This window comes from Talpa europaea, assembly GCF_964194135.1.
Source record: "Talpa europaea genome assembly, chromosome: 9".
Classification (NCBI taxonomy): domain Eukaryota; kingdom Metazoa; phylum Chordata; class Mammalia; order Eulipotyphla; family Talpidae; genus Talpa; species Talpa europaea.
The window spans coordinates 24,776,068-24,839,035 of NC_140076.1; the positions used below are offsets into that span (position 1 = coordinate 24,776,068).

Genomic DNA, 62,968 nt, shown 5'->3' on the forward strand with positions numbered 1-62,968 from the left:
TAGACCCTTCAGCCTAGCATTCAAGGTCTCCTGGTCCCCCTTGCCAAACTTGCTCTTCCCCTTGCTCTATAACATCCTCCCCCAGCCCCAAACCCCAAGGACTCACATGGTAGGCTAGAGCAGGGGGTAAAGACATAGAGTAGGCAAATGTCTTCACCGAGACTGTCTTGTCTATACAAATGGGGGTGTGAACAGTATTGCACCCCCATTGTTATTGTGTTGTTGGGTGGTGAAATAGGCAATGCAGGTAAAGCATCCTATGGCAGCTCAGCATTTAGCACTGGCCTTATTTTTTTCCCTTTTTATTTTTTAATTTTATGTCTATATATTACATCATTCTTCATTTTTGTACAATGTATGCTTTCTCACCTCGGTTATAATCCCTGTGAAATTCCCACCACCCATTCACCTGTGAGCCATCACTGTAGTCCCTTGTGCTCTTCCCACCCCTGTTTTGATCCTGTTCCCCTCTCCCTCCCACCACCCCAGAATGTCTCTGGTTTTATAGTTCCCTGTTGATTTTGATATTTGCTTTATTATAATTACTGCAGGCATTATTGGCTGTACTTCCCTGCACCTCTCCAAGTGCTCCCCAACCTTGTCACCAAGGCCCCCTGTGCCGCAGCCTATGAGACCACTCCCTCTTCTGATCTCTAGCAACCCCGACATCTGTAAACAACAAGAACCAGGAGGAGGTCTGGTGGATGAAAGCCGAACCCTTGCACCCCAATTCAGCCAGAGCACCTTTGCTTAAATGCTCTTTACAAGTCGGAGTGCTGGCTTGTGATTCTGTTTGTAAGAAGACCTCCACTGCTAATCAAGTCTGAAAAACATGGACTTAACCCATCCCCTTCCCACTTCAAGGAAGGAATCTGAGCCTTTGGTTGACCTGAGGGCACACTGGAATCGATGACAGGCTTGAAGCTGGCCTCTGGGACCCAGGTTCCAACCCTTCCAGACCTCAACGCTTTCAGGCCTGTGGGTTTCTGCCCCGGGGAACCATGAGTCCTGGAGAATAAGGAGTGGCCACCCAGGGTTCCTCCCAGGTCCCCAGCACTGACCCCAGGACCCAGGGCACAACTGGTAGGTGTGAGCCAGGAGAGAGGACAGGTCACATCTCTGGGGTCACCCTCTGTCTGTGCACCCTTGGGTGAGCCTCCGTCCCTCTCCAAGCTCGGCTTTCTCACGTGCAAAGGGCTGCTCTGGGTCCCAGAGGGGCAAGGCCTGGGCCAGAGCGGGTGTTCAGCAAATGGGAGCCCCTCCCTCCCTCCTTTCCCCAAATCAATACTTGCTCATTGATGGATGGTGGCGACAGTGATGAATTACAGATCTCGGAGCCCAGCCCCCTTCTTGTACAGATGGGGAAGCTGAAACCCAGCGCAGGGAAGGGACTTGCCCAGGTGGGACAGAGAGGGCGTCTGGGCAGAGCGGGATGTCTTGGCATGGCTACCAGGGAAAGAAATGAGGGCTGTGGGGCGGGAGGAAGCCGCTGCGGGTGGGGTAAAGGGAACAGGTGGGAGAGAGGGAGGGAGGAGGGTGGCACAGCACCCCCACCCTCTCCAGCAGGGGGAATGACGGAGGGAGTCTGAGACAGCTGCTTGCTCAGAAAAGTGTCTTAGTCACTAAAGGCTGCGGGGAGGAAAGTCGTCCTCCCAGACATGCCCTGGGAATCCGGATGGGGGCAGGAAGGCTCCCCTGTCACCCCGAGTGGCCACCTGTCCTCTCTGAACTGGACTTTCTCCTCTGCGTCCTCCAGTCCCCCAAATATATGAGTGCATGTGTGGTACACACACACCCCAATTATACTTTGTTTATAGACTCATAAACTAACACCCCCCCTGAGGAAGAGTTCCATGTGTCTCCATTTTAGAATGTAGTGGGCCTGTCCCTCCATGACACGCACACCTGCAGGAGAACTGATTTCTGCGCCCTATGAAAGTCCTCCCCGAGTCTAACTTCCACCCCTCTGGCTGCAGTCACAGTCTCCTGCTGCTGCTGCTGCTGCTGCCTTTGAGCAGCTAAGCTAGAGTTGGAGTTGGGAAAGATGACAGACCTGCTCCTGCCATAAGGGCTCCTCATGGGGAGAGGAAGGGACTTTTGTAGCCCCCTCCCCCCCCCCCCCCCCCCCGACAACCCAAAGGGAAGAGAGGTACAAGGTCCAGAGGTGATTCTGAACTTGAGGATCAGATTTCCCAGAACAGACTCAATTTCAGATATTCTGGATGTTGATAGGGCAATTTGGATTAAAAGGCCATTTCTGCCACAGAGGAGCCTCAAAAAAGACCCCAAGAAACATCCCCAGATCCTTTGCAATCGCTCTCCTTTTCACTATTCACACTCCCAAACCTTAGTCTGACCCCCTAGGATCCCTGATAGATGAGGCTAGCCAGCCAGGCAGTCCCATGAGTCTGGGAGGGCAGTGCCACCTGCCTAGGGGGTGTTAACTTCAGTTCTTAGGGAGGGGATGATGGGGTATTGCTGAGTGCTGGAGAATTTGACTGCAGAGGATGGTTAACCCAACCCTGACATTGCATCCATAGCTGGGTCCAGGGGTCCAGAAACCTCCAGCTACCGCTGAGGAAGGGGCATAACCTGCCCCGGGGAACCAGGGCTTTGGCTCTGGGCACATCTGCAGCCACGATCAGTGGGGAAAATTCGGGTTAGAAAGCAGAAGGTACCCCTTTTTAGGCAGAGGGGAAAAGGGTCACTCTAGGGTAGGGATGTGGGCCGGCTCAGCTGGGGACCCCGAGTCCCTGCTGCCCCCTCCCTGCCTGCCCGCAGCTCTGCCTTCCTCCCCCTCAGGCTCTCAGCAGATCAATGCTGCCTTTGCTGACAGCTGAGAATCGAGCTCGCCTTCCCGCCCCCACGCTCGCCCCTCCCGCTAAGCTCGGTCCCCCGAGATCCTCCCCGAGGAACCGGGAAGAGTTTGCTGCGGAAGCGCTTCACCCCAGGGCAGGGCCTGCGGAGGGAGCGGCGGGTGTGGCGTGGCCGGAGCTTTCCACGGGGCAGGAGAGGAAATCGGGATCACCAAATTACCCCTCCGTGCGAGGCCTGGGTGTTAAAGGAAAAGAAAGGGCGCGCCCACCCCCACGGATAAAGAGAGATCAGGCACCAAGAACTCTCCAGCCTGGAGAGGGAGTGCCCTGGGAGAGTCTCCCCTTTCGGGGTGGAATTCTGTGGGCCTTTGGGGAAGGGGTTGCGTAGCCCGAAGCTCTGACTCAAGAGTTCACCTCCCAACGCCATGTGCCCCGAGCCCGGCGCCCCGACATGGGAGCCAGGGCGCGCGCTCCGGCCTGGGCTGGGGAGAGCCGGCCTGGCGACCGTAGTGACTTAGGGTTGGGGCTGGGTGGGGGGCGCTCCCCCGACACAAAGGGAAGCTCAGAGGCAGGGGTGGGTGGGAGGAAAGACGGACACACCTGAGGCCCGCCGCGATGCGCTGTCCCGGGGGGCAGCGCCGGGGCGGAGGGCCCTGGTGGTGGAAGCGCAGGCCGGCGCTGGCCCCCAGGCGCACACTTCACCCTCCCTCGCGCAAGCACGGCCCCGCCGGGCACGCCTCATCGCCTGCGGCCACCCTCCAGCCGGGCGGGTTTCTGCACACCCACTTCACACCCATCCACGCCGACCCACGACCCCTCACGCCTGCTGAGTCAATCCCGCCACCTCGCAGCCCACGGCCGCCCACGGCCGCCCGCTCTGCACGCGCAGGTAGCACTTGTGCATCCTCGCGCACCTCCACGGCCCCGGCGCGTGCCCCATCCACGACGGCGGCCGCAACTCCACACGGCACTTCTCGCAACCACAAGTGAGGCGTGCCCGCCCCGTCTCGGACCCACGCAGCCCGAGCAGCCGTGCGCACCGCGCGCGCAGCGCCCGCGCCCGCCCAGCCTCCCGCCCCCCCGCCCCGGCGCTGTCCCCCCCGGGGCCGCCGCCACGCGGTCCGGCCCGGGCCCGGCGGCCGGCGCGCCCGGCCTCGCCGCGGGCCCCGCGGTCCTCTCCCTGCGCCCGGCCGCGCCCGCCCGCTCCCTCCCGATTTGGGAAGGCGGCCGCGGGGCGGGCGGGGGCGGGCGGGGGAGGGGCGGGGCGGGGGAGGCTGACATGTGAGCGGCGCGCCGGCGGCAGGTGGAAAGGCGAGCGGCATGGAGCGCGTAATAAGAGAGTTGGAGTCGGAAAGAGCCGCCCCAGTCGCCGGGGAAGCGGGCGGTCAGTGCGGGCTCCGGCGGCCCCCAGGCTCCGCGCGCCCGCCCCCGGCCCCAGCGCGGCCCCGGCCCGGCCCCCAGCCCCGCGCCCGCGCCCGCGCCCGCCCCGGGCCGCCCGGGGTCCGAGCCATGCGCCGCTGAGCGCACCGCGCGCGCCCCCGCCCCGGACCGGCCCCGGGCCCCGGCCCCGGCCCCGGCCCCCCCGCCCGGCGCCGCCCATGGCCGAGGCCCCCCCGCGCCGCCTCGGCCTGGCCCCCCCGCCCGGGGACGCCCCCCGCGCCGAGCTGGTGGCGCTCACGGCGGTGCAGAGCGAGCAGGGCGAGGCGGGCGGGGGCGGCTCCCCGCGCCGCCTCGGGCTCCTGGGCAGCCCCCTGCCGCCGGGCGCGCCCCTCCCTGGGCCGGGCTCGGGCTGCGGCTCCGCCTGCGGCCAGCGCTCCTCCGCCGCGCACAAGCGCTACCGCCGCCTGCAGAACTGGGTCTACAACGTGCTGGAGCGACCCCGCGGCTGGGCCTTCGTCTACCACGTCTTCATGTGAGTTTGCGACCCCGCGCCCCTGGCGGTGCCCAGTGGCTCCCGCCCGGGGCAGTCCTAGCCCGAGCCCGGGCTCCCCGGGACGGCCGCCCCGCCCTGGCTCCGCCTCCTGCCCCCTGGGCCACGACCCTCAGCCCTTTCTCCCTAGGTCTGAACCCGGTTTCTTACCCCCCAGCCCCCAACCGGACCCTAAGCGCTCCCCACCTCCAAGTGGGGACCCCTGTTTGACCTGCTTCCGACCCCCCCACCTCAACTCCTTGTTGCCACCCTCTTCTCCAACCCCTGCCCCTGTCCCAGGCAGGCCCCCCCACAAGCACAGCCTTTCCCCCATCCGCGGCAACCTGGAGCCACTGCCCTGGGGCTTCCCTTTCCTCTGGCCCCCACCTGTCTCCTCGTGTCCCAGACGCTTTGCCCCCAAACAACTTTGTCACCTTCCCAGCTCTGTAGCTACGGCGGCTTACTCCCACCCCACTCCCCCTGGAGACACTCCTCTCCAGGACAGGGACACCCCAGCCCAGCGCAGGACCGGCTGGCCGGGGACTGCAGGTGTGTGTGAGGGGGTCCCGCGAGCCACCTGAGTCCTGGCACTTGCGAGTGCTGTCCGACTTCTCTGTGTCTCCACTCAGCCTCCCGCTCCCCCTTAGCTTCCTGCAGCGGCCGCCCTGCCCGTCCTGCTGGCCAGGCAGGTCAGCTCACGGGCAGCTGCTCAGGCCTGGCTCTGGGCACCCGGAGAGAAAAAGAAAGGGGCAGGCTTGGACACTCTGGCCTTTCGGGCCCCCTCCTTCCCTCTCCCTAGACTCCTACAACTTTTGAAAACACTGACCCCTCTTGGATGTATACAAGAGTGAATTTTGGCAGCTTGGAGCTCTGTCTTGGGGGACGGCCTGGCCCAGCCAGGAACATGAGAGGCCCGCAGATATCAGTTGAGAGGCTGGGCCTGGCACTGGGACGCTTGGAGGTGCCCGAGAGAGACCTCCTGTCCCTGGAAAATGAACGGCTGTTAATCCCTTCTTGCTGTGGCCAGAGAGGGCTTTCTGATCTTGGGGTCTCCTGGGTCTGGGTCCCCTCGCCTGTCCACCCAGCCGTATGAGTCCTTCTGCTGACTGAGTCCGTTTGCCAGACTGTTTCCACCTGTGTGTGAGTTGGCCTGTCTGTTCATTTCTCCACCGAATTGTCCAACAGTCTTCCTTGTCTGTTTCAGCGGGTCACTGGCCTGTCGGCTATCTGTGTGCCTGTCTGCTGTCTGTCCTGTCCTTTTGTCTGTCTCACTCTTGCCTGTCTTTGATGTATTTTCCTGTCTGCTCTGGTGCCTGCTTGCCTGACTGCCCTAACTGGGCCCATAGAATTTCAGATGTGAAGGGGAGGAAAATGTTGGCAAAAGAAGCCCCTTGGCCACAGGGACGGTAGAGGAAGAGAATTCTCTCAGCCTTTAAGCTTCTGGGGGGCAGCCTTGATTTTGTTTGGGGACCCTAATGTGCTAGGCCAGAGTTGAAATTATTCAGGACATGAGGTCAGACATAGGGTCAGGCTCAGTGCTCAGGGGCAGGCCTGTCCTCGGTGCCCACTGGGAGGGCCTGTGGGGACTTTTTCTCTGCAGAGAGGATGGTGAAGTGATGAAGGTTCTGGGCTGGGGTACAAGGGATGGTGGGCTTGGGAGTGAGGGGCAGGGGGCTGCTAGTTAAGAGTGGCAGTGGTGGGTACACGAGGCCCACACTGCAGCCTTGGGTGCCCGCAGAGGGCAAGACACTCTACAGAAAGCAGCTGCGGCGTGACTCAGGCATGGCTGGCTCTGAGGAGGCCAACAGGGCTTAGTCCCTGGGGAGTCCTTAGTCCTCAGGCTTGGCTTCTAGGCCCCCACAAGGGCCACTGGAGGTGAAGAACCTACTTCGTGATCCCTGGCCAATCACTGTCTTCACCTCCTCTGAAAGGGCCTCTCCTTCCTCTTCAGGAGCTAAATCCGCTGGCACCTTTGCCCCACATCCTGCCCTTTCTGGATGCCAGGAATGCCCTGGCCAGGGGCATGCTTGTTCTGACCACTTGTACCCAGGAGCCCAGGGCTGAGACATCTCTTGTAAGCTCTGTGGGAGGAAGTGTGGCATGAAAGTGTCCAGACATTTAGGGATCTCAGGGATTTGGCCATCCACTTTAGAGATCCAGGGGAGCCGAGGGCCCGGGTCCCATCTCTACTGTGCTGTGTGATCTTGGGTTGACCCCTGGGCCTCTCTGAGCTTTTGATCTCTCTGCTGTCAAAGTGGGTGGAGACCCCCACCTTGTGGGCCTCCTCTCCGATTAGGTAATGGCTGGGAAAGAGCTTGGTGAGCTTCAAGGGCATGTCTGAGCTTGAGGGATGTTATTATTGGGGCTGGGGAAGGGGCGGCATGGGACCCCTCCCTTTTTCTTGAGGTGCTCCAGCTGTGGGGTTTCTTGGTACTCACTGCAGGGTCATGGGCGTTATTTCAAGGCAGTGCTTCCTGCAGTTGGCCTTCTAGCCCTACTGACGCACTTTTAGTCAAATCCTTTCTCTCACCCCAGTGGCCCTCAGAAGCAGCCCGAATGAGGGGAGTCCAATATGCACAGATAGCTAAGACCACCCCCTTCCCCAAGATGCAAGCCCTGGTAGGGGACTCCCAGCAAGAGCCTGGAAGAAAAGGGCTCAGGAAGGAGGGAATTGAGGTGAGCTGGGTTCAGTCACCCCCTGGGACACCTCCCTCACACCTGCCAGCCAGGTGACTGGGCCCCACACAGAACCTGCACCTTTTCTGACACCAGGGTGAGGGAGATCACCCAGAAGACAAACCCGCATCCCTTGCCTCTCTCCTGTCAGCGGCTGTGGCCAGGCCGGGGAGCATGGGGCCAGGGCCCGGGAGCGTGGGGCCAGGGCCGGGGAGCGTGGGGGGACTGTTGACTCCTGCCTTCTCTCTGAGATCCGGAGCAAAGGGTTGCTGCTCTCTCTTTGAGCTTCCCCTATGCCTTTTAGGCCCTTGGTCCTGATGTCAAGCCCCTTGCCCCTGACTGCACCCCAGTCTCTGATGTAAGCCCTGACCCCGTCACAGGCCCTGCACTCTGAATTTTGAGAAACTCCACATCACTGTACATTTTCTTTGTGAGCTTCTGGGAGGTGTGCTTACCTCCTTGCTGCACCCATCAAGGCCACCATGGGCTCTTTTGAAATCCAAGGACGGGAAGGACGCAGCTCCCCGTCTTCTCCACACTACTGTGAGACTCTTGCTGCTCCCAGCCCCCAGCTCCCCAGCAAACTTTCACTATGTGAAGGTTTACGCTCTGTAAACATCCTCTGTCAGCCTCGACCCTGGGGTCAGAAGCTGTGGGAATGGGAAGGGGAGGAGGTGGCTGCAGCTCCTGGCCGCAGACTCCTAACCCTGGACAAGCCCTAACCCTGGGGCTCCCACCTCCACCGTCTGAGAAAGAATCATGTCTCCTGGGCTGGAGGTAACGCCGGCAAAGTGTGCCCGGAGCCCTCCGGTATCCCCACTAGGTGGCTTCTCACATTTGACAGCCCCATTTTGTTTATGAGAAAACCGAGGCTCCGGAGACCCAAGTCATAGTTACTAAGTTAGTGGCAGATACAGGGCAGACCCCAGGATTCCTGGCTCCATGACCTGGGGTGGCTCTTGCAGTGAGCTGACATTTCTGATCACTCGTGGAGTAGCTGCTGTGTGCGGGCGCTGTGCTGAGGACCAAACCACGCTCTCTCTCCTCATCATTACGGCCTGGTGAGGTCGAGGCTGTCTACTCCTCATTTGACAGATGAGGAAACTGAGGCTCAGGAGAGGTTACCCAGTTATTGTGGAAGAGCCTCTGCCCTGAGAGGTCTGACTCGGAGCTGTCTTTCTCCTATACCTTGGCTTCAGCCAGCACCCCAAGCAGCGGCACTCCTGTGCCATGGGTCTCTGCTCCTCTGCTCCCAGCACCCAGCACTCAGGGGGTGGAATTGATGGAAGTGCATGGAATTGAATGAAAACCACCCCGCCTCACCTAGGATAGTCTTTGTTGAACATAGCTTTGCACAGACACATGCATCCATGTCTCATGCACACCCATCTGTCTCTTGTGCACACTCACGCAGCTTGGACACGCTTGCTGTCATGGCGCACTTGCAGCCTGTGTGCCAGGCTGGGCCCTCTGCTGTGCTGCTGCCTGGCTTCTCACTGCCTTCACAGATGCACACCTGGCCAGGGGCCCCGGCCCAGCCCCCAGGACAGAAGGGGTTGGCCCCTTACCTTGTACATTGTGCCTTCTTCACCTGTCCACAGCCACAGGACTGATGAATCTGCGTGCATGTATGTGTGCACGGGGTAGGGTGGTGGTGGTGGGGTGTGGAGGGAGCTTGGGCTTGGCCCCTGTGGGAGCAGGCTGGCCAACTTTCTGGAACTTCGCTGCGTTGGGTTCTCTTGCACGGCCCTCTGAGACCCTTCGTGCATCCTCAGTGTGCTGCTGGGTACACCCAGGCACAGAGGGCAGAGCCACTCATTCAAGGTCACACCTGGTCAGTCAATGGTAGAAATGTCAGGAACCCAGGACCTCCCCATCAGGCTGTAGACAGCTGCGCCCCTCACCCCAGCCCACAGCGACACTGATGTGCCAAGAACTTTGCCTTGTGACGAAGGGCAGGTCTCAGAGCATGACCCAAATTCTGTGTGCTGCTGGTTTTCAGTCCCAGTCCTGCTGTTTGGTCTTTGTACGGAGGGGGCGAGTGGCGAGAGCATCCTGTGGGCCTTTATTCCTCAGCTGCCCTCTCTGCGCCTTTCCCTGCCCCGTCCACCCTTGGCTCACTCTGTCCAGAGTTCTCCTCTGGAGTCACCCCAGCAGGCTAGGCCTCCCATGGTCTGCCCCCCACCCCCACAGCTCCATAGTACATTCCCTCCTTCCATTGAGGAAGCCCTGCTGAGTGTCTGACTTCAATCCCTATTGCTGCAGAAGCCCAGAGCCTCAGAATGTAGGAGCCGGGAGTGCTTCAAGAGGTGATTATTCTTGGGCTGATGGCAGCACTCTGAGTGGGTGATTAATTTAAGGTTCTCTGAGCTAGTCAAGGGAGCTGAACCGCCCAGGGAGCTGGGAGAGGGAAGGCTCTGCAGCCTGGGCGGAGGCCCTGCCCCCTCCCTGAAAGGAGGCTGAGCCCGGAGCTTCCCCACTCCAGCAGTCAGCTGCCTCCGCCGGTCTCCCCTGCCCCGACCCGACCCCCACACCCTTGTGGGTCTCTGTCCTGGGCTGACCCTCGGTGAGAATTCTGAGTGTCTGGCCCTCCCTAATGCCCCGGTGTGGACTGCAGGGCTGGGGCTGGAGGAAGAGGGGAGCCTTCATTTCTCCGGAGGGTGTCCCCAGAGGATTAGAGGGTGGGGGTCCTACGATTTAGGTTCATTTGTCCTTCTACCCTTAGCAGCTGTGTTTCCTTGGGCAGGTTACTTAACCTCTCTGAGTTTCAGTTTTCTTGTCTGAAAAGGGGGAATATTATTATTATTATTATTATTATTATTATTATTATTATTAAATCCCCTGGGATTGCCAGGGCTCGATGAGATAAAGCCCCTGACACCACGCTGGGACCAGTGCTATCCGTCAGAATTACCGTCCTTATTATTGCACTGCTGCTCCCTTCATCATTCTCCGTCTTGGGGAGAAGTTCCAGTGTCAGGGTGTGCCTGGGAGAGTAGGAACTCTGGGTGTTTCTGGAGCCTGAGGCGGTGTCTTTGTGGACTCAGGACACCCGGGTGGTGCCATACTGTGCTGAGCCTCTTCCTTCTTTTTTAACACCTACAGCCCTTCTAGCAGGCAGGCTGGCGAGGGGATGTCACCCCCTTGTCCTGGGCTGCACAGCCAGGGGATGGTGGCGCTAGGACTCCAACCTGGCTCACCAGGATCGCTTTGGTTAGTTCCTTCCTTCCAAAAAGAGTTCAAGAGCGTCAACTCCATTCCAAGCCCAGGGAGGCAGAGGGACATGGACGTGCCTGTGCCCTTTCTGGGGCGAGGGGATGGCGGGCAGGTTGCAGAGCTGCAGGCCCCTGCCTCTCCTGCCTCCTCTCCCAGGACTCCTGGAGCGGGTGGTGTAGGTGCGAGTGTGTCTGGGGGCGTGGGGAGGAGGGTGAGTGTAGGTGTCACCCACCAGACAGCCAGATAGGTGTAGGCCTTGTTGGCTCACCCTGCAGCTAGCCTGGCCCCAGGAAGGTGGAAGTGGGGCCCTAGTGTTGGGGGGCCAGTGGGGGCCCTGGGGACAGGAGGGGGACATCTGCTGTCTCCTGAGGTAACAGGGAGTGGGGGTAGGAGAGCCAAAGGAGATTTAGAGATCTCAGTGCCAACTCTTACCCGGAAAGTGCCCACCCCCTCTCCACCCCACTCCTCAAGCATCACTAAGTCTATGAATGGGGTGATCAGGATATCTGGCTGCTCAGGGCCTCCTGGAAGTGAGTGTGCTGGGTGAATGGGGCTGTCCTGTCACCTTCTTGATTTTTATAGGGTGTGTGTGGAGGGGGAGTTCCTACACCTACTTCCTGTGCCCTCAGAGGACTGGGCAGCACTTAGAGGGGTGCCCAGGAGGCCGCCTGCCCCCTTTTGGGGCTTTGCTGGTTTGGGGAGAGGATGGATGCTAGTCAGGCCTCTGGAACCTCCATGGACCCCCCCACCCCCAGGACTCCAAGCTTTCTGGGCAACTCTGTCCCAGGGGCAGAATCTGTGCGCCCTGGGGGTTGGCAGCTGGGGAGGGGGGGGTGAGGATTGGGAGGGGCAGCCCCCAGGCAGCAGACTAATTGGGCTGGGAATCCGTGGGCAGCGCCTGAGGGAGGGAGGGAGGCAGAGGGAGCGGGAAGCTCAGCGATTCATTCCTTTCCTCTTCCTTCCCTCTGGGAGATTTGGGAAACAGTGGATGCAGCAGTCTTCTGCCCAGGGGCCCTTCCCAATCCCTGAAGGGAAATCTGGGTTGGGGGGGGTCACTTGACCCTGAGATTCCTCAGACATCTAGGCTGGCAGGTGGGACAGGACAAGCCTCCCAAGGGAAAATGAACCCACCGAAGCAGAAGGGATGGAAGTCAGACAGCAGGAAGGACCGGCCGCCCAGTGCCCAGGAGGTGGAGAGTCCTGGGAACTCTCTCCCAATTTGGGAAGCCCAAGTTGCACTGCTAATTGTCCCTACCTCGCAAGTGGCCGTCTCCCCACGTGTGAAGGACGGAGAGTAGATAGTGCCTGCTCCCACGGAGCCTGTCTGTGGGGGGAACCAGGGATCATATCAGGAACCCTTTGACTCTTGGGGGGGGGCTGGCCATGGGCTGCCTCCCATCTGCCCTCCCTTCCTGCTGCTCCTTTCTGGGAGCCTCAGGCCTGTCCAGGTCACCGTCTTTGGGTTTATTTTTTGCTGGACTCGGCATTCCCCCGGGAGGGGAGGGGGTGGGGAGAGGAGGAGGGAGAGGGAACAGCTTTGTCAGCACAATCCCCAGCGCCTCTGCTCCAACCCTTCCCAGCCTAGCTGCCACCCTCTTCCGGAGGGACCAGTCCTGGACACCATGGGGACCCAGGCCTGCGAGAGCCCCCTGCTGGGGCATGTCTGGGGTGGGTCTTTCTGCCTCGCCCTGGCTCCATCTGTCCTGCTGCAGAGCATCAGAGCTAGAAGGGCTGATGAGCTTCATTTCGCAGATGGGGAAACTGAGGCCAGAAGAAAGAACCTGATTGCCCAAGGACACAGGACTCATGGGACCTCCCCCAGCTCCCCTCCTCAGTGGGGGGTTGTCCTGGAGAAAGCTAAGAATGCTGCCTCCCAGGCGCCACCCGTCATCAGGAAGGGAGCAGACCCATTGCACTCACCCCTGCACTTGCCCCTGTCTGGGGGCTGGTGGCCCTCTGCGGGGAGGGATGGAGAGTTGGGGAGGACAGCAGGGTCCAGGATGTGTGGCCAGGAGAGGGAGGGAGATAGAGCTTGGGGATCCAAAGCAGGCTGAGCAAGTGGGTCAGCCTCCTTTCTCCTTACTCTCTGTCCTCCTTTTTGTTAAAATACAATTCAGTCCCATTTTACAGATGAGAGAATTAAGGCCCCAGGTCACCATTACCAATAGGTTGCAGAGATAGCTTTCGAACTCAGAGTGTGGGGCCCTGGGATGTTGCAGTGCTGCCTCTGAGGGTCTCTCCTCCCCTGGGCCTTTCATCCTCAGACATCCCCTGGACTCTCCTCAGCCTGCCTCGCTGGCCCGTCCCTCTCCATTCTGTCTGTAGCTGTCTTCTTTTTCTGTCCCGTGAATTTGGGTCTCCTTGGGGCTCTGTTTCCATGGGGGTGTCTCATGTACTGTCGCAAATGCCCTGCAGTCCCCTCTGTGATGACAGTTTCACCCTTGAACTTTCTCTGTAGCCGCTTGTGACCGCCTCACCTCCACACCCCTGTGCTCCTCCAACTCAGCATCTCCATCCAAACCTTCCTTCTTGGGCACTGACCAGTGACCCCCCCCCAACACATGCCTCCAGTGTCTGAGTAAGGAACCCACCATTCAACCATCTTTTGCTCCTCACCTTATGAAGCAAGTCATATTGTCCCCAGAGTGCTGTCTAGTGCTCCAGGCCCTTGTCCTGCTTCCTGACACCCCTTTCCCTCTCCCATCCACCCCATCATCTAGCAAATTCCTATTCATCCTTAAAATCCCAGTTTTAGTACCACTGCTCCCTGCTGGCCTCCACCCCAGGCTTGACTGAGGCCCCGTGGAGGTCCCAGAGCTTTGGGCACCCGCCCCTCTCTGTTCTGTGCCTTCGAGCGGGACTGTGAGGTCTGGGGGTGGGGGGTGAGCACAGGGCCTGTGGTTGGTAATCAGTGAATGTTTGCTGAGCCAGGGAGTGAAAGTGGTGCTGAGGCCAGGTTGCAAGGATGAGAAGGGTTTTGCCAACGAGAGAGAAATTGGAGAAAGGACCCCTAAGTCCTCTGTGTTCAAGCTTTGAGCTGGAAGCTCTTGTGACTTTGTCCTGAGTGCACTCCACGTGGAAGCAAGAGCTTGAGCAAAAGCCTGGAGGTGGGACTCTGTTGTCCCTTCCTCGTTGCTGAGGAATCTGCAGTCTGGTGTGTCCAGGGCCCTGATTATCGGGTTATGGAGGTGGTCTTCGCCTTTGCCTACGGGCAGCAGGAGCACAGGCAGTGCGGGACAGGCGGCTGCCCCTGGCTGGGAACCAGGACTTAACGAATTGCTTCCCACGAGCTGGTGCTCTGCAAACACTCGGCCATGTAGTTCTCTCGGTGCCCTGTGTGTCAGGCACTACAGGAACTATTGTTCCCAATTTGCAGATGGGAAACACCGAGGCTCAGAAAGAGGAAATAACATACCAAATGACTCAGCTTGTCCATGGTGGAATCAGAATTCGAACTCATGTCTGTGTGACCCCGAGCTCAAGCTCCAAATGGTTCTCGGCCACGTCACCAGACGGGAGGTTTTCTGTGACCCACGGCAAATCTGAAAGAAATCAGGACAACACGGTGACTTTCATAAAGCTAAATTTGTTCCATTTAAGGGACTGTCTTTTAGTCTGAGATTATGTTCTTTCTTTTATGAAATGATGGGGCTGGGAAATTTTTGAAAATGTCCTTACTTGGCAAAATTAGAAGTTGACAACCTTATGCAGCACCTAGAGTCTTTTGGGAAATGTTACTGGTGTGCAGAAACCCTGAGTCTGGGCCTGTCCTACCTTCCCGCCCAGAGCACTGGAGCCAGAAGTGGGAGTCTGTGGCGGGATGGATGGAGAAGCCGACAGCCCCCACTGTCTGTTCCCACTGGCTCTTCAGACCTGCCCACACTGAGGACCAGCCCAGGACTCTGCCAGCACTGGGGGGGGGGGGGGGGGGCAGGAGGTCAGCGTACATCAGGGCTCGCCCCTCCGTTCAAGGTTCCCAGGAACTGCTCCCTCCTCTGCTTCCTAAAGAGGGGGACCCCAGGCAGGTGACAGCTGCTCTGAACTCAGCTTCTTCCAGGTAGAGTGACAGTTCCCACCTCCACCTGCCCACCTGGCCGGGCAGCCTCCTGTATTAAGTGCTTCATAAGCTCCAAGGTGCTGTGAAGAACACAGGGCTTGTCGTGTTTTTAATATTCAATCTCCCCAGCACCGACGCCCTCTTCTCTTGCATCCTGGGCTCCTTGCCTCACTCTTACCTGCGAGGGCTTGAGCCCTGAGGAGGGGACATGGAGGTGGGGGGGGGGCAGTGGTGGCACAGAGACCTGGAAGAGCAATTCAGACTGGTGATGTTTTCCCCAGAAGCCCCTAGACAGCAAGCGACTCCCACTCCAGACGCCTGGGCTGCAGGACAGGGAACGCTCAGACTGGGAGCCGGGCTCCGAGTTCTAACAGTTTTCCTACACTTGTAAGATTCATTGTCTCATCTGCAGAGCTATTGTGCCAGACGTCTTTCACACACTACTTCATTTAATCCTTCCAAGAGCCCCAGTAGGCAAGTACTCTCATTACCCTTTTGTATAGAAGAGGACACTGAAGCTTAAAGGTTAAGCACGTGCCCTTGTCACTCAGCCAGGAGGACGGGAATTTAAGCCTGAGCTGCGAGGGCTTAGCGGTGCGAGGGCCAGAGCAGGTTTGCAGGGCAGCGGTGGGCAGGCTGGGACACTCAGAGAGGGGCAAGGGGGGTGGGTTGGGCAAGGAAAGCAAGACTCCGACCCCGATGGGTGGCTCCCAGCCGTGGCCCCCCTCTCGGGTCTCAGCCTCCCCCTCTTTCTCAGTAATAGGAAAGACAATGTCTGTGCTCGCCTTTTTCTCTCAGTGAGGTGGGCACTGTTAGATGCCCCTTTTGCAGATGAGGGGGCTGAGGCACAGAGAGGCAGAGTGACTTGCCTGGGTATAGGTAATGGGGACAGGACTCAAACCCCAGATGTCCAGCTCTAGGGCTGAGACCTCCCCCTCTGTGATGCCTACCTAGCCTGTCCAGATGGGCATGTCTGCCGGGAGGCTGATGAGGGGACCAGTCGAGCCTGAAAGTTCAAGATACAGCTTCCCACTCCAGTTCTACACTGTGCTTTCATTTTATTTTATTTTATTTTATTTTATTTTTTTTTTAAACTTTATTTTTTTTTTAATAGAGGCATGCTTTATTTATTTGTTTGCTGGTTTGTTTGTTTTGTTTATACATGCACTGGGTACAGTCAGAAGCGCGGGAGGGTGAGAGAATTCACCAGAGCCAGAGCGGGGAGCAGAGCAGGCAGAAGGACCGAAGTACACTGCTGAGGGGAGCAGCGGGCGACAGGAGAGGTCTGCGCGCCATGTGGGACCCTCCTCCGGTGGCCGGGGAGCAGCCGGGGATCGAACCGGCGCCGCAGAGGCCGTGAGCAGTTTCGCAACCCTGCGCTCAACCGCTGCGCCACCGGGGAGGCCCTGTGCTTTCATTTTAATTTCTACCTTTTCTCATTTGGGAAGCCTTCACTGGCAGTGCATCAGGGCCAAGTCCTATCGCAGATGCTGGGGACAGAGCAGTGAGGGAGATGGGCCAGGAGGCTGGCAGTTGTCTGGGCAGCAGAGTCCTGTGGGTGCCAGGCACCGAGAGGCCAGACCAGACCCAAAATGACCGTAGCTGGGAAGGTTTCCTGGAGGAAGAGGTTTAAGTTGAGACCTGAAAGACGAATAGGAGTAGGAGTTCACCAGGCAAAGAGGAGCAGGGAACAGCATTCCATGTGGAGGGAACAGCGTAGGCAAATCCCAGAGGTGGGGCTGGACATGGCATTTGCAAAGAACTGCTAGAGGTCAGGAGAGTGGGACGCTAGAGAAGTCAGGAGGTGTGCAGAGAAGAGGCCTAATGTGAGCAAGGCCAGGCTGAGAAGCAGTGACCTCCTGGGGAAGGAGACTGAGTTCAGGAAGGAGCTGACGGTCAGAGAGCTATGGGCAGATTCACAACTTAGGGACACCTCTCTGGGTCTGGCCAGGAGAATGGTGGGAAAAGACTATGGCAGGGAGCCCCAAGGATGCCATCCAACTTGACCTCTTTTCCTTCTGCCTTCCCAGTGCCCAGTCCCCTTAATGGTTCCTTTGGAGCCATCTACTAACTCCAGGTGGCCTGTCTGGACCTGACCTGGATCCCTAGGACTTTGCCTGTAGGGAAAGCTCAGTTGCATTTGCAAAGCCTGGCCTAGGGGAAGGTGTGTGTGGCTGAGCTGAGGAAGGCCTTGAAGCAGAAGAGGTGGGTGCAGGCCCTGAGGCTGTTTGCAAATAATCACTGGGGATATGGGCTTTGGGTGGATTGGGGGTACCCAGAATGTGGCCTTAGGATAGCCGGTAGGAAGCATCCAGGGGTTTGACCCATCTAATAGTGGGGTGCCTTGGAGAAAGGGGCAGACTCCAGATGGCTCAGCCTGCTCCAGCTCCTCACTCCCTCCTTTTCTCAAAGCTCAATAGGATGTGGAGATCACGGTTCTCACCCAGCCCCTGCAGTCTGCTGATGGGGAGACTGAGACTCGGAATAGGGCTTGGATTAAACTCAGGTGAGACTATAGCCCAGTCTCAATGCCCGAGAGTTTAGTCGTCTCCAGCAAGAAATAATAGCAAAAACTTTCCACAGAGCTTCACTGAGGGCTCTGACCCTCTGGGTGGGCCCAGGCAGGTCTCTACATCTGCGGCTCAGCCTCTGGGTGCAGATGTGGGACTGTGAGGGAGCTCCCCTCTCTCACTCCATGGTCCATAGAGCACTTTAAGCCATGCCTAGCCCATCATGGGACTTAGTCACTGTCTGCCTAGGAATCCCACTGGAAATATTCTCATAACAACTCTGGAGGAAGATATTATTACACTGTTTTCACTGAGGCTCAGAAAGGAGAAATGACTTGCCCACGGTCATTCAGCTGAGAAGTGGCTGGTCTGAAGCTGGAGCCAGGTGTTTAGGCACCTGTCTGGGATGCTGGCAGACACACGCCCAATTGTGAGCCTCTGATCTCAGTGAAAATCAGCTAACGTCTCCGTCAGTTGGCAGCGTGTGTGTGTGTGTGTATGCATGTGTGTGTGTGCGTGTGCCTGTGTGTATGTGTGTAACCTGGCTTGCAGATTGGATCTCAGCCCACACCCACCCCCGGGCCTCCGTGTGTGGACTAGGCTGCAGCTGCTGCCCATGGGAGGGGGACCGTGCCACTTGCTCTCCTGCATCTTTTTCTCTTGACTTGGTGACTGGAGAGGAGCTGACTGTGGCATGACCAAGATGGCACCTGCCAGCCCCTCCCACAATGGGGTCTGGCCATCTAATGCCCTGCACATGACAGGCACGGGGTGGGCACTGGGTTGGGAGAGGGATTTGCACCCTCCTAATCCAGGGGCTGCAGCCCTCCCTCTGTCTTGACAAGGGCCGTGGGAGAGGTTTGTCCCTGCCCCGTGCCCAGTGGCCCCAGCTTGGATCCCTGGCTCACACCCAGCTCCTCTGCCTGGGACCTTCCCCTGCCCTTCTCCTGCTCCCCATCCTCCCACTAGTTGAGCGGAGTTTGGATTTATGGGGCAAATATGGGGCAGTTGGGGCTGATGGAGATGCACTGCCGTGGCTGCTGTGTAGCATTTCGGGCTGAAGGATGGGGCAATGTCGGGGTGGTGTAAGGACCATGTTGGGGCAGAGTTAGGGGGAGGACCTGATGAGGGTGCAGAGTTGGACTGTTTGGGGCTAATTCTGGGCCACCCCTTCCTGGAAAAATTTGGCTATAAGTCAGGGAGGCAAATGTGTGGGCCATGCCCCCCCCCCTCTGGGCGGTAAACACAGCCGTTGCCCAGGAGATGGGCCCAAACATCCCGGCCCCCCACGGTTATTTATACCAGGACTCCCTTTCCTTCTGGGGCCTGGTCTGGCCTCTCAATCCACTCCTGAGCTGGGTGACCTGAGTTGAGGGTCCAGCCCCCTGCTAGGCTGGGGAGCCCAGCAGCAGGACTGCTAATACCCCTCAAGGGACTGTGTATTCACCACCTCTTGGTGGCCTGTCCATTGGAGGCACCAGGTCCTACTGATGAGAGTTTTGTTCCCACACTTTGAACCCAAAGCCTGGACTAGAGGGAAGAGACCTGTGATTGAGCCTTGGCTTAGATCTAACCTGCTGTATGACTGTGGCCCCGGGGCCCCCCATAACCTCAGCTTCCTCTGTGTTCAATAGGAGGGAAGGGGTTGGGTTAGTGCTTTGCAAACTGTTTTAAGCAGTAGATCTGGTTGTTTAAATGAAACTTGACATAGGAGCACAGCATATACAACAAATCAAAGCAGGGACACTCTGGGTGGGGGCCCAGAATTCTGCCCACTTATCAGCTATGGCCCCTTATACCACAGACCCCAGGGCCTGGCCCTCCTTGTTCTAGAACACATTCCAGGTAACCCTGGAGTCCCCTGGCCAGATCCCCATGCCTGCTTGCAGGGTTTGCACAGGCCTCTTCCATAGCTCATCCTCCCAAGGGCCACTGCTGTGTGAGCACTCCCAGGCCCAAGGGTGGCCATGCACAGCCAGTATGATGGAGCCTGGAAAAGCAGGCTGGGGCAACCCAGGAGTGGACCCCGAGGCTCCATCTGGTGTGGGGAGAGCCCAGTGTGGGGAGAGAAGAAGACACACCATGGTTGGAGACCAGAGGGCGGTGGGGGCTGACTGTCTCTACCTGCCAGAGTCCAGCATGCAACTCCAGGGAGTTCAAGATTTTAAATTCAAATCTGGCTTTCCAGATCATTATGAAGGTGTATGTGTCTGGAAGGATAGAACATATTTTATTTAACAGCTTGTTAACTTGATTTAAACTTTAAATATTTAGACTGAAAGTATGTGGGTCTCCACTTATTCTTTCTCCCCAACCCTGCCAGTATTTGGTGGTTTTGTGCTGACTTTTCTCCCACCCACCCATCTCTGCTCATGAAGTTCTTACCCAGAGCTCTCTAGGCTCACAGGACAGTGGAGAAGCCGTACTTACTAATGCTTAATGCCCTCGTGACCTGGGTCCTCCCAGATTCTGTCTGAACATGCACTGAGCCAGCCTGGGGGATGTGTAGAGTCAGAATTGACCTTGCCCTTGGTGGGCGATGTGTGGGGCTGAATTGGGAGTTGGGAGACAGAGGTGGGAACAGCCGCAGCACAAAGGAATCTTGGAGTGTCCAGATGGGGCTAGGAATCCCACTTTGAAGTGGGAGGATCACTTCTCTGCAAAGCAGATCAAGGGTCCTTAGAGAGTTGGAGGGGACACCCAAGGAGAGGAGAGAACACAAAAGCTGGCAGGGTGAAAATGTACGGGGTAGGGAAGAGTGAAGTGTGGGTGATACTTAGGCAGCCTGTACAATCTCAGGCTCTGGGTTGAGGAGCTTGGGTTTTAGACAGTAAGCCGCCACTGAGGATTGTAAAGGGGGAAGGGCACTCAGCCCAAGGTAACTGGACTGGGGGTGGGGAGGCAGGTAGAGCAGGAATCTTGGTGGTCAGTGAAGAGGTGGTTGGAGGAAGGGGGAATAGGGTGACAGGAGTGGGAAGTGGAGGATTAGTGAGAAAGGTGATCTCAACTTTGATCTCAACTCTGGAGCTACTTTTATCTCTCCCTCCTTCAGCCTGTTTCCGTCCTCCTCCCACCATTCACTGCCTGGGTCTCCAGACCAGAGAGAGGTACCACCCCAAAGCAAAGCATTTCACATAGATGGCAGAGTGGGAGGCCACAGCAGTATAAGAGGGGACCTGATTATTCATTCATTCATCTATTCATTCAACAAATATTTGTTGAGAACCTACAATGTGCCAAGTCCTGCTATAGGTGTGGGGGAGAGAGTGGGGAGCAAGATAAAGTGGCTGCATTCATGGAGTTTACATTATGGAGGCTGGGGCCAAGAACTGGATCTATCTCTGGTGTCCACCCTTTGGCTTTCTGGCCCTGGATACCTGGGCCATTGCCTCTGTCCACTACCCACTCATTTGTTCCAGCTGTCCAAGTATCAGGACCCTAGGAGGGGTGTCCAATGCCCAGGATTCCAACCCCACAGACCACCTATCTCCATAAGAGGCCTGGGGGTCAGCACCGGACTCGGGCCCTTGTTCTTTTCACTTACAGGTGACATGGAGCCTGTTACAAGGCCTTCTTGGCCTCACTTTCTTTATCTGTCAAACGGGCTTTGGAGAAGTGAGGGGAAGAGACCAGTCAATTCCAGTATTTCCCTTTGGTGGGCAGCGCCTTTGGCTGTGGGTGGAGGCAGAGGGGTGCCTAGAGGGGGCATTGAGTCTCAGCAAGGTGACATGACTTGCTTGAGGTTACACGCACACCTCCCTAACTTGGGGAGCTCGTAAGGACGGTGCTATGAGGGTGCTGCCTGGCATCCGCCCCCCCTGAGCACATGGCTTCAGAGTAGTGATCCAGTCCTGGTGCTGCCCCCCACCCCCGGGGGCTGGCAGCACCCCGAGCCCGGGCACTGCATCCTGCTACACTGGCCAGGGCAGTACCAGGGGTCGGGTCGGGCGAGGACCGGATTCAAGGGCCTTAGCACCTCTGGGTCCTCGGGCGCACGGCGCCCGCCCCGGGGGTGGTGGGTGGGCGAGCCTCGGGCAGTCGGGGCGTCGCGCCCCGCTCTTCGCCCCAGTCCTCGAGGACGCGGCGGCACCTTCACACTTTCCGCTTGGCCCGCTGCTCGCCTTTCAGGCCGCCGCGTTTTCAATTGTTAATTTGGAAACGGAAAAAGAAGCCGGCAGGGCGGGGGAGGCCGCTGGGAGGTAACCCGAGCCGCCGCGCCCCCCCACCCCTCCCGCGCCGGGTGCCGGGTGTCCGCGAAGCCCCGCCCCTCCAGGAGGCCCGGCGCCCCGCCCACCCCGGGCCCCGCCCCGCCTGCCCCGCCCACCTCCGGGCCCCCGCCCCGCCCACCCGCGGGCCCCGCCCCGGACGGCCCCGCCCCTGCCAGCCGCTCCCCGGCCAGGCTGCCCCTCCCGCGCCGAGAGGGCGGGGCTCCCCTCCCCGCGACCGCCACCCCCCACCCCGACCCCGAGCCGCGGCGCCGGCCTCAGCAGAAGAGGAGGGGCTCCCCGCCCGGGTTGGGCGCCGAGGGCCGCTTCGGGGAGGAGTCCCCCATGGGTCCTCCTCCCTAGGAACCCCACCCTCTCCCGGGGAGCCCCGCCTGGTGTCAACCTGTGTGTCCCCAAGTGAACTCAAGCCGTTCTGCAACCCCTCACTGCGGGTTCAGGCGGGCCAGACCCCTGCCTCCAGGCTGCTGGACGAGGGGTCATTGTCCCCATTAGATAGACGAAGAAACTGATTCCCAGAGAGGGACAGTTCACTAGCTGAGGATCATACAACGCAGGCTGAATTCTTGAGCCCGACGGGTCGGGGTCGCAGCTGGATTCTGTGGCTAAAGAGATACTGGACGTTCTGCTTTGGTCTACTCTGACTTCTCCTTGCTGTCATTGTTCAATTATGGAGGAGTTTTTGTGTGTTTGTTTTTTTTTAAGATTTATTTATTTATGCATAGAAGAGCTGGGGTACAGGCCAGAGATGCAGGGGGTGAGAGGATTCACCAGAGACAGAGTGGGGAACAGAACAGGCAGACTAACTGAAATACACTGCTGAGGGGAGCAGCAGGCGAGACAGGAGAGGTCTGCTGCGCCATGTGGGTTGCTCCCTGGCTGCAGATTGCTTCATAGTGCGGTGCTTAACCCTTGCGCCACCAGGGAGGCCCTGGAGGAGTTTTGGAAGAAAACCAAGAGGTTCCTGTAGACTGTCCAAGCAGATGAGCACTATGCAAATGGAGTGTCAAAGACCTTCTTCCCAAGATCTAGAAGCCCCTCAGAACTAAGCAGCTCTTGGAGCTGCCTGGGCATTCACTGCCCATTCCAGAAACTGAAATTATTAATCTCAGATGGATCAGCAGAAAAACAGGACCCGTGGAGACTCCTTACTCAACCCCTTCCTCTTGCTGAGGAGTAAACTCAGGCTCAGAGACAGTTTCTCAATTGCTCAGCTGAGTGGAGGCAGCATTGGGATGGAGAACCCCTCTAACCAGCATTTGGTGGCTCTCTCCACAGCTCTGAGCCTCCCTTTCTCCTGCCCCCAGCCCTGACACTTCTCTCAGCCACCAAGCAGGCTCCCAACTTTTAAATGACTCTCAATCAGCTGGCTCTATGGGCTGGGCAGTCTCTCCCTTTAAAGGCCAAGGGAACTGAGCAGATGTGTGGGTATGCTTCCATCTTCCAGCCTAAGACCCTCCTAGCCCCCTTCCACCTTGCCTGGCACAAGGGCTCACAGCAAACCTTTCCCAGCTGTCAGGATTCACTGGAGCTAGTCTGGCTGGATTCAGTATGGCTGGCCTCGGATTTGGGATTCCCACGGGGAGCCAGGTTCTCAGGGCAGCTGTAACCAACTGACCAGGTGTGACTTGTGAATTTGCATGCTGCTTTGCCTATTAGTGGTAAAGGCATTGAAACACTCCTCCCCATTGTGCCTCATAAACCTCCTACTAGGTGGATCTTCTATAGCTGAATCTGCAGGATTTCCTGACTGGGCTCAAACTTAGGGCCTGTACCTGCAGGGGGCCACAGCCCTCCCCAAACCTCCTGCTTCACCCTTGGTACCCTCTCTGCTCTAGAAGTGCTGAAAACCAAGTGGCAGGGACTCAGCTCCTCTTTTCCCTGGTCTGGACTTTTCCCTCCCTCTGCTGTCCCCTTTGCATCAATTCTGCTGATTCAGGAGACAGAAGGCTCATTAGAGGTGACCCTCGACCCTGACTGACTCAAGTAGCTGGAAACTGGCTAGTCCTGGAACCCGGCGCCACCCTGTCAGATATGGCAGGAAGGATAGGGGCAGGCCCTCAATCTGATGCCAGGACAAGGAAATTTTTGAGGTGAGGATGAGAGGAAGGTGCCTGGGTCCTTTTACAGAAAGAGGAGGAATTTTTTTTATTTTATTTTATTTTTTAAAGATTTATTTATTTATTATTTATACAAGCACTGGGTACAGTCAGAAGCGCGGGAGGGTGAGAGAATTCACCAGAGCGGGGAGCAGAGCAGGCAGAAGGACCGAAGCACACTGCTGAGGGGAGCAGCGGGCGGCAGGAGAGGTCTGCATGCCATGTGGGACCCTCCTCTGGTGGCCGGGGAGCAGCCGGGTATCGAACCGGCGCTGCAGAGGCTGCGGGCAGCTTCGCAACCCAGCGCTCAACCGCTGCGCCACCAGGGAGGCCCGAGAAAGAGGAGGAATTAAAAAACCATGCTTTAGGAACTGGAAAATCTGGGTGCCAGGCCCAGCTCTGCCTCTGATCTATTATATGATCACAAGTAGGTTATGGCTCTCTCTGGGCCTCAGTTTCCCATCTATAAATGAGAGAACAGATTGACCCTCAGGGTCTTTCACTGCCAAATTATCCTTGGTGTCTGATCACCTCTCGCCACTTCCATTTCCCTGCACAAGTCACCATCATCTCTTGCTTGGATTATACCATTAGCTTCCCAGCTCACGTGGGGGCAAATGCCATTACCTCTTTCCCCAACCCCTTCCTGCACCATAGTCTATTCTATACTCAACAACCTGTGTGATCTTTTACAAACATGTCAGATCAAGTTACTCCCTGCTCACAACTCCGTCTCACTTGGAGTAAAAGTCAGAATCCTCATAGTTAGCCAGTCGGCGTTGTGCGTCCCAACTCTACTGCCTCTGTGTCCTCATGCCGCCCACTCTTCACCTTGCTCATTGGCTCACTCCTGGAGCACCCCTCTCTTGGTGGTTCTGGCACATGCCAGATGCCCTCCAGTTCATGTCTTCTGCACTTGCTTTTCCCTCTGCTCATATACCCGCAAGGCTCACTCCCTCATTTCCTTTAACTTCTGCTCCAAGTCACCTTCTCAAAGCTGCTGTCCCTGGTCACCCTATCCTAAATAGCCCTCACCCCCACTCCTTGTCCTGCTTTCCCACTTAGTTTTACTCCATCATCATCTGACATTTTGACCTTGTTGCTTTATTATTTATCTCCCCCCACAAGTTGTAAGCTCCAAGAAGGCAGGGACACTGTCTTGGTGCCCGGCCCAGGTGAACTCAGTACTTACCAAATGAATGAGTGAGTGAGTGAATATGTCGTGACTTGGGGAGGGTTAGGTGTGGAGCCAGGAGCAGCCAGCAGGGTGTGGGCACACTGGGGAGGAGGGTGATCCCAGTCAGAGGCCCAGTGCTGAGTCCATCCCTTCTCTCAGGAAACTTTGACCCAACACCCATCTGAGTTGGGCATGGGGCATTCAACCTGAGGACGGGACCTCAACCAGCAGGTACTCCAGCAGTGCCCCTCACGCATGGTGGCAGATGCCATGATGGGGGTGAACATGGAGATGGTGATGGGGACTAAGGGCCTTGGGGTGCGGGCTCCCACCTAACCCACCTGAACTGGAGGAGGGGCAGACGTGGCATGAGCAAAGATGAAAAAAAGCTTTGCATCATGGGGGTAAGAGCTGGTGCATTTCCAGCCTGTGAAAATGGGGTGTCAGGTGCCAGGCTTGAGTGGGGGAGACTGAGGTGGGAGCCTTCCTTGGAGTCATGCTGAGGGGCTTGGGCCAAAGCCCATAGTCAGTGGATGTCACACTTTTTAAAGAAGCAGCAAATCTCTTTGTTCAAATGAAATTTTAGGCCAAGGTCGGCCTATAAAACTGAGTTACCCAAATCTGCACGGAGCTGCTCCAGGGAAGGCTTCTCCTGACTGTCTTGTTTAAGTTGCTTAAATCCAGGCTGCCCATATTCCTGCCCTTAGATGGCTTTTACTTCCCTGGGTTCCTTTCAGAAGGGCCCCTGCTCCTTTTAGTTGAGGAGTCAGCTGCCTGGCCAGCTCTGAGCGCATGGGTGGCCGCTCGCCCCCTCGGTTCCCACCCTTGGCTCATGTGGACATGTTGCTCAGCAGGAGCAGGCAGGAGGGCAGGGGCTGCTGCAGGCGGAGGTGATGAGGCTATGGCTCATTACCCCTTGCCCTGCAGACACTGTCTTCCATGTCCTTGTGGGACTGACTGTTCACACAAGCTCCAAACAAATGGGCATGTGGAGGTGGGGGATACCCGCTGGAGGGAGGGGAAGTCCTCCATAGAATCTTCATGGCAGTGGCATGTCTGAGCTTCCTGGAGTAGGGAAGGCAGATGGTCGAGGTTCTGTTCATTTCCACTTTTCACGTACCTCTGCCCACTCTTTCTTTGGCTTTTAGTTCCATGCCTAAGAAAGACCATCCAATGGGCTTAGCCCACCTTTGGGGGTGGGGGGCTTTCTTAGAACTTCAGCTCTGGAAGAAACAGTGATGGCCAGGAGGGGGGCATGGAGCCCAGGGTATCACATAGGGGTGGCGCTTCCAGGGTCTGGTGACTTCCAGCCAGCTCCAGGGCTTCCTGTGTGTTTGTGCAGTCTGTGCCCTGTGGAGGGGCCGGGCAGGGAGGACATGAGTGCCCTGAGACCAGCCTGTGCCCAGGGTGGGTCAGCCCAGAGCAAGAGATGCCTGTTTCTAATGGGTCCATGCACAGGGGTCAACTTTTTCATATTTTTTCAGGCTAAAGTGAGGGCCTTTATTGGTCCAGTAGGAGGGGGCATTTCTCCCATAGTCTGACTGGGTGTTGGCAGCTGCTCTGCTAGGGCCTTATCAAAGAATCTGAAACTGAGCTGGGCACTACCCTCTCCCCTCCACCTACTCCTAGAAAATCAAAAAGCTGAAGAGAACTTCAGCCGTCACTGAGTTGTTCCCCCACCTTCCTGTTGCAGACAGAGAAACTGAGACTCCATGGAGACCTCATCCTTGGCCTGGAGCCCCAGCTCAGGCCTCTAGTCCAGAGAGGCAATGTTGGCGGCAGCATCCCTGGTGTGGGGCCCTGAGTCACGTGCTTTTGCTCCCTTTGCCATATTTAGAATCGCTGGATCAGGGGAAACTTCTCTCCCAGCCCCTGAGGATTCTTGGAAAGAGCCTTGCTCTGAGGCCTGGCTTGCTGTGCCTCCCCTCTATCCCCCTGCCAGAGAAAGTAAGAGTCTGCACTCCCTAGAGGAGCCTGGAGCCCTCCAGGCCATGCTGCCCCGCCCCCAGTCACAAAGTCTCTCGCTGAAGGGCCTCTTCAGCATCAACTCAGTTTTGGGATTTAAGAAGACCTTTTCCACTGGAAAGTGTGTGTGTGTGTGTGTGTGTGTTTGGGGTGGGGGGGCGAGGGTCATGGCTCTGTCCTCCAGGAACCTTGACTGAGTGGGGACAGAGTCCCCCACTGAGGGAGGACAAAACCTTGCCTATGAGGCCATGTTCTGGGGGGCAGGGTAGGGGTCAACACATCCTAAGCCAGATGCAGAAATGAAGGAGCCAGCTGGAGGCCTGGCAGGCAGAGAGGTTGGCAGGGCTCCTCCTGGAAATGCACAATGGAGAGGGGGAAGGAACAGACCCAGGACAAAGCCAGGGGCAGGGCTAGCACCTGCATTGCCTTTGTCCTGGTGGCTAGGGGTCCCTCATCCCGTAAAGGCTGCTTCCTCCCTCAGGATCATCAAGCCTTAAAAACACAAACAAAACCTAAACCCCAAACCAAACACAATTTGAAATGCATGTGCTGGCCAAGTACCTGCCATGTTCTGGATCTTTCCTTCTGTCCTGCTCATTGAGGATAACGGTCCTGTGTTCCCGTAGGAGTCCTCGGCTCCCTCTCCCACCCTCCACACCCACTGTTTCAACCTTCCTTCACTTTGTCAGACCCTCCACCCACTCTGCTCCCCACCTCAGAGAAGCAGACCTGGCCTCCTTTCCACGGAGGAAGCAGAACTCCGCTGGGAGCTCTTGGCTCTTTTGCTCCCAGTCTGCTCTCCCAGTCTCCATGAGAGCTGGGGGGAGGGTCCTTCCTGCTCCCACTGCTCTCTCCAGCTCTGGATCCCAGCCTGCCTGCTGCCCTGGAGACTGTTCCATTGATTACTCCCTCTCTCTCCTACATCTTCAACTTCTCTCTCTCCTGGCTCCTTCCATTGGCTCATCTTAAAAAAAAAAAAAAAAAAAAAAAAAAAATCCCTGGGGCTCCTTCTCCAGGTACTGATCTGGGCCTCTGCTCTTTGCTGTCAAACTTCTGTAAATAGTTACATGTCCACTCACTGTCTCCACTTCCCGACCTCCCCTCTCACCCCACCTGTGCCTACCCCTCCCTTCCCTCTGAGGCTGCCCTTGCCAGGGTACCCAGTGGTCACCTTGTCACCAAATCCAATGGACATTTTTCAGGTCTTATCTCGCTTGACCTCTTGGCAGCATTTGACACTGTTGTCCATTCCCTCCTTCTTGAAACACTTCTTCACTTGACGTCTCCACCCCTCTCTTTCCTTGTTTCCCTCCTCTCTTGCTGGCTGCCCCTTCCCAGTCTGGGTGGAGGGTTGCCTCCCTCTGTGCCTCCTCCACTGGGTTCTCCCATCTCAGATCAGTCGTGAAAGCTTCACGCTACCCGCCGCCCAACCGACTGTAGCTCTCATTCTCCACTGTCCCCCTTTCCAGGTAATCACCAAGTCCTGCTTCCCCAGACCTCCAGTCCATCCACTTCTCTCTGCTTCCATCTCAGCGCAAGCCACCCTCGTCTGAGCTCTTAAGGAGGCTGCTACCCGCTCTTCCAGATCAGCCCCACCTCCTCTAATCCGTGCTCCACACTGCCTCTGAGTGGTGGTCCTGAGACAGACCAGACCTTGTCCTTCCCTCCTAAAGCTGCCTAGGGCCTCCCCTTGCCTTTAGGATAATGCTCCAAGTGTCCGGGAGTGTCCGTGCCCCTGGCCCTGGCCCTCTGCGTTCTCCATGGCTCCTTCCCTTCAGGCCCCACCATCCAGAACTACTGGCCACACTGGGCACCAACAGGCTTCCACGTCGCCATTGTTTCCTCTGCTTGGGGCAAGCCCACCCCTGTCCTGTCACGTCCTCCAAGAAGTTTTTACTGATCTTCCCTTTTTACTGTTCCCCCACTTTGGATCTGCTGATGTCTTCTTAGCCACCCGCGGCTCCAGACTCCCTGGACCCACTCTCATTGCCCCGGCCAGCATGTCACTGCTGTTACATTTGCTCATTTCCCGAGGACCTGGACTCATTTCTGCCTTTACAGTAAACCTGGCTGCGTGTGGATGGCAATTTGTGTTTCTTGAATGAATGGCCTCAGAGTTCTTAGGCCACTAGCCCTTTTCTGCTGTCCAAAGCCAGCCCCTCTTCCCCATCATCGCTTCATCTCTCCAGGCTCTGAGTTACTATGCTCCTCAACTTGATAAATGTATACAATTCAGTGCTTTTAGTCAATTCACAGTGCAGTGCGGCCATTGCAGAGCCCTTTCTGAGCCTCATTTCCTCATTGGAGGGTCTCAGGGCCCTCTTGGGGTCCTGATAAGTAAGAATATGCACGCAGAGAGGGCTGGCACAGCGCCCGGTGATAAGAAGCCCTTGGCCAGCAGGAGCAGTTGTGGTTATTACCTACGGTCACCCGCGAATCCGGGGTGAAGCCGATGTTGGCGCGAGTCCCGCCTTTCCAGCTGGGCTTTCCTCACTCTGTGGCTGCTTCTGAGCAGTGACTTGAGAAAGGGGGGGACGGGGTGAAGGCAATGATTACAGTTGTTTAAAAAGCCCCCAGTTGGCTAATATTTGAGTCAGCCACAACGACTCCCTTTAGCTAAGTCAGTGACTTGCAAAGTGTGCCCCTGGAACCACGGATGTTGGTATCACCTGGAACTTTGTAGAAATACAAATTCTCTGATCCCACCTCATACTTACTGAATCAGATAGGAGAGGAGAGGGGCCCAGAAATCAGTATTTTACCAAGCCCACCAGGTGATTTTGAGACCTGCTGTCGTTTGAGAATGATTGAACTACAAATAGACCATTCACCTAGTCGCCTAGGCTGCCCTCCTGAATGAAGGGAATAGTCACAGCAGGGGAGGGTGGTGGTGACAAGTCTCACTCTGAGCCCCAGCCTAAAGAGCCAGCCAGCAGACCCCGCCCATCCCAGCTCTGCCCCCTGGCCTAGGCAGGGAGAACGTGGGCCTGAAATTGCAGCCAGACATGATGAGCAAAGTAGCTACCAGTCTGGCCTTTCTGCTGGGGCTATAAAAGAGGGGTTGCCCAGTCAGCCCCTGTGAACCGTCTATACTTGAACAGATGAAGAAACTGAGGCCTGAGAGGGGGCCAGAGACAACCCTTACGCTGTTCTTGTTGTATGAAGGAAGTCACACACTGGTTCTGGCGGACACAAGCAGACCCCAGCTTGGGGCTCTTTCTCCGCCTCCTTCTGCTGTCCCAAGAGTAGGTGTCTGTGTAAGGACCCCCGGGAGCAGTTGGGGGGGTGGGTGGGTTGGTAATCTGCACTGGGTTTCTAGCCTCAGCTATGCCATTAGCTCACTGTGTGATCCTGAGCGAGTCTGTCTCTCCCTGTCTTCTGGAAGTTTGGGGTAATTATTCAGGTGCCTGGAACACAAGGTGTTCTCTGTCATATTAAGTGCAGCTGTTCAACTATATTGAGCATCCGGGGCGGGGGGGGGGGGGGGGGCGGAGAAACTCCCAGCCAGTGAATAAAGGCAGGGGGTGGTGAAGTTCAGGGGCTCTTAAAACAGTCTACCAAGGGAAGTTTGGTCAAGGTTGGAGACCTACCTTCTCTCCCCTTCCCAGGAAGGATGCTGGGCCAGCCCGGGGGCCAGGGATGGGTGTGCTTAGAGCTTTGGGAGTATCCTCAGTGGGCATAAACTGATGTACAAATCCATGCCCCCGCCACTGTGAAACTGTGTGGTATGATGTTTTGATGTTTGTTTGATGTGAGTTTCTGTGATTCATTTACTCAGTCTTTCAACGATGCTATGAAAAAGTGAAGCAGAGTAAGCGAAGAGAGTGGGGATGGAGCCACTATTTTGGAGAGGGGGTGGAGAAGGCCTCTCCCAGGAAATGATGTTTGAACAGAGACCTGGATGAGTAAGAGAGCAATATATAGTCAGAGGAAGCAGCAAAGCAAGTGCAAAGCCTGGAGGTGGAAATGTTTGGTGTGTTCCAGGAATGGCAAGGAGGTCAGAATGGCTGGAGCACAGTGTGCCTGTGATTGAGGGGCAGGAGGGGAGATCTGGTTCAAGACATGGGGCTGGGGGCCAGATCTTGCAGCATCTGTCAGGACATGCCCAGGAGTTTGACTTACTCTATGGGAAGTCAGTGGCGAGTTTAAAGGAGAGCAGTGCTTTGTGGCTCTACATGGTAGGCCATCCCTGGCTGCTTTGCAGAGAGTGGGTCTGAAAAGGGGCGGAGGGAGGCCTGGAGACTGGTCAGGGTGACATGGTGGCAGCTTATTTAGGAAGGCCAGCGGGGTCTGGCCAGGGGTAGAGCCAAAGGAAGTGGCTAAAGGACGAAGTGGAGAGTGAGGGAAAGACAGAATTGGGGTAACTCTGGGTGGAAGGTGGTGCCATTACTGAGATGGAGAGATTGGAGAAGAGCAAAATTTGAGGACATATTGGGAGTTTGAGGACAGCCAACAAGAGATATTGAGTAGGTAGGTGCAAGCTGAGCTGGACTTGGGGTGAGGCTGCCACACCCTCACACCTGCCAAGTGGCAAGGGCTAGGTAGGAAAGGGGTGGGGCAGGATTAAAAGTGGTTGTTCCCTGTTTGTATTGCTAAGCAAATGAATTTAAATTTTATATTCGATTGGCACTACCCATGTTTTTTCCTAAAAAATTAGGAAATGCAGATAAACAACAGCTGAATCTCTTCATTTTCCCAAGATAAGCCGTGCTGACTTAGTATCTATATAGAAACATGTATATTTTAAAAACTGGGATCACACTGCCCTTATGGTTTCATAATCTGCTTTTTTTCACTTAGCCTGTTCTGAAGTGGATGTTTTATAGATGCATAACTATTGACATGGAAGGAAAGTGTTGAGGGAAAAAGATTCTTGAAAACACCCAGTAGGGCCCTTCTGGCACGCCTGCTTCTGCTGGGGTCCCAAGGTCAGCCGGGTGGTGGGGCTGACAGGTTTCTGTCCAGGACTGGAGTCAAGGCCCATCAAGATTTGGCTGCCCCCCTTCCCAGAGGAGGGGGCGGTGAGGTGACCTTAGGGATACCCCTTTTGGGCACCATGCCCTGTGTCCACGTCAGTCCCTAGCTCTGGTGGATGTGGCTAGTTACTAACACTTGTAGTTGGTACCCCCACCCCCTCCGTACCATGCCTGACGTCTTTATGCTGACTTAGCTCTTAGAACTGGAACTGGCCAGGGAGGCCTCCTCCTCACCCATTCATTTAAAATCCTTTACCAGCCTTTATGTACACATACTTCTATATACATACGAAGTCAGCACGGCTTATCTCGGGAAAATGAAGAGATTTGGCATTTGTTTATCTGCATTTCCTAATTTTTTAGGGAAAAACATGGGTAGTGCGAATCGAATATAAAATTTAAATTCATTTGCTTAGCAATACAAACAGGGAACAACCACTTTTAATCCTGCCCCACCCCTTTCCTACCAGCCTTTGCCACCTGTTTCCTCCACCCAGGGGCATGTGCTGGGACCCGGCCCTATACTCACCCCCCAAGGCAGGCTGGGCCCCTGCCCTAGGAGATATGAGCAGGCCAGGGGGAGCCATGCTCTTGAGATACCTTTCCTCCCATTACCCCCCATTTTACAGACAAGGAGACTAGCTCAGAGAAGGTAGGTGACTTTCCCAGGGCCTCACGCAAATGGGATGGAGACTTGAACTCACGTCTCTCTGACCCCGAGCCCAGGCCTCTGCCACAGTGAAACATGAACACAAATCAAGTGACTTGGGTAAAGTGACTTGGGCCTCCTACAGGGACACCAGCATTGGTAGGGGCCTCTGAGTGGGAACAGTGGGGTGGGGCTCCCCAGAGCATGTAGTGCTTGGGGTGGCAGTGGAGCAGGATATGGAGTCTCAGTGGGCTCAGCTTTTGAGATGTGTTAAGCAGAATCCAGTGTCAGCAGTCCTAGTGGGCAGACCCAGGGAACAGTTGGGGAGTGCTGTGGGTCAGTCTACAAGGGTTGCATTTCTAGAGAAGCCCGTTCCTTGGGGAGTCCCTTCTGGGCATGTGCATGTTGAGCACACCCCATCCCCGGGAAGAGCGCTCTGGGAATCCAGCCTCCTTCCCGGCAGCTTCTTCTGCTGCTGGTGCCCCAGTGCCCGCCCTGCCCTCGTGCAGTCACTTCCTCCCCGTGGTACCAGCAGCTCTCCATGCCCTCTTCCCTCTCCCCACCCACTGGCAAGTTGGGAACCCTGGTTCTAAGCTCACCACCTCTGTCCTGGACATACTGGGTGACTCTGGGTGAACCCCTTTCCCTCTGTGGGTCTCACTTTCCTCAAGTGTGTAATAGAGGTTGAGGGAAGGGTTGGATCTGTTGGGTTCCAAAGTTCCTTCCCTTTCTAAACATCTGGTTCTGGGCCACGCAGTAGGTTCTTGGTGCCCTTGGGGGAGTTCCCGGTCTCCATGGCAAGGCTTCTCAGTGCCTCAGTTTCCTCTCCACACCCTCTCCCACTCTGCTTCCTCCCTCCCCACCTGTCCTCCCTGGCCCCGCTCCTTCCATAACCGCCTCATCATTTAATTCCAGAAGGCCCATGAAACCAGGGGGAGGACCCATTCTGTAGATGAGACCATACTCCTACCACCTTGGACTTCATACGGAAGCGGTGTTCCTCCCTGACCCCTATCCCTGATGACCTCCGGGGCATTTCTTTCAAGACAACATTAAAACTGGGGTTGAGGTCACCACTTGTGAGTGGCTGAGCCTGGAAGCATTTCCTGACTGTGGGACCCTAACCCAGCCCGGAAAGACCTGCACTCAGCACTGAGCGAGCTCCTCTCTGAGCTGCACCCTGCATTAAGGCCATTTCAAAGGGTGGATTGTGAGGTGTCTGAGCTTAGCGGCCCAGGGCTTAGGGGGCTTCTTCCTTTGCTGTCCAGCACAGAGCTACAACCCCAGGGAATTCTGATTCTGCTTTCCAGATAAATCTCCCAAAATGCATCCCTCTTCAGGCCTGATTTGCAGCTCCATGCCAGAGATTCTTCAACTATCCTGTCCATCCAGCAGTCTAACTCTCTCCTTTATGCTGCAATTGCAGATTTTTGCTGGTCTTCAGCTGCCTGGTGCTGTCTGTGCTGTCCACTATCCAGGAACACCAGGAACTTGCCAATGAGTGTCTCCTCATCTTAGTGAGTATGGGGTCTGGGTCTGAGGGAGGCTGGGTGAGGTAGTATCTCTGGGGTCAGGGTGAAGGTGGAGAGAATTTTCTTGTGGCTCAGAGAATGTGCTGTGCTGCCTGAACGGGTGGCAGTCCAGTCTAGGCTTTACTCCCTGCTTTATAGCAGCTGTTGGGAGCATTTCTGCCTCTATGTTGGGGCTTATAATAGACCCAGGAAAGTGGTGAGTAACCGTCCCACTTATTCCCAGGACAAAGACTGCTCCCCCACCCCTTGTTTGTGGTTTTTCCTCCCTAACAAAAGCAGCAGGGAGGGGGACAGCTGACAACCAAGCTTATGTCACCCAGTCTGGGTTAGAGAGTCTGGAATGGCTGGGAAGGAGAGGGGCGTGGGGCAGAAAACCCCAGTCAGCTTCTGGGCCTGGACAGGCTCAGGAAGGGGTGGGTTTGGACTTTCTGTTTCTTTGGAAGACAAGGCGCCGGCCGCCTGCCTGCTGAAATCCTCCTCAGGTATAAGAACCTGATCTGAGGAAACCCCAGTACCCCTAACCCAGGGACTCTGGGCCGGGTGACCTGGAGAGTGGGGACTAGAACTCCAGACCTGCGTCCCCGCAGGAATTCGTGATGATCGTGGTGTTCGGTCTGGAATACATCATCCGGGTCTGGTCCGCGGGCTGCTGCTGCCGATACCGAGGATGGCAGGGCCGCTTCCGGTTCGCCAGAAAACCCTTCTGTGTCATCGGTAATAAGGCCCTCCAAGCCCGCGCCTGAGCCCTGACCCCAAGCCCCAGAACTGACACCTCGACCCCATCCCTGACCCGGACCCTGGCTGCCGACAGACTCAAGGGACCCTCTCGATCTCCTTCAAGGGCCCGGGAGCCCCTGACCACAGGCCCTAGTTGGGGAGGGAGCGTGGGTTTCTCCCCAGAGCTGCCTGTGACCTCCCAGCCTCCCTCCCCCTCACCCCGCAACCCCGCAGACTTCATCGTGTTCGTGGCCTCGGTGGCGGTCATCGCCGCGGGAACGCAGGGCAACATCTTTGCCACCTCTGCGTTGCGCAGCATGCGCTTCCTGCAGATCCTGCGCATGGTGCGCATGGACCGCCGCGGCGGCACCTGGAAGCTCCTGGGTTCGGTGGTCTATGCGCACAGCAAGGTGAGGGCCGCGGGGGCGTGCCGGGGCGGGGCTACTGCCAGGTGAGGGCCCCGGGGGCGTGCCAGGGGCGGGGCTGCTGCCAGGTGAGGGCCGCGGGGGCTCGTCTGGGCGTGTCTGGGGCTAGGTCGGGCGGGAGCTTGGAGGCCAGAAGAGGGGCGGAGCCTAGGATTGGGGCCTCCTGGGACGGAGATTAGGGGCTTTGATGGGTGAGGGCTGAGGGACCTAGGCAGGGCCTGGGGGGGAGGGGTGGTGTCTGGACCCAGGCTGGGATGCAGGGCCTGAAGGGTAGGACTTGAGGGTCTACTTGGAAACTTCTGGTTGCGGGAGACTCTGGCCACAGCCAAGTGGAGAGCTGGGGCAGATCTGAGGATGCTGTTGTAGCGTGGCTTGCTGTGGGCTGGTTCTAAGTCTGAAATTTGGGCTTTGGGATCAGGATAATGGGTGAAGGCCTGAGCGTGGAATGCAGAGGGTCAAGAGCAGATCTGAGGGGCAGACTCTGATATTTGGGCCATTTCAGGAAGGCGGGGCGGGGTCTTCTTGATGGAGACAGGAGAAAGAAAGGCGTGCAGCACCTCGGCTGGGAACTTGGAGAGGTGGGGTCCTTTTACGCCCCGTCCAGAAAACAGATAGGCTATTCTGGGAGCCTCCCACCTCCCCACCTTTCCCAGGTGGGCACCGCGTTCCTCAGGCCCCTTTGCCTAGGTCCTGCCTGTGATCTCCCCTTTTGCTGCCCCTGCAGGAGCTGATCACCGCCTGGTACATTGGGTTCCTGGTGCTCATCTTCGCCTCCTTCCTGGTCTATCTGGCCGAGAAGGACGCCAATTCAGACTTCTCCTCCTACGCTGACTCGCTCTGGTGGGGGACGGTGCGTGAGGGTCTGTGCAGGGCTGTTCTTCTCCCTGGGAACCCCCACCCTAGCCTGACCATTGTGCCCCTGACTAAGAAAGAGTTGAGTAGGCCTGTCTCTGTCCCATCAGGTAGGGGCGGAGCCCCTGTGGCCAGACTCTGTTAGCCCTGATACCTGCCCCAGTGGACCTTCTTGTGTCCCCAACTAGTCCCCCATGTCAAACTCATATGACTCGTACCCTTCCCCGCTAACCAGCATAGGAGAGGGAAAAATCCATCTCTGCCCTCACCAGTCCCTGGGACAAGTCCTTGTGGGCAACCAGGGGGCCCCTTCCCTCATGATCAGGCTCCCACCAGCCTGTGCCCCCAACAAACTCCCATGGGTGGTCTCAGTGACCAGCCCTATGGATAATCCATTTGTGTCCCCAGATTACATTGACAACCATCGGTTACGGTGACAAGACGCCACACACATGGCTGGGCAGGGTCCTGGCTGCCGGCTTCGCCTTACTGGGCATCTCCTTTTTTGCCTTGCCTGCCGTGAGTGTCCCTCAGTTTAGGATTGCCCAATGTGGGGGAGATGGGTCCTGGCAACAGAGCCTGCCAAGCCCCTATCCTGGATTAGTGGTGGGGGTACCTCTGATGTGTGGAGGTGGGGACACCTTTGCTGCCTTTTGTTGTTCCCACTGCCATGGTCCCCAACCCTATCTACCCCCCTAGGGCATCCTTGGCTCTGGCTTTGCCCTGAAGGTCCAGGAGCAGCACCGGCAGAAGCACTTTGAGAAGCGCAGGATGCCAGCAGCGAACCTCATCCAGGTACGAGAGGCCCAGGAAGCCCCTGAACTGAGCTGGTGTGTTGATTCTGTCTGCTGACTCATCAGCCCAGCTTCATAACTGATTCGACTTTGTTTTTTTTTTTTTTTTCCTGATTCGACTTTGAAGCTCAGAGAGGAGATAGGCCATTTTGGGGATCACTGTCAAGTCAGGAATAGAGCTGGCATGCTGAGATTGTCAAAACTTCCTCCCCACCCCCCGCTCCACATGTTCATTTTAGGGCTAACCAATTCCAGCTCTGCATGCCTCAAGTTGGGTAGAGCCTGGACTGGATGCCCTGGATGGAGACCCAGTCCTGCCACCCATCAGCTGTGCAGCCATCAGAAAGCCTGCTCCAGTCCCAACACGCTAGTTGATTAAGTCAGTCCATAAGCACTCACCCAAATGAGTGACAAAGGGATAAATACCTTGAAAGATATTATTTTCTGAAAACCATCTAATAGGAGACATGGAATGATTTGTCCTTGATGGGGAACTCAGGGATGACTATCCTGGGGAAGTGACTCTTGAGCTGAGGGCTGCAGGATGGATACAGAGGCGAAGGTAGAGGGAGCAGCATGTGCAAAGGCCCTGTGTTGGAAGAGAACAGTGTGTTTGATGAATTGGTAGGAGGCTTGTGAGGCTGGAACAGAAAGGGAGGAGTGTGCAGTGGAAGGAGTTGAATAAGTGGGTGAGACCCAGACTGGGGGCCACAGGGAAGAATTTAACTTTTTCCTAAAAGCACTGATGAGCCACCGACAGGAGGTAAAGCAAGAGAAATGGGTGACATGATCAGATTTGTGTTTTGAAAAGTGGTGAATGAATTGGAGCATAACCTGAGTATATGGGAAAGACCAGAGGAGAGGTTCTGGTGAGTGTGGGTGACACAGGGTGCTGGGTGGCTTGGATGAGGGTAGATGAGATGGAAAGAAAGAGCAGATTCTGCATATTTAGGGGCTAGTTTACCATCATGTGCCACATAACGACTTTGCAGTCAGTGATGTGTGTGATGGAGGGCCCTGTGGACAGCCTAGGTGTGCATCGAGGTTTGTGTCATCACACTCTATGAGGTCACCCATTCACGAGACGAATCCCCCTTGTTAAGTAACACGTGACTGTCATGACATTAGGAGCAAAGGAGGGTGAGGGAGGGTGACTTCCAGGTTTCTGGCTTGCCCGGCTGGGTGGTTGGTGACCCAGCTCACCAGATTTGGGGCATGAAGAATGTGAGTTTGGCTGGAGCACGAGTCTGAGGGGCCTCAATGTTGAGGAGGCAAAAGGAAGTGCAGGTCTGCAGCGAGCCAGCAGGAATGTTCTAGGCGGGTAAGAGTCAGAGGGGTTGTGTGAAGGTGCCAGTGAAGCCCTGAGTGTGGATGAGTTTGCCTGGGGGAGAGGAAAGAGGGAGGAGAGAAGGTGGTCCAGAAGTGGGCTTTTAGGAACCTCAGCACTCAGCAGCTGGGCGGGCAGTCAGGTTGCCTGAGGAGATGGAGAGGGAGCAGCCTGCTGGGTGGGAAACGCAGGGAGGGTGTGGTCTCAGTGTCCCCACTGTGCTGAGGCAACAACTCTGATTTTTGTGACTCTGATTCAGCTTTGACCTCTCTCTAGTCAGGGGTGTGTGCCAGAGAAACCCCTGTGGGAAATAGTTCAGGGAATACTAGCAGAGCCCACCTCGGCCTGCACCCCAACATGCCATTCTCTGACCCCCCCAAATCAGACTCAATCCCTTTATCTCTCTACCCCAGGATGGACCTCCCCTCCCCTTCCCTGCTATCTCCAGCCACCAGCCCAGCCTTTCCTTCTCAGTGTCCCCTGGGGCACAATGGCTGTGTCTCCAGGGAGCTGGCCTTCCGAGGGGCATTGTAGGGGCAGGCGGCTGGCACTGCCCCTGCCGAGAGACAGCTGGTATTGTGGTGCCCATAATTAATGAGACAGCTCTGGCAGCTGCTCCCCAACCCAAGCCAAGGGGCCTAGGAAAGCAGGAAGTAAAAATATTCCTGTCCTGGGAGGGTGCCCGGCTGATGAAGTCAGCAGTGGGCAGTCCCTTAAGGACAGGAGGCACCCAAAGAAGGGGGGCATTGAGGGCCCAGTTCTGCTTTGAACCGCCCAGCAGCTTCCATGCCTCCCACTAACCATCCCACTCACAGTCCCTCTCTGGCTTTTCTGGCCTGGAGGCAAAGGGACAGTTCTTCATCTTATCTGACCCTCGTCCCTCCTGCTGCAAAAGAAACCCTGCCAGTCCAGGGATGCTGAGGGATTGGTAGGTGATGCTCTTTCCTCCCACCTTCAGTCCCATGAGCAGTGACAGTCATTTACCCCCCAGACATCTACAGGATACCTATCATGTGCAGGAGGACACAGCGGTGACCGAGACACAGCTTACAGTCTAGGGGGAGAGTAAGACCCTCATCAAATCACAGTGAATAAGTATTTATCAGCTGCAATAAGGGAGATAACAGGAATGTTTCATGGGGACCTTGGCATTAAGTGCCTACTATGTGCCAGGCAGTGCACTTGGCATTTAATATATATTTGCCCATTTAATCTTCACCGTGCCCTGGTAGATAAGTGCTATTCCATCTCCTTTACAGGTCAAGAAGCTGAGGTGCTGCAGCTTGCCTTAATTTGATCATACTAGTGAGGGGCCTATGGCTCTCAATTTTTATTGAGGTAGCATTGGTTTATCACATACAAGTTGCAGGGGTACAACATTAAAATTCGATATCCATAAACTCTGTATCATGTTCACTGACAGAAGTCCAGCTTCCACCCACCCCCGCGCACCTGGCCCACTTCCCCCCTGGTAACCACCCGTCTGTTCTGTGTCTAAGTTTGTTCAGTCCCTTTGTTTCTTCATATTCCACGGATGAGTGAAATCACATAGTGCTGGGCTTTCTCCGTCTGACTTATCTCACTTAGCAGAGTCCCCTCAAGATCCATCTTTGTTGTCGCAAACAGCAAGATTTCATCCTTTTTTACAGTTGAGTACTATTCCATCGTGTGTCCATACCACATCTTTCCCCATCCATTAGCTGTGTCTGCATCTGGGCTATTGTGTATAGTGTACCCAGGGGTGTATGTATCTGTTTGAATGACTGCTTTAATGTTCTTCAGATAAATGTCCAGAAGTGGAATAGCTGGATCATATGAAACCCCGCCCCTCAGCAACTCCACGCTAAGGCTCCTGGGTTTGATACCGATCTGCACCCGTCCCTTTGGGGAATCATTTCTCTCTAGGGCTCTGTTTCTTTGGCTGGCTCTGCCAGTGGCTGTGGAGTCAGAATTGGCTTTGGGCTCTTGGTACCCTTTGGCTGGCCCAGGTCAGGCTCTTTTCAGGGGCAGAGGGCCGGTGGGGGCTGAGAAGCCTCACTGATGCCCTCCCTCCCCAATGCCACCAGGCTGCATGGCGTTTATACTCCACGGACACCAGCCGGGCCTATCTCACGGCCACCTGGTACTACTACGACAGCATCCTCCCATCCTTCAGGTAGGTCCCGCTGGGGGTGGGCTGGGGGCGAAGCCCTGGAGGGTGGGAAAGCCATGATGGTTCTCAGGGAGCATCTGGGGCTGGCACTGCAGAACCTACATAACTCGGAGCCCAGAGTGTCTTCACCCATCTGCTCTGTCCAAGGAGGACATTGGACACTGGGCAGTCCTGTCCCACTGGCGGAGCCCTGAGTCCTGGACTGCTGGCAGTCCTCTAGCTCAGCCATGGGTGAGGCCACTCGGGCAGTGGCACAGCCAGTGCATCTCCTCTCAGTCTGAGCTGGGTACAGCACTGGTCCTTACCAGCCTGGCATGTTGCTGCTGGATAGAGAGTGTGGTGTGTGCCAGTTGGGAGCAAGGGCCCACCCTGCGTGCATGAAGATGTACTTACTTTTACTGTGCCTGGCAGCAGCCTTGGGGCCCAGGGTGGATTCACCCCACTGGCCCAGCCTGGGGTACAACAGCACAGGGGGTGGCTCACACAGGGGATTATTAATACCATCACCAAGATCTGTGTGGCCAGGGCTGGCCAGGCCCTCGGTTGGGAATGAAGACCGGGGACCTTGGCTCAGTCAGTCCAGCGGGCAAGAAGGCAGGCATCAAGTGCAGCCCGGCCAGGCTGCTGTGCTCAGTGCTTCCACGGTGGCTTTTTTGGCCTCATTAGTTCTCCAAGAGCAGCTGTTGTGTGATCCCACTCACCCTTACACCTGGCTGCCCCCTGCCAGTCCCTGGGGCTCCCTAGGGGAGGAGCAAGAGAGAAGAGGTTAGGAAGGGGCCTCCCGGAATCGCACAGCCCCCTCCACCACCACTTCTCCACCTGGCAGAGCAAGCTCCCACCTCAGACACAGGGGCGGTGCTTAGGCGGGATGCTGCCTCCCTTCCAGAAGCAGCTGTAAGGATGCAAGGCCGGGGCTCAGGGAGTGGGGCAGGCCTGGTGTATTAGGAGTCTTGATGTATTGAAGGGGAGGGAAGGTGAGGGGGAGGGGTGGCCTTGGGTCCTCTGGTAAGAGGGACAGAGCTTGGTCTGGGCCCCTACTCGCTGATCTGTTTCCTCAGCCTGATGGGACAGCAGAGACGGGACCTGTCCTCCATCACTACGGGCACAGGGAGTAGACAGCCACCCTAGCAAGTCTCCCTTCTCACTTGTTTCCCTCTAAAATCCAGTCAGATTTGGGGGGAAGAGGATTTCCAGGAAAGTGCCCTCGGTTTGTGCCCATTCTGTACAACCAAATTTGGCATCTCTAAGGATTCAGGACCCCAGGGTAGAAAGGGAGGGAGGAAAGCTAGTTTCCCCTGCCCCCCCCCCCGCCTCTTCTGGCCTGGGGTGATTGCTGAGCCCCTCTGAGAGGCCGGACCAGGCAGGACCTGAGCTCGGGAGCTCAGTGCCCACTGAGGGTGGGGTGGTGCTCGGGCCCTGCCCACTGCTGATGGCGCCCTCTCCTGCAGAGAGCTGGCCCTCTTGTTTGAGCACGTGCAGCGGGCCCGCAATGGGGGCCTGCGGCCCCTGGAGGTGCGGCGGGCACCGGTACCCGACGGAGCACCCTCCCGTTGCCCGCCCGTTGCCACCTGCCACCGCCTGGGCAGCACCTCCTTCTGCCCTGGGGAAAGGTAGGGGCCCCCCGGGGCCGCCACCTCCTCTTGCTTCTCCTCCTCCTCTTCCATTCTCTGTCTCCCCCCTCTCAGACCCACCTCCAGCTGCTACTTCTCTGGCCTGTTCTGGGGGCTCCTAGGCCTTGACATGAGGTCTGGGTAGTCGTTGGATGCCTGGCAGGTACAGACTGGGAGCCTCTGGAGAGGCCAGGCTGCACTCACCTTCGTGTCACCTGGGGCTCCAGGGGTCTGAGTGGGGTGATGTCCACACCATCCTTTCCTGTCGCTCCCTCCATTCATACCATTGTCCTCTTTCTTTCTCTGTTTCCATACCCCCCATTCTTCCTTCCCTGCACCCCCATCCCTCCTGGAAAGCTGGCGAGAGGAGGAGGCCGCTGGCCACAGGTGCTTACGGCTCAGGTAATCGTGGGCACCATTCTGGGGAGTGAGGGCGGGGAACCCCCTCCCCCAGCATATTCCTCTAGAAGGGGCTTGATACTGAGCCCGCCTCTCAGGAGCCAGATGCCAGCTGGAGAGAGCTCTGTGACTAAGACCCGCTGTAGGACCTACGTAAACACAACCAGTGACTAATGCTCCTGTCTTGCGCGGCTCTTGTCCACAGCTTTGCTAATCCCAGAGGGTTCTTCTGGGATTCTCCCACAATGCCTTTCTTCCTCACTGAGGTACATTTTGCTGCTCCCAACAGTCTCTTTCCCTTTGCCCTGTCTCTAAGAAGAACAAAGAAAGAACAATGCTTACCCTCACGTAACTGCTCATAAATAATGAAAATTCTGGCACATTTGGACAAGGGAAGCCTGTTTACTCAGTGTGGGAAGGTGGCTGCTCCTGCAAGGAGTTTTGAGGTCAAAGAGTCAATCCCCCATCCCCCCTCCCCTGCCCATCCCCATCACTTTGTTTTTGCCTCATCGTCACACATCATCCCTGAATCAGCCAGGTGGACGTCTGAGCCTTGAGCTTCAGGTGTGATTCAAGCCCCAGGCCCAAAATGTGGGGTGGGAGAAAAGGTGAGTCACTCGATGGTCAAGGAGGAGGTGTGGCGAGAGCTTGTCCCTGCCACTGATGCTGGGGCCTTGAGAAAATTATCAAGTCACTCTGAGCCTCTAGGTCCCTGGCAGAAAATCAGCGAATGTTTAGGCTAATCAGGGCTCTGTACTGATAAGGCCTGGGACATGGGGAGGAGGGAGTTTGGTGCAGAGGATGCCGGGAGTGGGGCTCTGTCCATGTTCTCAACAAGGGCACTTGTACCCAGGGGCTGAATAGGAAGTGGATGGAGTGGGAGAGCCCCTCCAAGTCCAAGGCTGGAGGGTGGGATGCATGACTGGCCTGGCCAGCTGGGAGTCCCTTGGAAGAAAAGTCCATGATGTGGATCCTTTGTCACTGCCTGAGGCTCTTTGTAGTTGCTCTAGTCCCATCCAACCACAGCTTACAGACAAAAACTCCACAGTTGTGACTTTCCACAACCCTGCTCAGGCCTGCACCCAGAGCTTTCTGTAGTTCTGGCCTCTGACCAGTTGGCTCTGCTTTCACCTTTCCTGATGAGAAGGTCCTGGGAATGGAGATGAGCCCAGAGTGTAGCACCGGTAGAACCGCCACAGATGGTCTGGGCCTCTGGACCCCCCGAGGCCAAAGAACAGAGTTCTGCTGAGGGCTTGGCCATCACTAACTCCTGGCCTGTGTCTGTCTGCTCTGGAGTGTCTGCGTGGCCAGGGCTTGGTGGTAGATGAGGGAAGAGTGTCCTTGCTTCCCGGGGGCCCCTGGAGGGCATGAGCAGTGACTTCTGGGAGATGGGTCTCTTGGCCACGGGGTGGGTACTTCAGATGGGAGCCCCGGTCACTCACCCTACCTACAAATCCTGCTTGGCCACACACTTTGTGGAGCTTGTGGACGGATCCAGGCCAAGCATGTCAGGATTACAGGAGCCGACTTCCAAGGGGATGGTGTTGTCCAGGCCAGCAGCTTCTTTCTGTGGTTTTGTGATAAGGCAATGATACTGATCCCGGCACCAGTATCCTATGGGGCTTTGGTTCAAGCTGGAGATTTCTGGACCCTCCGCCTTAGTCCACAGAATCAGAATCTCTGCAGGAGAGGCACAGAATGCTACAGATTTAACATGGTCTCCAGGAGATCCTCCTGCAAAGCTGAGAACTCTGAATCCTGGGGATCTGCCTGGAGGATGATTTGGGTGGGGTCTTTTTCTCCCCCAGCCACTGGAGTCCGGCCCCATGCTGGCAGCGGTCCATGCTCTGCCCGCCTGCCTCCTTCCCACTAACCTCTGTTCGTGTCTTGTTCTCAACTTTCCAGCCAGATGTTTAGTAATAAACGGAGTTTCTTTCGGATCCACGCCAGCTGGAGACCGAGGTACCCCCTCGCCTGCTCCTCCTGTCCCTGCTCCTCCTGGCCCCATCCAGTTTGGGGGCTGGAGAGGGGGACAGGATGGGCCAAGGACAAGGTGCATGTGCCTGCCGCCTGCCGTCTGCCTTGGGGCCCCAGAGAGCGCCTTGCCTTCCTGGAGCTGCCTCTGCCAGGTCTGGGGCTTGGGCTGTTCTGCCAAGAGGGACACTTACAGAAGCCTGGGCATGATTCTGGCTCTGCCCCTGAGCCCCTATGCGACCTTGGCCACATTATTTCCCTTCTCTGGACCTCAGTTTCCCATCTGTGGTGTGGGTAGATTGAACTAGAGGCTCTCTGAGGGTCCTTCCCACTCTGACCTATGCCAGGCCTTGGGTTTGGTATCCTGGCTCTCCACTGCCCACCTCAGGACCAAGCAGATGCCTGAAGGAGCTGGGATTGGCACTTCCTTCTCCAACTCCTGGTCTCTGGCTTTTAGCTGCATCTCCACTATGTTCCTTGGTACCTGCCTGTGCCTGGCCCTGCACTGGGGACACAGTGGGGAGTCAGTTGCCATTCAGTGTGATGAGGTGATGAGCAATGAGCGCAACAAAAGGAAGAGGCAGGAGGGCTGCGGAGCCTGTGTCAGGCACTTCACCCAGAGAAGCCCCCCAGAGGAGTGGGCTTGAGGGAGGGCATTCTGGGCCAAGGAAGCAGCTTGGCAAGGCTAGGAGGGGAGGGAGCATGGCTGTGGGAAACAAGCACAACCCCGCGGCCAGATCTGAGACAGGGGTCAGGAACTGAGGATTGGGGCTAAAGCCCAATATAGGCCTCTTCCTGTTGGCACTGCTTGGCAACCGGGGTTCACGAGTCCTGGGTTTCTCGAAAGTGCTTCTGGAACCTCATGGATCTGGGACCCATGGATAGGAGATGAGCGGGGGTTCTACCAAGAGGTGGTGTTCTTAGAAATGTGGGCTCTGGAGCCAAACCCACCACCACTCACTAGCTAGAAAGGCTTGGGAATAAGCCCTCTGTGCCTCAGTTTCCTCAAATATAAGATGTGGATGATGATTGGATCTGTTTCCACTGGGTCTGTGCTGGCTCACAGGAGGTGCCATGCAGATGTTGTTCTCATTTGATTTGGTATTTTAAGCAATTAAGAACTTACCTTCTTTAAAAAAACAATTTGGAAACCAGGACTGTAGGCGATAGGAACACATTAAGGGTTAAGCCTAGGGGCCTCTGGGTCCAATGACTTTGGTGGTGTGTGGTCAGGACGGGTAAGGCCAGGGTGAAAAGCCAGTGATAAGCTGCTTCCAAGGGGCTGAAGCGCCTGAAGGGGAGGCTGCTTCTGTTTCCCCAGAGCTTGGCCTCTGGCAGGCAGATGCTGAACCTTCAGAGAAATGTCTTGTGGATGTGAACACAGAAGTCGGTCCAGCAGGGCAGTCAGAGTCCTTCCCCAGGACAGCCACGGCCGAGCACTCGCCATTCATCTCCTGAGGCACTAACAGACCACTTAGGTCGGTTTCTGGACCTTGGCACCACTGACATTGTGGGTGCGATCACTCTTTGTTGATGGGGGTTATCCCAGACATTGTAGTAGATTTAGATACCAGGCTATCCTGGACACCAGGATCACCTCCTAGTGTGACAAGCGCAGGTGTTTCCAGGCATTGACAATGTCACCGAGAGAGCAGATACACCTCTAGCTGAGAACCACTGTGCTAGGCCTTATCCTGAGCGCTTGCTCAGAGAAAGAGCACAGTCCCTGAAGGCAGAGAGAGCTGGCTTCCTGTCTTTGCGCCATTCAAGCTGTCACCCTGGGCGAGTCGTTTCACCTCCTTCCCATCTATAAACGAGGGATGGCAAATAACAGAACCTACCATTTGAGAAGTGCAGTGGCTGAGAGGTGATGAGCTGAGGCAGCCAAGAGGACTCTCAGGTTCTGAGACGCCCTGGGGGTTGGGGTGGGGGTGGTGAAGGAATTCTTCCAGTGTCTGCCGTGGGCCAGGTTTCTGCCCATTTTCTTGAGCTTTTGGGCTCCAGAAAGGCTGCTTGCTGTAAGCCATTTCCTGAGCCCTGACCAAGGAGTTGGAATTCAGGAGCCCCTCTGGGAAATAGTGTCTTCTTACACTGAAGAGGAGCCTGGGGCCTCTGGCTGGCTGGAAAGCTACAGAACCCCAAAAACCAAGCTGAGAGCTCCTTCAACCATCACAGACTCAGAGCTGGAAAGGGCACTTTCAAGGCCTCCAGTGCAAGCCCCCAGGTCCCTGCCTCTATAAATCCTGCTGAGTGCAAGCACAGCCTTGTTTGCACACACCTCCTGACAAGGAGGACCCCCCAGAATGCCTTTGGAGTGATGAGGGGCCACAGAGATCTGGAGTTCCAGGTCCTTGGCTGAGTGTCAGAACTTCTCCACTCCCTTGTACCTCTCCCCCTTGGAGGAGTCAGGGACAGAGGGACAGAAGAGGGGTTGCACGGACTGGGTGGGTGGGGGTGCCTGCCAGCATGAGGAGAGCCCCGAGGAATGACTCTGCAGAAGAAAGTTTGGGAGCGCCAACCTCAAACTTTGGTTGGAACCTTTGAGATTTGTTGAGAGGATCCAGGCCAGCAAACAGCATGCTGGATTGCTGGGGGCTTGTCTTTCCCTTCGGATACCTGAAGGGCCCCAATCCCTGACTTAAGACCTTTCCGCTCTGGATGGAGGTAACTATCCTAAGATGGCCCTACATCCTGGCTGTCTTCCCAAAGATGCCTCTGGTTTTGAGGTCCCCCTCACCTTAGCATCTGGGTTCTTTACCCTGTACCCCATGCCCTTGGCATGGGAGACTCCAGCTCTCACCCAACCCTGAAACCAGAATCTGTCCTCTGTTCAACCTCTGAGTTGAAAGTCCTCAAGAGTAGGCGACACGGTCTCCTTTACCAACTCTTGCTCCCCCTCAGGCCTACTGGCTGGTGCTCTCCCAAGCCAGGGCCCCAGACATTTGGGGTGGAAGATCCCCAAATATGTCTGTAAACCACAACAGGTGCAGCAGGGACACCTCAGGCATGGGATGGGGGATGTTTGCCTAGGTCCTAATGAAACAGCGAGAACATGGTCCTCAAACCTCTTGGACACAGAGTTGCTCTACCAGGTATTGGTTAACCAGGGCCTGTCCTGGGGAGCCTGAAGCCTCCCCTCCCTGTCTTCCTCCAAGGTTTGGGGGATGTGGTGGGGAGCTGGGGTACAGGAACAGAAGTCTGAGTGCAGGTGTGTTCACATGTACCCGGTCCTGTGCAGGTGCTGTGGAACTGGGGGCTCAGAGGCAGTGAGGGGTGTAGCTCTGGGAGGGGATCCTTGGTCACATGGGCTGGGTGTCAGTCCAGTTGGCAGGGGTCACCACAGAATAGCTGACCACAGACCTTCACTGCAGCAGGCAGCAAGCGTGACCTGGGCATACATGTGGGCTCAGGAACAGGACTCTAAGGACCGAGGCCCTTGCCGCATGCTCTGGGGTGCCATCTACACCCAAGTGTGGGGTCGGCACCTTAGGAATTTTGCAGTGTGCCACTGACATAGCCCTACCAGGTCCTAAGTCCCAGACCCTAAAGACCAGTGTGGGATCAGGTTGCTGTAGCAGTGGGAACGGGGAAATAAATGGACATGTGTACACACACGCCAACATAAGTATACACACTGGTGCCTGTGCACCCATACTATAACACATACACACACACACACAAACCCCGTCAGCTCCGCATAGGCTGCTCCTCTGGATGGTGAGGAACTGGAGGCCACCTCAAGGGAGCTGCTCCTCCCTTAGCAGCCTGTCTGTGCCCAAAGGGGTTGCCACCTCCACCTACTCTCCTGGGCCAGGCCCAGCTTCCCCACCCTCCTGTCTGTCTGTGGTTCCTGTCTTGGGTTTCTCTTACTCTGTCCACTCTGACATCTGTCTCCTGTGCACTCCTTGTATGTCTGGGAAATGAAGGATGGGAGATGGGGGGAGGGGGTCTGCTTCTCACGGAGTCAGGGCCCCCCACCACACCCTCGTTCCACCCCAGGAAGTCTCCACTTGTTGGAGAGTCAAGACCCAGTAGCCACCCCCAAGTCCTAAGTCAGTGGTGTCCCCACTCATGTCCAACTCCAGCTCCAGCTAACTGGGCTCTCTCCCCCACCCGACCGCCCTGCCAGCAGCCGGATGGGCATCAAAGACCGCATCCGCATGGGCAGCTCCCAGCGGCGGACAGGTCCTTCCAAGCAGCACCTGGCACCCCCGCCCACGCCGACCTCCCCGAGCAGTGAGCAGGTGGGTGAGGCCACCAGTCCCACCAAAGTGCAGAAGAGCTGGAGTTTCAACGACCGCACCCGCTTCCGGGCCTCTCTGCGGCTAAAACCCCGCGCCTCAGCTGAGGGTGAGCCTCTGGGGGTCTGGGGCCCGCGCCCCACTAAAGGTGGCAGGGTGAGAGCAGGGTCTGGGCTGGGGGGTGGGGAGGAGGCGGTTCTAGTCCCAGGCCTGCAACTGATGGATCATCTCTGGGCACTGGTCTTCTGGCTTGTAAAACAGGCACAGGTCTCTGTGCTGGGCTCCCAAGTGTCTGCGAGTCAGTGGAGGCCGTGGAGGGAGGCGTTTGCTAGTGGTGAGGAGCACAGCTCTGCAGCCAGGCTGCCTGGGCGGGACTGCCGGCTTTGCCCTGCAAAACAGGGACAGTGATAGTATTAGTTCATAGGACTAAGTGAGCTTTTGTCCATGGGAGGTGAACAGAAGAGTTTGGGGAATATAGCAAGTGCTCAAAAAACTGGCTGCGTCACAAATGTGCCTTGGGAGGCGCTAGGCAGGAGGAGCCCTGGCTGGCCCCATGGAACGCCTCTTTCGCTTCTCCGAGTGACCCTGGGAAGTAGCTTCTGTTTCATCCCTGATTTACAGACTCCCATGTGAAGACAGCTTTGCCAGGTAGTAAGTGGCCGAGCTGGCACCCTCTGCAGGTCTGCCCAGCTCCCGGGCCCACTCTCCCGCCCTGCCCTCTTCACCCAGCCCCACAGATATGAGCTGTGACCCTGCCTGGGGATCACTTGTTCTGAGCTCTGGCTCTGCTCCTGACTTGCACTGGGATGTGGGCAAATACTACCCCATTCTGCACTTCAGTGTCTTATGGAAAAGTCCCCTGGAAGACTTTGCCCAGTTTTGACGTGCCCAAGGCCTCCAGGAGGAAAACAGAGGGTGGGCTCGGAAGCCCCCTTGACCTGGAAGGGAGGGGCCAGCCATGCTGCCTGTCTGTGCAGCGTAGGCCCCAAGTGCTGCCGGCTGACAACTTGGAAAGCCCTTTCCTGGAAAGTTACAGAACCTCACAAACCTGTCTCCGTGAGGTGCTGACCCATGGGACCCTGGGCATGGTGGCTGTCTAAGAAGCTGCCCGGCCTGCCCCTACCTCCTGCCCCTGTGGGGTCAGGAGAGCATCACCTTTCTGGGCCCTGCAGGGCACCAGCCTCAAGGAAACCATTTATTTTATCTGGGGGAGAATGATTTGCTTTTGGGGTCCTTCCCTGTAGCAGAGCTGGGCCTGGGAGCCAGCTTGGGTTTCTTTCCTTGAGTTCCCTTCCCTCCTGGCTGAAGGATAAGCTGGTGCACGTGATGCTATCCAGAGGCTGCACACCCTCTTCTCAGGGACTCACTGTCGGATGGGGGGACCTCTGGGGCTTGCTCGGGGGGCCTGCGTGCAGTTTGCGTCCTAGAGCAGCTCCATGTACCTGACCCCCAGTATGTGTGCGCTGCTAACCACAGGGCAAGTGGGCGTGCAGCAAACTGGGGGTTTCTGCCCTGGATAGGCATCCAAGGCAGGAGCAGCCTGGCCTGCCCTGTGCTCCAGGAAGTTTCTGGGCCCTTTCTGGGCCTCCATCTCCCTCCTGGTACTTCTAAGTCTGGTTCCACGTGTAGTGTTAGGGTTTGGGAGTCTCCCCTTCTGCTGCCACCACTTGAGCCCCCCTAACTTTCCAGAGGGTCCCTCGGAGGAAGTGGCAGAGGAGAAGAGCTACCAGTGTGAGCTGACGGTGGATGACGTCATGCCTGCGGTGAAGATGGTCATCCGCTCCGTCAGGTGAGGCTGAGCCCTGGCGCGAGCCCCCCCAACCCTCTGCAACTCATTTCTGCTCCCCATCTGGGGCCTGCCTGCATGGCCAGACCTAGGCTGGCTCCCGGACAAACAGCTGCTGCCTACCTGGCACCTTTGTGGGGACGACCAGCAGGGACCCTGGAGCTTGGGTGGCTGCGGAGGGGGCCTCTGGCTCCCAGCAGGGTGACCTCATAGTCGTCACATCTAGAGGCTGGCTGGTGGGGTGGAGGGCACAACTGCCCATCACCAGCTCTCTTCTCAACGCCCGCACTGTCCTCCTGCTCCTACTCGCATCCCTCACTCTTCCTGGCAGACTCTCTTTACTACGAGCTGTGCGCCGCGTCTGCCCGGGTCTCCCTGGCCTCTCCTGTGTGCGCTTTCCCTCCATCTGTGTCTCAGTCTGGCTCTCCTGCCTCTATGTCTCCAACTATCTCTCCCTGGCCTCTTGGCCGCAGCCTGGCTGCCCGCCCCCACCCCGACCCCCCTCTAGAGCAGTGCCCACATCCCAGGCCAGAGCACTTGGAAATCAACTTGGTGAAATCAATGAGCTGAGCCCTAAAAAAAGGCATTAAAAAAAAAAAAAAAGAATAGAAAGTGCCAGAGTGCCTCCATGATGGTCAGGGCAGATAATGTTTCTGAAACGTTATTTCAGCTTTTTGTGTGCGCTGTGTACTGGTTTCTGATGTAAAATGTATTTCCCATGATGGTGGGCCTGTCTCCCTGCCTGGACAGCTAAGGGAGAACCAGCGTCTCCAGGGTCCATTAGCCGAGATCCACCCGCGCACCTGGCCGCCGTCTTCCTAGGCATGGAATCCTGGCCTAGTCGCCACCTGCAGCCGAAGCTCTAGCTCCAGAGACCCCCTTCAGTCCCAGATCTCTCAGACTCTCCTCCTCTTCCCGATCTGATGCATCTGCCCACAAGCCTCATTCCTTTATTTTCCTTTTAAAGTCAGAGTCAGCTGGAGCCCAGTCCCAGAGTCTGAGGCATCTCCCACCCCCTTCTACACATTCTTCCTCTCCCCCCCAAGTGACCAGCTTCTGCAGTCACATGCGCTGCCCCATGAGCAACGCTCCCACCAAGTGGCCAGTGTCTGGAGCACGGTGCTTGAGCTGCCTCCCAGCCCAGGTCAGCTCTTGTTGGCCATCCCAAGGCCTGCCACTCCCAGCACGCCCCAAACCCACTCTTTCCTCCATGCCCCCATTTCAGGCATCGGCACCATCATCCCCCTGTGGCCCAAGCCATGGGAGTCTCCTGGACCCACACTCAAAAGCTCTCAGTTCTACCTCCATGCCACTGCACAACCCGGCTCAGCCTATCCCCTGCCCCTATCCTCCACACAGGCCGGTAGAATGGTCAACCCCTGCCCCCAACTTCCCACTGCCCAACCTCTGCCAGTGATGCAGGGCTCTCCAGGGCATCTCCTCCCAGCCTCCTCCTCAAGGCCGGCCTCTTTCCCTGTCTTCTCATGGGCACCCCCCTCCCCCCAGCTCCTGGCCTTCATGTCCTGTTCAGGCTTCTTTGAACTGACTCTCGCATACCCCCTGCCTGTCTGTGTTCCTTCATGTCCCTCCTCCCGCTCTCGGCCTGGAGATCTCAAGACTTGTTCCCTGACCTCCCCAGACGAGGTCTCCCTTCTCATGGACCACATTCCTCTTCCTCTACTCCTTGACAATGCCCTGGTCACCCCCTAAATGTGTCCTGGTAGTCGCCCAACCTAGACCAGGGCTCCTGAGACCATGGATTGTATCTGACAGCCTCTGGGCACCCAGGGTCCAGCTCAGCAGTTCTAAAAGCATCGTGGAGTGAATGCCTTCCTCCAAATTGTCCTCAACAGCCTTCCCCCATGCTGTGTGTGTCACCCAGGGGTGAAACCTGCCTCCCAGGCAAAGGCCACTACAGTATGGGAACATTTAAAAAATACCAATCAAACATCTGTGTGTGGGGGGCAGGGCAGGAGCATGGTGGGAGGGTGGGAGGTAGTGATGGTGGGTGACTCAGGAGAGGCTATTTTGTGGCCCAAGCAGAAGGTGCTTTGTTGCTGGACAAGGGGGTAGCAAAGAAACAAAGGGGGCTGGAACAGAATCCCCTGCTCATCCTCAGAAAGCAGGACATGGGCCTCCCTGGTGGCTCAAGGGGTTAAGACGCAACCTATGAAGCTGTCCGCAGCCTCTGTAGCATGAGTTCGATCCCCGGCCAGGGAGCAACCCACGTGGCGCAGCAGACCTCTCCTGCCTCGCCCGCTGCTCCTCTCAGCAGTGTATTTTGGTCGTCTGCCTGTTCTGTTCCCCACTCTGTCTCTGGTGAATCCTCTCACCCCCACATCTCTGGCCTGTACCCCAGCTCTTGTATGCATAAATAAATAAATCTTAAAAAAAAAAAATGCAGGACCCTCCCCTAACACCCATTTCTCCACAGGATTCTGAAGTTCCTGGTGGCCAAAAGGAAATTCAAGGAGACGCTGAGACCCTATGATGTGAAGGACGTCATCGAGCAGTACTCGGCAGGGCACCTGGACATGCTGGGCCGGATCAAGAGCCTGCAAGCACGGTGCCCTCATCCACCCTGGAGGAGGCGGGGAGCAGGGAGGCTGTGGGAGGCTGTGGCCCCAGCATCTCACACTAAGTCTGTGCAGTTCTCTTGTTCCCCCAACAGAGCTCCGGGGGCCCCCTAGTGGATGCCAGGGAGCTAAAGTTTCTCACCTTGGCAAGGCTTACAGGATGGACTGTGGCCAGATCCCACAGCTGTCAAACCTGAAAAAAACAACAGGTCCTCTGTGTGAACTTATTGACCTACACGCCTGGGGGATGTCTTTAGGATGCCTCTTTCCTGGTCCTGAAACAATAGGCCTAAAATAACCCATGACCTCCCATCTCCCAAGGGGACAGGAAAATTGTCCTCAGTGCTGTATGCCTTTTGCCTCTGGAATCCTCCTGCACCTCTTCTCTCCACCCAGCATGCAGGAAGAATTCACACACCAAGATCCCTGTCACCTACATCTCGGCCCCATCCTCTTCTTACCTGACTTCTCACCGCCCATTTATTCCCTTGTCCTCTCAAGACATAATCATTGGGCATTTGCTACCTGGCAGACAGCGGGGTATAATGGAACGTGAAACATAAAGGAGCACAAAACAATCCCTGCCCTCATGGGCCTTTCATTCTAGTGGAAGGAGAACAGATGATAAACATGTGGATCTAGAATATGTCAGGTGATGATAAAGGCTAAGGAGAAAAGTAAGGGTGAGGGTGTAGGGTTTGCAATTTTAAATAGATGAGAAGGTGACTTCTGAGGAAAAATGAAAGGCGAGGGAGTCGGAACTCTGGCTGTTCATTAAATAAAGAGTTTCCAGAGGGAACAGCCAGTGCAAAGGCTCTGAGATGAGCAGGTGTCTGGTTATGCATTTAGGAACAGCAGGAAGCCCAGGGTGTCTCTGTTCTGGTGTGAGAGAAGTGGGGGAGCTTAGAAGGTTCGTGGCACTTAGACTGTGCAATGCCCCACAGGCCACTCCAAAGATTTTGGCATTCATCTGGGCATGAGATGCAAGTATTGGAGGGTGGTGAGCAAAGGACCGACAAGATCTGATTATATTTTAAAAAGGATTACCCTAGGGCCTGTGTTGAGAAGGGTACATAAAGGGACATAGGGCAGAAGTAGGAAGACCAGCAAGGGGATATTTTAGATGTCCAGGCACGACACGATGGGGACTTGGACAGAAGGGCAACAGCAGAATTGGGGAGAAATGCTCAGATTCTATATACACTTTGCAGGTAAAGCGACTGGGTTTTCTGATGAATTGTAAGAGGAAAAAAAAAGTCAAGGATGAAGTCAATATTTCTGGCTTCAGTGAAAGTAAAAAGTTTTCATTTATTGACATGGAGAAGGCAGCAGCAGAGCAGGTTTCCAAGGGGAAAGGAGGGGTGTGTTGAATTGCGATTCCTATCAGTCCTCTAGGGGAGTGCTGATCTGACGGAGGGTGTGGAGCTTGGAGGAAAGCTGTAGGTTGGAGATAGAGAGCTGGTGTCAAATCTGGAAGCGAGTCATCACTAAGCAAGTGGGAGGGAATAGAAAAGAGGCCCCAGGAGACAGTGTTGGGTCCTACAGTGTTTGGAGTTGTAGAGGTACAGTAGGAACCAGCAAAGGAGGCTGAGGAGGCCTAGTGGGGTAGGAGGTCCGGGAGAGGGTGCTGCTCAGGAATTCAAGAGAACAAGGCACATACGGGGCCCTCAGATGTGCTTAGCACTGCTGACAGGTCTCACTACAACGAGGACTGAGTTGAACCTCAAGTTAGGCAATCTGGAGGCCATTTTGCATTTCAGCGCTGATGAAATGGAGTGAAAGCCTGGCAGGAGTAGGTTTAAGAGCGAAGGGGAGGAGAGAAATTGCAGATAAAGGATAGAGAACACTTTCAAGAATTTTACTGTGACAGAAAGCAGAAAAATATGGTGGGACCAGCTCCAGTGTTGTCCACCCAACTACATGCCCACTTGTGTCTCTCCCTCCTCCCACCCCCAGCCCCCCATTTTCATCAGGTGTTTTACTTGCCATGCTTGTGCATGGTGTCTCTGATCGGCTATGGAAGAACCCTCTAAACAGTGACCAGGTCCCTCCATCCAACCCTGTCTCCCTCCATTTGGCATGGAAAAAAAGCCCATTCCCTCAGCTAGTCCCTTCTGACAGGTGCAGGTGCTAGAGGCACGTATGAGCAGGGCAAGGGGGGGTTCTTGCAGAAAGGAGGGGTCACGTGTGGGCTAGGACTTTGACGGGTCTGGTTCCTTCTCCCCAAGGGTGGACCAGATTGTGGGCCGGGGGCCCGGCGACAGGAAGACCCGGGAGAAGGGCGACAAGGGGCCCTCTGACTCGGAGGCGGTAGATGAAATCAGTATGATGGGGCGCGTGGTCAAGGTGGAGAAGCAGGTGAGTGTGAGATAAGACTGCCACTGGTGTGGAGGAGCTGGTCATCGACCTAGAAACTCTGGGAGGTCACGGGGAGCTCAGAGCCACACCCCAGGGTCCCCTAGCAGGGCCTCCGAGTCCCCAGCTTCGCCCCCCGCGGCCCGCCATCCTACAGGGAAGCATGGCCTCCCAGGAAGCCGGCTCAGGACCCTAAAAAATGCGCTTTCTCCTGCCAGGCCCCACCCTGGGCTAATACAGATTCAGATAAACCGTATAATTCTCACCCACTTCATCTAGACCCGCTCAGGTGGTCTCCAGCGCCTAGACGACCATCCCTACCAGTCACACGGGAACTGGCTTGGGGACCAAGCCCTAGCTGCCCGGCTTCCTCGGGCTCACCAGCCAAGCAACCCTTACCTGTTGCCCCGCCCAAGCCCTGCCCCAGTTTAGCCCCGCCCAATCCCCGCCCACACCTGCCACCTGCCCTTCAAAGCCCGCCCCCAGCCCCGCCTCTAGCCGCGCCCCGCCCGCAGGTCCAGTCCATTGAGCACAAGCTGGACCTGCTGTTGGGCTTCTACTCGCGCTGCCTGCGCTCCGGCACCTCGGCCAGCCTGGGCACCGTGCAAGTGCCGCTCTTCGACCCCGACATCACCTCCGACTACCACAGCCCCGTGGACCACGAGGACATCTCCGTCTCTGCACAGACGCTCAGCATCTCCCGCTCGGTCAGCACCAACATGGACTGAGGGGCTTCTCAGGGGCCAGCCTGGGTCAGCCCCGCGGCCTGGCGCTCGGATCCGCCCTCCGAGGCCTCCAGACTTCTACTTGAACTCGCTCCCTCGAGGGAGAGAGGCCACACGCAGTATTGAGCTGCCTGGGTCGGCGAGGTACCCACGACCCGCCGCACCTCGGGAGCGTGAGACGCCAGACCGCACGGAGGGCAGCAGCAGCGGCTGCCCGAAGCCTCTGGCTCCCCCAGTGCCCTGCCCGTTCCATCAAGGCCCAGCATGGCCCGCCCTCCGGCAGGGGCACCTCCCGGGGAATGGGAGTGGGGCGCCGGGGCCCTGGGCCCTAACCCAGCTTCCAGCTATGCAAGGTGAGGTCTCTGGCCCACCCTTCAGACAGAGCAGGGAAGCCCTCCCGCCAAGTCCCTGCCCCACTTGGGGGTGGGCCCAAGGTGCCCCCACTGATACCCACAAAGCACAGAACCCTGCCACAAGGCAGGTGGGCACCATATATGCAAACTATGTTAAATATGCAACATTGGGGGCCCCCATGGGGTCCCTCTGCCCCTCCCCCACTGGGAGATGGGCCTCCAGCAGTAGCTGGTCTCAGGCTGCTTGGCCATGACCCCCACCCCTATTTTGGCTTATCACCCTCTCCCCACCCAGCATGGGGCCTGTCTCTCCCTCTCCGCCCAAGGGCAGTGCCTGGGCCTTTCTTCCCGTTTGCAGGTGTCCCCTCGCAGGGGTTCCTCTTCCTGCTGGCTGGCCACTCCCGTCTTTGGCTCTGCTGACCCCATTAATAGCACAAGTTTCTGACCTCCCAAACCTTTGTCCCAAACAGACAATGCTCCCATGGTCACACGAACATGTCCCTTTAGTTTCTGGGGACATGAAGAAAGTCTCCCATTCACAGTGACATGTGCAGTCACACTGGGAGACAGGTGCACAGAGCCGGCAGCCTCTCCTGGGCCTCTGTACTGGGTGCCAGTGGACTGGCCTTGCAGGGTACTGTCCACTACGAGGAGCCCTCCACTCCATCCCAGAGGCTCTGAAGTGACCACAGGTCTCTGCACCAGAGCCACACCAGAGTTTTACCAGCTCCCCTTTCTACAGATTTGCTCTTAATTGGTCTAGGAGCCTGTGCTGGGGGCCTTCCTTGGCATTCCCACTCAGGCCTAGGTCTCTGGGATCTGGAGTGCACTTGAAAGACCCCAGGCCCCTCCCCACGGTGATTATCAGACTTGCTTCTATCTCGGCTCGTCCCTTCCTCGTCACTTTGACTCCCAGAGGGAATAATGCATCTAGCAACTACCACTTATAGGGCACCAACTATGCATCTGGCACTCACATGCACTGTTTCCCCTCCTTCCATACCCTACTTTTAACTTCAGTTGATGGACCCCATAGTGGTATAAGCCCCCCTCCACCCTGAAGCCCCATTCTTCTTTGGTAAACCTACCCCTTTATCCCTCTTCCACAAAGCCAATGCAGGTGGCAGGAGGGTGATGGGTAATGGACAGTTGTGACTCTCTGTGGGGTGTCAGCAAATGAGGGGCTCAGGCCAACTGCCTGCCTCTCATGACTGGGGTCCTGCATGCACCAGCGCCAGGGCTGGGACTGGATCTTGCTCAGCCCCATGGTGCCCAGCCTCTGCCCCAATATGCCCTCTGCATGTGACCATCAAGCCCTAGATGGAGCCTGTCCCGGCTTACTTCACCTGCACTGCACTGTCCCCAGAGAGCCACCCCTCAACCCCCCAGAGACAGAGCTGTGGAGAGGGGCAGGAGAATGGGATTACCTTGTGACCAAAGGAAACTTGGGAAGAAGCTCTCCCGTCCGTCAACGATAGAGATTCCCCCACCAACCCGGTTCTCAGATATGCAAGTACCTCACTTTGTTAACTTATTAACTTATTGGTTTCATTAAAGTTTTCAGTAGGATGCGGTTGGTCTTGGCTGTCCCGTGGCTATGGGGTGGGCACCTGGTGGAAGAGAGATTTGATTATTCATACTCTTTGACTGTGAACAATAAAACTCAACCCACTAGGGCTTCATCAAAAACTGAAAGTTCTTGGCCCAGACAACGCAAAAGTCCAGGGCGTAGGTTTGGCTTCGGGTACAACAGGATCTATGTGCTTGAATGTGTCAGGAACCTGTCTTCTGTCTCGCCTCCCTCTCTGGCAGCTTGGTCTCTCACGATGACCCTGGCACTGCCAAATTGACTGTTCTCTGGCTTTGCACCCCAGGGAAATGTGAGTACCACTTTCCAGGTAATTTGTATTAGTCAGAGTTCAGTCAGGAAAACAGAAGGTACACCAGGCTTTTCACCAGAGAGAATTTACTATAAGGAGTGGTTTATACTGGGGTAGTGGGCTGAAAGAACAAGAAGACAACACTAAGATAACCCAGAGAAAATTACTGTGGAAACAGTGACTCCTCAGGCCACAGGAATGTAGGGAAGAGGGTGGGGTTAGCAGAACCTGTAAGCTTTTAGGGGGAGACAAAAGAACCCTATTACATTGTGGGTGGGAAAGTAAACTGGTGAAACCATTATGGAAAGCAATCTGAATTTATCTTTAAAAACTGAAAATGGAAATAATGTATGACCTGGCAGTCCCACTCTTGGGCACATATGCAAAGCATATAAACCATCAATACAAAACCCGTATGTTCCTGTAAGGGCAGGAAGGGCACTGAGCAGGTTTTCTATGATTCTATGCAGACGGGGTGAGGAGGAGAGTCCTGGAGCCCTCGCTGGCTTTTGCAGGCTTTTATTGGGATTTACCAAGCACACAGCAGGCAGGGGTGCTGGGGGTCCGGGAGGCTGGCAGGCCTCCCAGCCCCCAGCAAGTCTTCACTCTCTCTGAGCTCTCTGGCATTCTCTCGTGTTCTCTCTGCTTCTCTGCTCTCCCGCTTCTGCTGGCGTCCCCGTGATGCCGCCCTTAAAAGCCCAATCTCAGCCCAGGTGAATCCCATATACATAGGCCCACACCCCACTCCAGGTGCCCGCCATCAGGCATGCATTCAGGACCGCAGGGTTCTGTCATCTATCCTGATGGCGGGAGGGCAGAAAAGCCTAATACTTTTTACCTTACCCTACAGTTCCCAATGGGTTCACAGCAGCATTCCTACAAAAGCTAGGACGTGGCAGCAGCCCGAGTGGTCACTGGTGGATGATTAGATCAAGAAGATGTGGTATGTGCACACTCCAGAGTTTCATACAGTCATAGGAAAGGATGAACTGCAGCGGTTTTCACAAAGTGAAGAACTTGAGAGACTTGCATGCAGCAAAGTAAGTCAGAATGAGAAAAAACAAACACTGGACCTTTACATAGCAGACAATTCGATAAGGTAAAAACACTTTAAAAAACTGGTAGATGAGAATAAACATCCTGAGGACTCTGAGGTTAAGAGGGAAGAGGGAGGGTAAGAGACAAGGGGACACAAGGGAGGGTGGTGGGAAACAAAGTTTATGGGGGGAGCCCCGCAGTGCTGGGATTCAGAGGTCTAAAGAGGGGGTGCTGTCTGATTGGTGCTAGTACCCCTTAAGGGAGACAAGGAAGCTTGTCTGAGAGCAGTAACAAAGCTGAGGATCAGCCGTTGCCACCAGGGGGTTGCTAACAGGTTAGTAAACAAAAGAAATCAGTCTCCTCTGCCAACCTTTCTCAGGTAAAACTAGGGCAGTCCACCTCTTTGGACAATTGGTAGCCACATATATTAATCCACAAATATTTGAACCTCCATAAAGAAACAGTAACTTCCACCTAATGAGATGAAGCTGTTCTGCATACAAATGCAGAAACTCTAACACTCCCCACAAATGAGAAAACGCAAAGTCCCATCTTCCATTAGCTGCATCCCTCTTCAGAAGCTAGTCACTGAATCCATATTTGGGTGATGTTAATTACCCAGCTAATTTAGTCACAATCCCACCTGCAACACGAAACTGCTAAGTTGGCAATGACTTACAATCTTTATGTAAAATAATGGGGGAAAAGAAGGAGGGAGGGAAAAATAAATTACCTAACATCACACACGCAAGGAATAAAATATGCATAGCTGCAGTCGACTTTTTAAAAAAAATATTGATTTATGCATACAAGAGCTGGGGTACAGGCCAGAGGTGTGGAGGGTGAGAGGATTCACCAGAGACAGAGCGGGGAGCAGAACAGGCAGACTGACCGAAGTACACTGCTGAGGGGAGCAGAGGGCGAGTCAGGAGAGGTCTGTTGTGCCATGTGGGTAGCTCCTTGGCCAGCTGGGGAGCGAATTCATGCTGCAGAGGCTGTGGACAGCTTCGTAGATTGTGTCTTAACCCCTTGCGCCACCAGGGAGGCCCCTGCAGTAGACTTTTTCTGGTAACTGGTCATAGTACCAAAGTTGATAATCTATCTATCAATCTTCTGTCTATCTCTCATCTATCTTCTTTCTTCCACTGACATTCTAAGCTTTCTCAGCCCTCAGTCATCACTCAGCTGGTTGTGGTATTTTACATGGTGGAATGACCCAAACAATCATCCCCAAAAGTTCTGAATCCTCAGTGGTCATGTGTGGTTTTGGGTGCCGTGGCTTTTTGTTCACTTTTACTGTTGTACATGGCAGGTATTAAGAGGGACCTAAAGAATCCAGATGGACCTCCCTGGTGCCTAGGGGTTAAGTCTCAGTGCGATCACTACCATGGCCTGAGTTCGATCCCCCGCCACGGCAATGACCCACATGGTGTAGCCAGACCTCTCCTGTCTTGCCTGCTACTCCCCTCAGCAGTGTATTTCAGTACATCTGCTTGTGCTGCTCCCCACTCTGTCTCTGGTGAATCCTCTCCCTGCCCACACCCCTGGCCTACACCCCAGCTATTCTACGCAAAAATAAAAATAAAATCTTAAAAAAAAAAAGAATCCGCCGGGCTTCAGGCATGGTCCTCCTCACCCAGACTGTGCAGCAGTGCCCAATCTCCCCTAGGTAATGAGGACCAGAGGGAAGCCAGCTCATTAGCTCTCTTTGCCTGTTGCAAATGGCCGAAGGAGCCCAAAATGGCCGAGTAGATGTTTCAACTCCCAACTCAATGAAAAGTGCGTTGCTTCCCTTCCCTTGAGAACATGAAGCCCTCCCAACTAGCATGGGCCAGTAACGCAGGAACAAGAAGCAACCTTTTTTGAAAGTGTAGTAGGCTGAATAATGTACACCCAAAAATAAGCCAGGTCCTTTTGCTGTGCAGAAGCTTTTCAGTTTGATGTAATCCCAGGTGTTTATCTTTGCCTTCATTATCACTGCTGATAAGACAGGTCCTAATCCCTGGAATCTGTTATTACCTTATAAGGGAAAAGGATCTTTGTAGATGTAATTAAGTTAATGATCTTGACATGTGGACATAATCCTGGATTATCTAGTGGGCTCTGGATCCAATTACAAGTTTCTTTTTTTTTAAAGTGTATTTTTTTAAGATTCATGCATTCATTCATTCATTCATTTATTTATACATACAAGCACTGGGTACAGTCAGAAGCGCGGGAGGGTGAGAGAATTCACCAGAGCCAGAGCAGAACAGGCAGACTGATGAAACACACTGCTGAGGGGAGCAGCAGGCGGCAGGAGAGGTCTGCGCGCCATGTGGGAACCTTCCCCGGCGGCCCGGGATTGAACCGGCGCTGCAGAGGCTGCAGGCAGTTTCACAGCCCAGCGCTCAACTGCTGCGCCACGAGGGGAGGCCCTACAAGTTTCTTTTTAAGAGGGAACCTGAGGAAGACCTCACACACACAGGAGAGTGGGCAGAATATGAAGACAGAAGCAGAGATTGGAGTAATTTGGCCACAGCAAAAGAATGGCAGCAGCCACCCAAAGGCGGAGGAGTCAAGGAATGGCTTGAGCTCTGAAGGAGGGCAGTGTCGTGACACCTTGATTTGGGCCCCTGGGAGCTGATGTTAGACTTCTGGCCTCCAGACTGTGAGAGAATAAATTTCTGTTGTTCCAAGTTACCAAGTTTATAGTAATTTGTCACAGCAGCCAGTTATTTGGTGTAATAGAGAGTAATAGAGAAACTATTCTAGCGATCTCCCTTTGACTCCTGCTGCGGCCTCACACCCTGGTTATATGAATGAGCATCTACCACTGCCCCCTCCATGATGGAGAGGATCCAGTGGCATCAACCTGGCCCCGAGTTTCCAGACGAATCTGAGAAATGGCGACATGTGGCGTATCTAGCGTGTTTCTGCCGATGGTTGCTTGGAGACACAGCTGTGGCGCTGGCCAGATCAGTCTTGGTGAGATGGGTCGATACTGTTGAGCCCACAGTAGTCTCTAGTCCGCCACCGTGACCACATTGTTCAGGGCGCGTGGAGCAGGCACTGGAGGGACTGCAGAAAGAGGCGGGCTGATCTCCACGGGGCGACCTCTGACCATTCAGGGATCCATCTGATGTAATCTTAACCATCCGACTATCCAGAGCCTCTGCCATGATGGCCCTTTGCTGAAATTTCACTTGGGGTAGAAATAGCTTCACAGTCTGTGTCCATTTTGAAAAGTCCATCCAACTACCTCTTCCCAGATCCTCCTTATCGCCAATCCTCCGATCCTGCGCTTTTCTGACCATCCAGCCAAATCAACAGCCACTGCCCAGACTCCAGTGAAGTCCCCTACTTCATGGCTCATTGTACGCAAAGTAGACTAACACAGGCACTGAAGGCCGAGTGGTGAGTTCTGGCCAGAGGGCATCACATGTGTAAGAGCCCAGAGAGTGCGCTCCATGGAAGGATTGGAAAGAAATGTTCTGGAGAGTCAGGGAGAGAGTGGCTTAAGGTGGGACACACAGGGTGGAGGTTTGCAGGATGTCATAAGTTGTTCCTAAAAGGTAGATTTTAACTGGGAGGGCTCTGGGAACCAATTAGAGATTGTGAGCAGAGATCAAACCAGGATGGATTTGCAGTTTATAAAGTTTTCTCCCCAGCATGCAAGATGGATTTGAGGGCACAGCCTGGGTGTGGGGAGGCAAGCTAGGAGACTGCTGCAGTAATGGGAGCAGGGGATGCTGGTTCCCTGGAGAAGTCCCAGGGCATTTCACTAATGGAGTGAATGTCTGTGCAACACCTGCTGTTTGTCAGACCTGGCTCAGCACAATACGTAGGCTGAACAGATGCAGGAGACCCAGTTACGGCCCTGGGGTCATCTAGCCCCTGGGGGGACAGATGCACAATTAACCAGTGCACATGCTGCTCTATCTTCTGAGTTTGTCTGGCTCAGCAAGGAGGGCTTGCAG

General features: G+C 56.0%; 1 protein-coding gene across 4 annotated transcripts; it reads left to right on the forward strand.

Annotated features, from left to right (window-relative positions):
* Nucleotides 1–4,414: 4,414 nt before the first annotated feature.
* KCNQ4 (potassium voltage-gated channel subfamily Q member 4) lies at nucleotides 4,415–55,741 on the forward strand (the record flags this gene model as incomplete). 4 transcript variants are annotated; one of them, XM_084242171.1, is made up of 14 exons in its annotated part: nucleotides 4,415–4,728; nucleotides 33,700–33,790; nucleotides 34,393–34,519; nucleotides 34,757–34,932; nucleotides 35,672–35,797; nucleotides 36,208–36,318; nucleotides 36,499–36,594; nucleotides 39,987–40,075; nucleotides 41,521–41,682; nucleotides 48,185–48,405; nucleotides 49,986–50,085; nucleotides 52,517–52,648; nucleotides 54,887–55,016; nucleotides 55,529–55,741. In XM_084242171.1, the coding sequence occupies 14 exons, from the start codon at nucleotides 4,415–4,417 to the stop codon at nucleotides 55,739–55,741; spliced, it is 2,088 nt and encodes a 695-aa protein (XP_084098297.1). The 4 variants fall into 4 exon arrangements, with proteins under 4 accessions (XP_084098297.1, XP_084098298.1, XP_084098299.1 ...); XM_084242172.1 differs by lacking the exon at nucleotides 41,521–41,682 and adding an exon at nucleotides 43,987–44,043; XM_084242173.1 differs by lacking the exon at nucleotides 41,521–41,682.
* Nucleotides 55,742–62,968: the final 7,227 nt, after the last annotated feature.